General features: G+C 38.3%; 4 protein-coding genes across 4 annotated transcripts in view; 3 read left to right on the top strand and 1 right to left on the bottom strand.

The window, feature by feature from the left end:
- Positions 1–3,604: 3,604 nt before the first annotated feature.
- Positions 3,605–5,507, top strand: LOC131991394 (E3 ubiquitin-protein ligase TRIM35-like). Its single transcript, XM_059356796.1, has one exon. It carries the CDS (start codon positions 3,824–3,826, stop codon positions 5,216–5,218), a length of 1,395 nt encoding a protein of 464 aa, XP_059212779.1. The 5' UTR covers positions 3,605–3,823; the 3' UTR covers positions 5,219–5,507.
- Positions 5,508–11,972: 6,465 nt separating this feature from the next.
- On the top strand, positions 11,973–13,922 carry LOC131991389 (E3 ubiquitin-protein ligase TRIM35-like). Its single transcript, XM_059356790.1, has one exon. The coding sequence runs from the start codon at positions 12,203–12,205 to the stop codon at positions 13,604–13,606; it is 1,404 nt and encodes a 467-aa protein (XP_059212773.1). The 5' UTR covers positions 11,973–12,202; the 3' UTR covers positions 13,607–13,922.
- An 8,679-nt stretch (positions 13,923–22,601) lies between these two features.
- Positions 22,602–32,850, top strand: LOC131990742 (pyrin-like). The gene is made up of 3 exons (XM_059355855.1): positions 22,602–24,056; positions 25,385–25,543; positions 31,110–32,850. Exons 1-3 carry the CDS (start codon positions 22,623–22,625, stop codon positions 32,511–32,513), a joined length of 2,997 nt encoding a protein of 998 aa, XP_059211838.1. The 5' UTR covers positions 22,602–22,622; the 3' UTR covers positions 32,514–32,850.
- A 34,872-nt stretch (positions 32,851–67,722) lies between these two features.
- Positions 67,723–72,089, bottom strand: part of LOC131990743 (uncharacterized) — a 5,254-nt gene continuing 887 nt past the window's right edge. The window contains exons 3-7 of the mRNA XM_059355857.1: positions 71,703–71,975; positions 71,470–71,601; positions 69,228–69,323; positions 69,101–69,129; positions 67,723–67,873 (exon numbers count right to left, since the gene is read on the bottom strand). Coding sequence (XP_059211840.1) covers positions 67,808–67,873; positions 69,101–69,129; positions 69,228–69,323; positions 71,470–71,601; positions 71,703–71,975 — 596 coding nt within the window. The 3' untranslated portion in view covers positions 67,723–67,807. The remainder of the gene's footprint in view (positions 67,874–69,100; positions 69,130–69,227; positions 69,324–71,469; positions 71,602–71,702; positions 71,976–72,089) is intronic.

Here is a 72,089-nt window from a genome sequence, read left to right on the forward strand (position 1 = left end):
CTTTAACTGATAGTTCACTAGATTTATTGAAATCGTAGCTCCATGAAAATAAAAACAAGACATTCCTTGTGGGAAAACAATAACAAACATTAGCATGAGCACTTAACCCTCAGGGCCCACTTTACTTTACAACCCTTTCGAGCCATTTGGGCTGAAAATGTCCACCTCCAAAAAAATGCTATAAAAACTTTCCAGATTAATATATTTTTTTCTACTTTTTTCTACATAAACCTCTTAAACAACTTCTGCCCTGCTCAAAACTATCAAACATTCAAATATTTTGAGATTTTTAACCCTTTAAATGTCAGTTTGATTGCACAATGTCACTGTTTTTCAAAGAAAAAACAAAAAATTTGAGTTGTTTTCCATATAATAAATATTTTTTGGCTGGGGCATTGGTTTTTATCACAGCCTTGGATATGTCAAAGATTAAGAAAAAAATGTGATTTTGATTCATTTTTAGTTTTTGTGTAGTGTCAGATTTAAAATGAAAAAAGCCCTTTTTGGCCACTTGGTGGCAGACATGTCCGCTTTTAAATAACGCTTTAAAAATATTACTGATATATATTTTTTCCAACTTTTTTGGATTAAATCTTTCAATCAACTTCACTCCTGATAAAAAAATATCAAATATTCAATTATTTTCAGGATTTTAACCCTTTAAATGCCAGTTTGATTCCATGAAAAATTGAGTTATTTTCCATTTAATAGATAATTTTTTAGCTGGGGCATTTATTGGGGCATTTATTTTTTATCACAGTCTTGGATATGTCAAAGATTAGTGACAAAATTGATTTTGATGCATTTATAGTTTTTTTGTGTAGTGTCAGATTTAAAAATGTACTATCCTTTTATGGCAGACATGTCCACTTCCAAAAACACTATAAAACTATTACTGATATATATTTTTTTCAACTTTTTTGGGTTAAATCTTTTGATCAACTTCAGTCCTAATCAAAACTATCAAATATTGAACAATCATCAGGATTTTAACCCTTAAAATGCCAGTTTGACTACATTATGCTAATATTTCTAATGAAAACAAGATTTGCTGTGTTTTGCTAGATGTGTGTGTGTGTTTGCTGTTTCGTGTGTCTAGACCTTATTGTAAAACTTGAAAAGTTACTGTCATACACAGCCATATATGCACTCTTCCAAGTCAATAAAAACATGGACACTTAAAAAAAAAAGCTCCAGACAGTTTGTGACAGGACTCCAGCCAGGTGCACAAACCGTCGTTTTTGTTTTCTCCACAGTGAAGTAAGAGAAGAGGGAGCATGTTTTTATTGACTTGAAAGAGTTAATATATGGCTCTGTATGACAGGAGCAACTTTATTAGACATTACAAGTATACAGGTATATTGTTAGTGAATGTGACCTCCTCTCTCTCAGGGCGGAGGACAGAGGTGACATATATGGCGGAGTGGAGGAATGCTCTGTCCAGCTGCTCCCTGTTTCAGGACGACTGGACCAAGTGCAATCCAGACGACTATCCTTCAGTAGACTACTCTTCCTCTACAGCCAACTACTCTTCTTCACACCACCATTCCTCTTCAGACGACTATCCTTCACACCACTATTCTTCTTCAGACGACTATTTTGGCTACAGCGTTTTTTCACACGGCAACAAAAACGTCCTGATGGCCAGTTTATCACCCACTGGTCTCCTCCTCTTCTCCTTCATCGTCCTCCTCTTCGGCATTTAAATGAAGGTTCAACAGACGCTGCTTCAGCTTTGTAGATGTGTAAAGTCCAACTGTTTGCAGCTGTTTACATATATTATATCACATGATTTATATTTTTAAAGAATGCATTGGTTATAGTCTCCTGGAAACATCATTTAAACTGAGTTTTACATCTGTAAACTGATGTTTCAGCACCGTCTCCTAAAAATCACATTCCCAGCATTCTCAAGGGAAACGTATCGTCAATAATCAACCCTCTGATCCTCAGTTTGATTGAAACTTGTGTTTTCATTAAAAGATCGACCAAAAACTAAAATTTATCATAGACAGAAACTGTAAAAACAGGCATTATCGTCTGAATTTGAACTTTCCGACAGTCCTTGAACAGATCATCGGTTACAAAAGTTTCCGTTAGAAAAAGTAACCAAAAGTAACCAAAACTAAGCTTAAAATGGTGATATTTGTGTAATTTAAAGCGTTTGCCCTAACCAAATCCTGTTAAAACATTAAAATTTGCCCCTCAGAGAAACTGTGAAGACATGATTGATTCTGCTGAGACCAACGGTCACGTGACAAATATTCACTGAGAATCTGTTTACACAGAGCTGAGAGGAGAGGACAGGAGATACTGAATATTAACTCGGTTGGTCTTTTTTTAAAATATTTAAAAAATATATATAAATAATTAACTAAGTCGCCGACAACGCCACCTAGGGATAAAAAGAGCCTAGGACTCAGAGTAAAACACGTTTAAACCACAGCTTCTTTTAAAAATCAGGGGTAAGCAGAACAGACATCGGGTAGATTAAAAAAGTCTAACATTTATTGAAAGCAATAATTAAAATCAAACGACCCTTCCCTTTGTCCGCGCTGACTCTTCTCACTCCAGCTGCCAGTCCAGCCGATTACTGACACTGTTCACTACAAACTGCGTCATTCCACCAGTCCAGCCGATTACTGACACTGTTCACTACAACTGCCGTCATTCCACCAGTCCAACCGATTACCGACACTGTTCACTACAACTGCCGTCATTCCACCAGTCCAGCCGATTACTGACACTGTTCACTACAACCACCGTCATTCCACCAGTCCAGTCGATTACTGACACTGTTCACTACAACTGCCGTCATTCTACCAGTCCAGTCGATTACTGACACTGTTCACTACAACTGCCGTCATTTTACCAGTCCAGCCGATTACTGACACTGTTCACTACAACTGCCGTCATTCCACCAGTCCAACCGATTACCGACACTGTTCACTACAACTGCCGTCATTCCACCAGTCCAGCCGATTACCGACACTGTTCACTACAACTGCCGTCATTCTACCAGTCCAGCCGATTACCGACACTGTTCACTACAACTGCCGTCATTCCACCAGTCCAGCCGATTACCGACACTGTTCCCTACAACTGCCGTCATTCCACCAGTCCAGCCGATTACCGACACTGTTCACTACAACTGCCGTCATTCCACCAGTCCAGCCGATTACTGACACTGTTCACTACAACTGCCGTCATTCCACCAGTCCAACCGATTTACACTCAGACCCCATTTATGCAGCTCACAGACTGTTTAGGGACCCCAGGATGCACAAAGATTCACATACAAGAGGACACAATAACACATTTTACTGCATGTTACAGCATGTCAGTAAAGAGACTTTTAGGGAAACACAGAACTTGTTTTCATTCAGAGATCTGCAGCTCAGAGTTATTCACCAGTTTGGAATGAGACTCAACCTGATAAACTGTTGTGTTAAAGATCCGCCCCTCAGCTGACTCACTCCAGTCAAACCAGGAAACAAGTTGTTATTCTGAAAAACAAGACTCTGACCTGATAAACCCCGCCCAGAGTCAGCTGAGACAAACCAGGAAACAGGCTGAACACACACACACACACACACACTCTGAGAGACGGACGATAAGATTCAGCTTCAGACTAAAACCTCCACTTTGACTGAAAGAGGACGACTTCAGGAGATTACTGGGAATACTGGAACAGCTCCACTTCACCCAGCTGCTGAATCCACAAACTGAACGACAGTTTTACAGGAAAGTAAAGTAACTTTGAGAGAACAGGGAGTGGCTGAGCTGTTTGTCTGCTGTGTTTTCAGCTTCACTCAGAGACTAAATGGCTTCCAGATTAGATGATGATCTCTGCTGTTCTGTCTGCCACGACATCTTTAAAGATCCTGTCGTCCTGTCATGCAGCCACAGCTTCTGTAAAGACTGTCTGCAGAGCTGGTGGACGGAGAAACAAACCAGAGAGTGTCCAGTTTGTAAGAGAAGATCTTCAAGGAGTGAACCACCTTGTAACCTGGTGTTAAAGAACCTGTGTGAGAGTTTCTTACAGGAGAGAGATCAGAGAGCTTCAGAGGCTCTCTGCAGTCTGCACTCTGAGAAACTCAAACTCTTCTGTCTGGACCATCAGCAGCCAGTGTGTGTCATCTGCAGAGACTCAGAAAAACACACCAACCACAGATTCAGACCCATCAATGAAGCTGCACAACAACACAAGAAGGAACTTCAGGAAACTCTGGAGCCTTTAAAGGAGAAGTTAGAGGTTTTTAAAGGAGTTAAAGTGAAGTTTGATCAAACAGCAGAACACATTCAGGTCCAGGCCCGACGCACAGAGACGCAGATTAAGGAGCAGTTTAAGAAGCTTCACCAGTTTCTAGAAGAGGAAGAGGAGGCCAGGATGGCTGCACTGAGGGAGGAAGAGGAGCAGAAGAGTCAGATGATGAAGGAGAAGATGGAGGCTCTGAGCAGAGAGATAGCAGCTCTTTCAGACACAGTCAGAGCCACAGAGGACGAGCTGAGAGCTGAACACGTCTCATTCCTGCACAACTACAAGGCTGCAGTGGAAAGAGTCCAGCAGCGCCTCCTGCTGGAGGATCCACAGCTGCCCTCAGGAGCTCTGATAGACCAGGCCAAACACCTGGGCAACCTGGCCTTCAACATCTGGAACAAGATGAAGGACATGGTCTCCTACAGTGCTGTTGTTCTGGACCCAAACACTGCTGGTACATATCTCATCCTGTCTGAAGATCTGACCAGAATGAGACGAGGAGAGAAACAGCAGCTTCCTGATAACCCAGAGAGGTTTGTTTATAACTCTGTTCGGGGCTCTGAGGGCTTTAACTCAGGGACTCACAGCTGGGAGGTCGAGGTTGGAGATAATAAAAGCTGGGATCTGGGTGTGTTAGCAGAGTCTGTCCAGAGGAAGGGAGACATTGGGTCTGGATCATGGAGATTACAGTTCTATGGAGATGAATACGCATCACAGTCACCATCAGATGGAATCACTGCTCTCGTAGTTCAGAAGAAGCTCCAGAGGATCAGAGTGAATCTGGACTGGAACAGAGGAAAGCTGTCATTCTCTAATGCTGACACTAACACACACATACACACCTTCACACACACTTTCACTGAGAGGATGTTTCCATATTTTTACAATGGGCATCAGAATCACCCACTGCAGGTTTTACCAGTGAAGGTCTCTGTGGCTGCAGGACAACAGAAATAGACGATCAGCATCGTTCTGTTCAAGACGTCCTGAAGTCTTTGAGGAACATGTGACTACGTTGTCCTCATGATGTTTTTTCTCCGTCAGTGTGAGGAAATGATGTCATGATGATGTCATGATGATGTCAAATCAGATCAAAGAGCTGTCAATTACTCTGTGACTGTCAGGCGTCTCTGTGGTTTCCTGTTTGATTATTGATCAAATCTTTGAAGTGAATTCTCTGTAAAACTTCATTCTCATTGATTGTTTTTCTTTTATTGGTGTTTGAGGGTGTTATATAGAAAATACTGTCATATTACAGAAAACAACAAATTATTTTATAGATAATTTATTTAACAAGAATATATACTATACAGTTAATATCTGTATATATATATATATATATATATATATATATATGTAGAATAACTAAAGTGTTTTTACTTTAATACGACAGTGTTTGATGAAGAACATTTTACAGTTTTTTTATGATTTCTCTTTACATTTTTTTACGTTAGATTTAAAGTTCTACTGTTTGAAAAAAAAAGAGTTTCCTTATTTTTACATTCAGCAATATGATGTGTATTTTTTGTAATTTTTACATGGAATTAACTGTCATTTTACATTCAAGACTATTAATCAATTTAATAATACTGTAAAAAGAAAAAAAAAGTCCCATTGTTTAATTATTGGATTTCAACTTCCATGTTCTGATTAATTTTTGTAAATAAAGTAATTAACTTCATGGCATTTGCACTGTTGCATTATTGGGCTTTTATTGTGAAGGGTGGGGCAGGTTTGTGGCAGTGGGCGTGGCTTCATGTACGACGGCTGACAGTAACCAGTAATCCCACATTCAGACTCCAAGAGAGAAAAATCCATGCTGTGATCTGGTTTCAGAAACTTTTGACATTTAGTAGATTTGTGTATTTTGTGTGATTGTATGGCAGCACTTGTGTTGTTTCCTGCTGAGAAAGCCTCTTATTGTGAATCTAGTGTGTCAGCCATCCATCCTCTGAATGCTCCAGGTCTCTAGTTTGTGGTTGTAAAGTTTCATGAGGCTGTGATTATCCTATTATATATTATCCCGCATGAGGTTACCATAGACTGTATATAAATAGGTTACCCAGAAATTAGAAATCAATACAACCGCAGTGCTTTTATTTTGAAGGCTGTTTACGTATACATGCCTGATGTTAGGTACCTTAAAACACGTGTTGCTTTTAGCATAAAGTTAATAAATTACTGGTTCACTGCATAACATACATGCTCTATATTGTTTTAGTGGTTTGAATGTATGTTTAGTAACATTCCTGCTGAATGACGTCGACTCTTTAACTGATAGTTCACTAGATTTATTGAAATCGTAGCTCCATGAAAATAAAAATAAGACGTTCCTTGTGGAAAACAATAACAAACATTAGCATTAGCACTCAAGCAAACAAGGACTTTTACTATTAGTTAAGACAACAAATATAGCCTCTAATTTATATGACAGAAGAAAATAAACTTTAACAAACCTTGTTCCCTGTCAGCCAGACTCTATAAAAACCTTTTTGATACTTTATATCAATTCTATGAATTACGACGCACTCGTTATTATTTACCGTTCGTTTTTCATTTAACCGTTACACCTGTTATTTCCTGTCACTACCTTTCAAAATGAAAGCACCCGTTTCAAACTGGACGACACCTTTTCAAAATAAAAGCATCACATAATTGTAAAACATCTAGAAAATGTACAAACATGAAAAACAAGCTTTATAATACAAAAACACCAATAGGAACCTTGCTAAAGGTCATTTACAGTTGTGTTTAAAATAAATGTTAAAGTGATATAGTGATTAGAGTATTTACTACTTTCTACTGCTATATTTGATTTACTCCACATTAACAGTCTTATCATAACATGTATTCTATTCTGTATATGCACAAATGTTCCCATATAATAACACATATGCTGTATAAAATGGGTATATTGTTAGTGAATGTGACCTCCTCTCTCTCAGGGCGGAGGACAGAGGTGACATATATGGCGGAGTGGAGGAATGCTCTGTCCAGCTGCTCCCTGTTTCAGGACGACTGGACCAAGTGCAATCCAGACGACTATCCTTCAGTAGACTACTCTTCCTCTACAGCCAACTACTCTTCTTCACACCACTATTCCTCTTCAGACGACTATCCTTCACACCACTATTCCTCTTCAGACGACTATTTTGGCCTCAGCGTTTTTTCACACGGCAACAAAAACGTCCTGATGGCCAGTTTATCACCCACTGGTCTCCTCCTCTTCTCCTTCATCGTCCTCCTCTTCGGCATTTAAATGAAGGTTCAACAGACGCTGCTTCAGCTTTGTAGATGTGTAAAGTCCAACTGTTTGCAGCTGTTTACATATATTATATAACATGATTTATATTTTTAAAGAATGCATTGGTTAAAGTCTCCTGGAAACATCATTTAAACTGAGTTTTACATCTGTAAACTGATGTTTCAGCACCGCCTCCTAAAAATCACATTCCCAGCATTCTCAAGGGAAACGTATCGTCAATAATCAACCCTCTGATCCGCAGTTTGATTGAAACTTGTGTTTTCTTTAAAAGGTCGACAAAAATGCACGGTTTATTATAGAAAGAAACTGTAAAAAACAGGCATTATCATCTGAATTTGAAGTTTCCGACAGTCCTTGAACAGATCATCGGTTACAAAAGTTTCCACAATAAAAAGTGACCAAAATGAAGCTTAAAATGGTGATATTTGTGTAATTTAAAGCGTTTGCCCTAACCAGACCCTGTTAAAGCATTTAAATTTGCTCCTCAGAGGAACTGTGAAGACATGATTGATTCTGCTGAGACCAACGGTCACGTGACAAATATTCACTGAGAATCTGTTTACACAGAGCTGAGAGGAGAGGACAGGAGATACTGAATATTAACTTGGTTGATCTTTTTTAAAAATGTAAATAATTAACTAAGTTAAAAGTCGCCGACAACGGCACCTAGGGATAAAAAGAGCCTAGGACTCAGAGTAAAACACGTTTAAACCACAGCTTCTTTTAAAAATCAGGGGTAAACAGAACAGACATCGGGTAGATTAAAAAAGTCTAACATTTATTGAAAGCAATAATTAAAATCAAATGACCCTTCCCTTTGTCCGCGCTGACTCTGCTCACTCCAGCTGCCAGTCCAGCCGATTACTGACACTGTTCACTACAACTGTCGTCATTCCACCAGTCCAGCCGATTACTGACACTGCTCACTACAACTGCCGACATTCCACCAGTCCAGCCGATTACTGACACTGTTCACTACAACTGCCCTCATTCCACCAGTCCAGCCGATTACAGACACTGTTCACTACAACTGCCGTCATTCCACCAGTCCAACCGATTACTGACACTGTTCACTACAACTGCCGTCATTCCACCAGTCCAACCGATTACTGACATTGTTCACTACAACTGCCATCATTCCACCAGTCCAGCTGATTACTGACACTGCTCACTACAACTGCCATCATTCCACCAGTCCAACCGATTACTGACATTGTTCACTACAACTGCCGTCATTCCACCAGTCCAACCGATTACTGACACTGTTCACTACAAACTGCGTCATTCCACCAGTCCAGCCGATTACTGACACTGTTCACTACAACTGCCGTCATTCCACCAGTCCAGCCAACTACTGACACTGTTCACTACAACTGCCGTCATTCCACCAGTCCAGCCAACTACTGACACTGTTCACTACAACTGCCGTCATTCCACCAGTCCAGCCGATTACTGACACTGTTCACTACAACTGCCGTCATTCCACCAGTCCAGCCGATTACTGACACTGTTCACTACAATGCCGTCCGTTCCCTCCCGCGCTCCAGGCACCTCCTCCTTTTAAGGCCACGCCATTCTCCCACACCTGCCGCTTATTCGGGTTTTGTGAGGTGTTCAGGTGCAGTGGGAGAAACAAAAGCATGCACAACACATTACACTAATGAAAGCCAAAAAACACAAGGCACTCAAATAAAATTAAAATGCATTCAGAATCTCAAAAAACCAACCCCATCACACTGGAAACATGACAATACTTCAATGTGGACAATATGTGGAGACACAATTAGTTTTTCCAATATTCATGACACTATAATGGTGTTATTCTGCACAAAGACATGTTTGAGTTGTTCTGATTGTGCTGATTCCATAGAGCTGCAGAACTTATAGATTATAGAGATTTATATATTTCAGTAAAATACAAGGACACATAATGTAAAAAAGAGCAAAAAACGCCCTGAAACGACTTCAGGTCTTTCTCCCAGGAGACTTCTGTTCTGTTTGTGCTCCATGTGAGAGAGTGAAACCAAAAGTTCACTTATTTAAACTTACTCAACACTAACCAAACTGCAGCTGTAATACAGGAGATAATAAGTTTCCCTAATTAAGGACTGTTTTATGGGAATGTCATTTTTAGGAGACAAGGTTGCAGGTTTATATAGTTTGTTACAGTTTGTTGGTACTGAGTCTGAAAGTTGTTTAGTTCCTCAGAGAAAACGTCAGAAAGGATCCAGCTAATAACTCCAATAAGATATATTTTTCATGTTAACAGTGAATTTAAAAGAGTAGAGTCTCAGCATCATACAGAGACTTATAGCCTCTCTAGTTCTGGTTTTATGGTACATTTATATTCAGGGGTTTCTACACACTCTGCACATCTACCTGTTTGTTTTTCTTTGATTATTTTTGGCCTTCATTCGTTAGTAAATGAAGTTGTTGTCCCAGGCTGGGAAACAAACACACATTATTCTGCAGGTCACCTTAAGTTCATTGAAAATATTAAAAACAATAAGAGTTTTGTTTCAATGTGCACAATGTATCAGAGATTTATACGCTATCAGTAAATAAAACGATTAAATGTCATCATGAAATGTTTATTTTTTGTTTCTTCTGTCACATTTTAAGAGAAACAGGATATCCTGCAAAAAAGCAATGAAATTCATTATATATAATTTAGTCAGAATGCATCAAAGAGTGCAAATAAAAGGCTGGACACTAAAGAAAGTGGACACTGGAGAAATATTTCATCAGATTTGGAATGGAAAGCTAGCCTAACAATGGAAACTCACAACTAGAATTAAAATACAAGCAGTATAAACTAGAAATTTAAAAGAGGTTTTAACGATTTACAATTTAAACAAGTAGAAATATAGAAAAGTATTAAAAAGGAAAATGAAATTTAGGAACATTATGTACAATGTACAGTAAGCTACACATTTTTACAATAGAAGAATACGACTGTCTTTGGGCCTATAATGGTGATAAAGATATAACCTTTTTATTGCGTATAATCTTTTTGTCCCAGCCACAGGGAGCCACTGCAGACGGTCTGAGCCACATGATGCCTACCTCTGGGTTAGCTGTAGGAAAAGACCATGGTTTAAGTTAAAATAACTACATTATACTGGAAGTTATTTCATGGTGCAGGTCGTGTACACTGAAAAAAGTATAACCTTGCTCAAACTAAAAAAAATGATGTCCAGATATCACATCTAAAATATTTGACTTCATAGAATCTAAATTGAGTAACTTCTTATGACCTGATTATTATTTTATCTTGAAGTAAACAATAATAATGTCTTGACTCAACATTAATTCTTTGCCTTGATTCAAATTATTTTCTTAACATTTTAGTTATTGAACCAAACTAATGAATTTAAATTGAACCAACCTAATATATTCACGTTTAACTGAATTAATGTTTGCATTGACACCAGTTAATTTATTTAAATATACCCAAACTATATTTTTCACATTTTATTTGACTTAACTAATTTTTGTTTCCCACCTTATAAACTCTATAAAAAAGACACTTGGCCAACAGATTACATAAAATGTATTTATATATATTTAACGTATGAACTATATGCAACATATTACATACACTGTGCTTTCGACTCAAACTAAAAATATTACCTGCAGGTCATGAAGAAGAAAAAAAACTTTGTTTTGGGTCCTTAGGAAATATATTTAGTTCAGTATAAATCAAACTTGATGTCTCTAAATGCAAAAAGAATGAGTTTTACAATCAAATCAATAATTGTATCCTCTTTTAAATGGCAGTTATTAGTTTGAATGAACAACTGCAACTCTTGTGTTGTGTTGTTTCCTCCTGAGAAAGCCTCTTATTGTGAATCTAGTGTGTCAGCCATCCATCCTCTGGATGCTCCAGGTCTCTAGTCTGAATGCTCCAGGTCTCTAGTCTGGATGCTCCAGGTCTCTAGTCTGAATGCTCCAGGTCTCTAGTCTGGATGCTCCAGGTCTCTAGTCTGAAGGCTCCAGGTCTGTAGTTTGTGGTTCTAAAGTTTCATGAGGCTGTGATTATCCTAGAGGTCACAGCAGCTCATTTTATACACTGAGCTCAAGTTTCACTCACTAACATCATCACACATGAAGAACATTGGGCTCATTGAATCCACAAGAGTCTCAGCTTTACACTCAGACCCCATTTATGCAGCTCACAGACTCTTTAGGGACCCCAGGATGCATAAAGATTCACATACAAGAGGACACAATAACACATTTTACTGCATGTTACAGCATGTCTGTAAAGAGACTCGTGGGGAAACACAGAATTTATTTCCATCCAGATAACTGCAGGTCAATTATTAACAAGTTATGAATGAGACTCTGACCTGATAGACTGTTGAGTTAAAGCTCCGCCTCGAGTCACCTGACTGAAACCAGGTAAAAGGTTGTTATTCTGACTCACTGAGACGAAGACACACACACACTCTGAGAGACGGACGATAAGATTCAGCTTCAGACTAAAACCTCCACTTTGACTGAAAGAGGACAACTTCAGGAGATTACTGGGAATACTGGAACAGCTCCACTTCACCCAGCTGCTGAATCCACAAACTGAACGACAGTTTTACAGGAAAGTAAAGTAACTTTGAGAGAACAGGGAGTGGCTGAGCTGTTTGTCTGCTGTGTTTTCAGCTTCACTCAGAGACTAAATGGCTTCCAGATTAGAGGACGATCTCTGCTGTTCTGTCTGCCACGACATCTTTAAAGATCCTGTTCTTCTGTCATGCAGCCACAGCTTCTGTAAAGACTGTCTGCAGAGCTGGTGGACGGGGAAACCAACCAGAGAGTGTCCAGTTTGTAAGAGAAGATCTTCAAGGAGTGAACCACCTTGTAACCTGGTGTTAAAGAACCTGTGTGACAGTTTCTTACAGGAGAGATATCAGAGAGCTTCAGAGCCTCTCTGCAGTCTGCACTCTGAGAAACTCAAACTCTTCTGTCTGGACCATCAGCAGCCAGTGTGTCACATCTGCAGAGACTCAGAAAAACACACCAACCACAGATTCAGACCCATCGATGAAGCTGCACAACAACACAAGAAGGAACTTCAGGAAACTCTGGAGCCTTTAAAGGAGAAGTTAAAGGTTTTTGAAGAAGTTAAAGTGAAGTTTGATCAAACAGCAGAACACATTCAGGTCCAGGCCCGACGCACAGAGACACAGATTAAGGAGCAGTTTAAGAAGCTTCACCAGTTTCTAGAAGAGGAAGAGGAGGCCAGGATGGCTGCACTGAGGGAGGAAGAGGAGCAGAAGAGTCAGATGATGAAGGAGAAGATGGAGGCTCTGAGCAGAGAGACAGCAGCTCTTTCAGACACAGTCAGAGCCACAGAGGACGAGCTGAGAGCTGAACACGTCTCATTCCTGCAGAACTACAAGGCTGCAGTGGAAAGAGTCCAGCAGCGCCTCCTGCTGGAGGATCCACAGCTGCCCTCAGGAGCTCTGATAGACCAGGCCAAACACCTGGGCAACCTGGCCTTCAACATCTGGAACAAGATGAAGGACATGGTCTCCTACAGTCCTGTTGTTCTGGACCCAAACACTGCTGGTACAAAACTCATCCTGTCTGAAGATCTGACCACAGTGACAGCAGGAGAGAAACAGCAGCTTCCTGATAATCCAGAGAGGTTTGGTGTTTATTACTGTTCTGTTCTGGGCTCTGAGGGCTTTAACTCAGGGACTCACAGCTGGGAGGTCGAGGTTGGAGACAATACAAGCTGGCAGCTGGGTGTGTTAGCAGAGTCTGTCCAGAGGAAAGGAGACATACTGTCTGGATTATGGAGTATACTGTTCTTTGAAGATGAATACTTATCACATTCACCACCAGATGAAGAAACTGATCTCGTAGTGAAGAAGAAGCCTCAGAGGATCAGAGTGAATCTGGACTGGAACAGAGGAAAGCTGTCGTTCTCTGATGCTGACACTAACACACACATTCACACCTTCACACACACTTTCACTGAGAGGATGTTTCCATTTTTTGGGAATGGGGATGAGGATGATCACCCACTGCAGGTTTTACCAGTGAAGGTCTCTGTGGCTGCAGGACAACAGAAATAGACGATCAGCATCGTTCTGTTCAAGACGTCCTGAAGTCTTTGAGGAACATGTGACTACGTTGTCCTGATGATGTTTTGTTTCTCCGTCAGTGTGAGGAAATGATGTCATGATGATGTCATGATGATGTTTGGTGTTTCTGTGGTTTCGTCTTCGATTATTGATTAAATGTTTGAAGTGAATTCTCTGTAAAACTTTGTTCTCATTGATTGTTTTTCTTTTATTGGTGTTTGAGGATGTTATATAGAAAATACTGTCATATTACAGAAAACAACAAATTATTTTACAGATAATTTATTTGACAAAAACATATAATATACAGTTAATATCTCTCTCTCTCTCTCTCTCTCTCTCTCTCTCTCTCTCTCTCTCTCTCTCTCTCTATATATATATATATATATATATATATATATATATATATATATATATATATATATAAGTTCTACTGCTTGAAAAAAAAGTTAATTTTTGTAATTTTTATATAGAATTAACTGTCATTTTACATTCAAGACTATTAATCAATTTAATAATACTGTAAAAAGAAAAAATCTGTCCCATTGTTTAATTATTGGATTTCAACTCCCATGTTCTGATTAATATTTGTAAATAAAGTAATTAACTTTATGACATTTGCACTGTTGCATTATTGGGCTTTTATTGTGAAGGGCGGGGCAGGTTTGTGGAAGTGGGCGTGGCTTCATGTACGGCGGCTGACAGTAACCAGTAATCCCACATTCAGACTCCAAGAGAGAAAAATCCATGCTGTGATCTGGTTTCAGAAACTTTTAGTAGATTTGTGTATTTTGTGTGATTGTATGGCAGCACTTGTGTTGTTTCCTGCTGAGAAAGCCTCTTATTGTGAATCTAGTGTGTCAGCCATCCATCCTCTGAATGCTCCAGGTCTCTAGTTTGTGGTTGTAAAGTTTCATGAGGCTGTGATTATCCTATTATATATTATCCCGCATGAGGTTACCATAGACTGTATATAAATAGGTTACCCAGAAATTAGAAATTAATACAACCGCAGTGCTTTTATTTTGAAGGCGGTTTACATACATGCCTGATGTTAGGTACCTTAAAACACGTGTTGCTTTTAGCATAAAGTTAATAAATTACTGGTTCACTGCATAACATACATGCTCTATATTGTTTTAGTGGTTTGAATGTATGTTTAGTAGCATTCCTGCTGAATGACGTCGACTCTTTAACTGATAGTTCACTAGATTTATTGAAATCGTAGCTCCATGAAAATAAAAACAAGACATTCCTTGTGGGAAAACAATAACAAACATTAGCATTAGCACTTAACCCTCAGGGCCCACTTTAATTTACTACCCTTTCGAGCCATTTGGGCTGAAAATGTCCCCCTCCAAAAAAATGCTATAAAAACTTTCCAGATTAATTTTTTTCTACTCTTTTCTACATAAACCTCTTAAACAACTTCTGCCCTGCTCAAAACTATTAAACATTCAAATATTTTGAGATTTGTAACCCTTTTAATGCTAATTTGATTGCACAATGTCACTGTTTTTCAAAGAAAAAACACAAAAAATTTGAGTTGTTTTTCATATAATAAATATTTTTTGGCTGGGGCATTGGTTTTTATCACAGCCTTGGATATGTCAAAGATTAAGAAAAAAATGTGATTTTGATGCATTTTTAGTTTTTGTGTAGTGTCAGATTTAAAATGAAAAAAGCCCTTTTTGGCCACTTGGTGGCAGACATGTCCGCTTTTAAATAACGCTTTAAAAATATTACTGATATATATTTTTTCCAACTTTTTTGGATTAAATCTTTCAATCAACTTCAGTCTTGATAAAAAACTATAAAATATTCAATTATTTTCAGGATTTTAACCCTTTAAATGCCAGTTTGATTACATGAAAAATTGAGTTATTTTCCATTTAATAGATAATTTTTGGCTGGGGCATTTATTGGGGCATTTATTTTTTATCACAGTCTTGGATATGTCAAAGATTAGTGACAAAATTGATTTTGATGCATTTATAGTTTTTTTTTGTGTAGTGTCAGATTTACTACCCTTTTATGGCAGACATGTCCACTTCCAAAAACACTATAAAACTATTACTGATATATTCAACTTTTTTTGGGTTAAATCTTTTGATCAACTTCAGTCCTCATCAAAACTATCAAATATTGAACAATCATCAGGATTTTAACCCTTAAAATGCCAGTTTGACTACATTATGCTAATATTTCTTATGAAAACAAGATTTGCTGTGTTTTGTTAGATGTGTGTGTGTTTGCTGTTCGTGTGTCTAGACCTTATTGTAAAACTTGAAAACTTACTGTCATACACAGCCATATATGCACTCTTCCAAGTCAATAAAAACATGGACACTTAAAAAAAAAAGCTCCAGACAGTTTGTGACAGGACTCCAGCCAGGTGCAGAAACTTACAAACCGTCGTTTTTGTTTTCTCCACAGTGAAGTAAGAGAAGAGGGAGCATGTTTTTATTGACTTGAAAGAGTTAATATATGGCTCTGTATGACAGGAGCAACTTTATCAGACATTATAAGTATACAGGTATATTGTTAGTGAATGTGACCTCCTCTCTCTCAGGGCGGAGGACAGAGGTGACATATATGGCGGAGTGGAGGAATGCTCTGTCCAGCTGCTCCCTGTTTCAGGACGACTGGACCAAGTGCAATCCAGACGACTATCCTTCAGTAGACTACTCTTCCTCTACAGCCAACTCCTCTTCTTCACACCACTATTCCTCTTCAGACGACTATCCTTCACACCACTATTCTTCTTCAGACGACTATTTTGGCTACAGCGTTTTTTCACACGGCAACAAAAACGTCCTGATGGCCAGTTTATCACCCACTGGTCTCCTCCTCTTCTCCTTCATCGTCCTCCTCTTCGGCATTTAAATGAAGGTTCAACAGACGCTGCTTCAGCTTTGTAGATGTGTAAAGTCCAACTGTTTGCAGCTGTTTACATATATTATATAACATGATTTATATTTTTAAAGAATGCATTGGTTAAAGTCTCCTGGAAACATCATTTAAACTGAGTTTTACATCTGTAAACTGATGTTTCAGCACCGTCTCCTAAAAATCACATTCCCAGCATTCTCAAGGGAAACGTATCGTCAATAATCAACCCTCTGATCCTCAGTTTGATTGAAACTTGTGTTTTCTTTAAAAGATCGACCAAAAACTAAAATTTATCATAGACAGAAACTGTAAAAACAGGCTTTATCGTCTGAATTTTAACTTTCCGACAGTCCTTGAACAGATCATCGGTTACAAAAGTTTCCACAATAAAAAGTGACCAAAACGAAGCTTAAAATGGTGATATTTGTGTAATTTAAAGCGTTTTCCCTAACCAGACCCTGTTAAAACATTAAAATTTGCTCCTCAGAGACACTGTGAAGACATGATTGATTCTGCTGAGACCAACGGTCACGTGACAAATATTCACTGAGAATCTGTTTACACAGAGCTGAGAGGAGAGGACAGGAGATACTGAATATTAACTCGGTTGGTCTTTTTTAAAAAATATAAATAATTAACTAAGTTAAAAGTCGCCGACAACGCCACCTAGGGATAAAAAGAGCCTAGGACTCAGAGTAAAACACGTTTAAACCACAGCTTCTTTTAAAAATCAGGGGTAAGCAGAACAGACATCGGGTAGATTAAAAAAGTCTAACATTTATTGAAAGCAATAATTAAAATCAAACGACCCTTCCTTTTGTCCACGCTGACTCTTCTCACTCCAGCCGCCAGTCCAGCCGATTACTGACACTGTTCACTACAACTGCCGTCATTCCACCAGTCCAGCCGATTACTGACACTGTTCACTACAACTGCCGTCATTCCACCAGTCCAACCGATTACTGACACTGTTCACTACAACTGCCGTCATTCCACCAGTCCAGCCGATTACTGACACTGTTCACTACAACCGCCGTCCGTTCTCTCCCGCGCTCCAGGCACCTCCTCCTTTTAAGGCCACGCCATTCTCCCACACCTGCCGCTTATTAGGGTTTTGTGAGGTGTTCAGGGGCAGTGGGAGAAACAATTGCATGCACAACACAATACACTGATAAAAGCCAAAAAACACAAGGCACTCAAATAAACTTAAAATGCATTCAGAGTCTCAAAAAACCAACCCCATCACACTGGAAACATGACAATACTTCAATATGGACAATATGTGGAGACACAATTTGTTTTTTCCAATATTCATGACACTATAATGGTGTTATTCTGCACAAAGACTGTTTGAGTTGTTGTGATTGTGCTGATTCCATAGAGCTGCAGAACTTATAGATTATAGAGATTTATATATGTCAGTGAAATACAAGGACACAGAATGTAAAAAAGAGCAAAAAATGCCCTGAAACGACTTCAGGTCTTTCTCCCAGGAGACTTCTGTTCTGTTTGTGCTCCATGTGAGAGAGTGAAACCAAAAGTTCACTTATTTAAACTTACTCAACACTAACCAAACTGCAGCTGTAATACAGGAGATAATATGTTTCCCTAATTAAGGACTGTTTTATGGGAATGTCATTTTTAGGAGACAAGGTTGCAGGTTTATATAGTTTGTTACAGTTTGTTGGTACTGAGTCTGAAAGTTGTTTAGTTCCTCCTAGAACTCTCTTTCTCCTAGAGAAAACGTCAGAAAGGATCCAGCTTATAACTCCAATAAGATATATTTTTCATGTTATCAGTGATTTTAAAAGAGTAGAGTCTCAGCATCATACAGAGACTTACAGCCTCTCTAGTTCTGGTTTTATGGTACATTTATATTCAGGGGTTTCTACACACTCTGCACATCTACCTGTTTGTTTTTCTTTGATTATTTTTGGCCTTCATTCGTTAGTAAATGAAGTTGTTGTCCCAGGCTGGGAAACAAACCACTCATTATTCTGCAGGTCACCTTAAGTTCATTAAAGATATTAAAAACAATAAGAGTTTTGTTTCAATGTGCACAATGTATCAGAGATTTATACGCTATCAGTAAATAAAACGATTAAATGTCATCATGAAATGTTTATTTTTTGTTGCTTCTGTCACATTTTAAGACAAACAGGATATCTGGCGAAAAAACAATGAAATTCATTATATATAATTTAGTCAGAATGCATCAAAGAGTGCAAATAAAAGGCTGGACACTAAAGAAACTGGAGAAATGGAGAAATATTTCATCAGATTTGGAATGGAAAGCTAGCCTAACGAATTAAAGTTAAAGCAAAATGTAAAACTGAAGGCTTCGGGCCTACAGCAGCAAGATAGAGAGGAGCTTCAATAAAAATAACAATAGTCAACAAGCAGTATAAACGTGAAATTTAAAAGAGGTTTTAACGATTTACAATTTAAACAAGTAGAAATATAGAAAAATATTAACAAGGAAAATTAAATTTAGGAACATTATGTACAATGTACAGTAAGTTACACATTATTACAATTGAAGAATACGACTGTCTTTGGGCCTATAATGGTGATAAAGAAATAACCTTTTTTATTGCATATCATTTTTTTTGTCACAGCCACAGGGAGCCACTGCAGACGGTCTGAGCCACATGATGCCTACCTCTGGGTTAGCTTTAGGAAAACACCATGGTTTAAGTTAAAATAACTACATTATTATATTATTTATTTCATGGTGCAGGTCGTGTAGCCTGCAGATTGACGCTTCTCAACATTTCTGTGGTTCTGATGTTGCTAACAGATAACGGATATTCAGGTCAAGACTCACATGCATCTTTTATATTTGACAGTTCGATTAGCAACTTGAGACGCAACAATGGAGTTAGAGTCTGATTTTTTCCTTGCATATGAATGCAGATACATTCAAATACGGCTCGACGCTCACACAGACTCAGCCATGTGAAAGCCTCGATCAAAAGTTTCCTGTTGTTACGTTTGTATAATGGAAAGTTCACGCTGGGAGTTTTCTTCTTTCCCTGAGCAACACTGACACCTAGTGGTGGAGCTGGGAACAGCAGGGGGCTGGAGAATGTAGATTATCAGAAAAAAACTGTCACAATAAATATAAAAATATGTTTTTAATGATTATGAAGGGAAGTTAAATGAGCTCCAGTTTATCATTTGGCAGCACATTGCATTTCCGTCAATGTGTTTCACGTGGACAGTTTAAATGAATGCAATCAAACAAGACTGTTTAAAGACTTCTCGGACGATAAACAGAAACCAGAACATTTCCAAGAACAAAATCTTGCTCTCGTCTCCGACAAGGTCTCTTTAGCCTGCTATACAATTACCTACTCAATCATAAGAAAGTACTTGGTGTCACATAAATTAAATATAGCTTAAATGTGAAGGCGATTAGAAAATAAATAATATATAAAATAAAAAATATAAAAATAAATTATTAATTAAATACAAATTACTCATGATCGCATTAACTGGGATGTTAGTTTTGGCTAGCAAAAAACAAAACAAAATATATGTTACTGACCTCAGTAAACAACCAAACGCTGAACAAGACATTTAACTGTCAAATAAACTGTCATTAAGTGAAAATACAGTGAAAGGGTCAAAGTTATGAGACCAAACCGCTAAACATCCTTTTTTATATCTATAACGAGCCAGGTAAATTTTTTTTATTTAATTTTGTTTATTTGTTTTCCCTAAACAAAACGTTTTTTGTGTGTTGTGAACTTCCCCAAAAATAGAATTAATTTCTGCCTGTAAAAAAGTTCCTATGGTGATTATCAATGCCTGCCTTTTGTTCCTCTGGGGAATTGTTTTGGCGTTACACCACCTAGCGTCAAAGAGCTGTGTGTGCTCAAAGTGGGTGAGTCATGAAATGAGCTCTTTCTCCTTCTCTCTATTTATTTTCACTATTTTTTCCGTTCAAAACCACAATATGTTGATATATAGTGTTATTTAAAGAGCTTATGCATCTGTTGGTCAAGCTTACAGTTACTTACAATTTATAAATTGAACTTTAAATCGAGTTATGCATTCAGAGTTAGCTAACTAAGCCTTATGCTAGTTGAAACGGTTTTTTGTTTCTCTCTCTCTTTTATGCTGATTTGAAATTGTGTTATCTCATGTGTCATGTTTAGTTTTATTGTGGTTTATGTGAATTTTAATTTTATTTTTCTTGTTGAGGGTGGAGAGTGGCTGTGTAGCTCCTGTGTGTAACGCCTGTTTTTCTGTTTTTCCTGTGAAGGTATGCCAGTTGTTTAATTTAGTTCATGTTCTTAATATTTTTTTGCACTATAAAAAATGAGATATGTGGGTAAAATGATGAATTTTTTTTTGACTGTGAGAGATGTGTGTAAGAGAGCAGAAAGCCATCTGCTACATATATAACGTTATATATAGCTTTATTGACATGTTGCCATGGATACGCATTGATTTGCTTCTCTTCTGATGACGGCTGGCCTTGTTAGTGACCTGTCAATCAGAGGTAACCACGCCCCAAATCACACGATTCTTTATCTTCTATTTTCTTCTAAATGGGGCCATTATTTACACTATTAACATCAGATTGTCTTGAGGAAGATTTTTTACAAGTGATTGAGACCATAGTGTTGTCCTAAAAAACATTTCTGAGTTAATAAATCAAGTGAGAAGTTTTGTCATTTTGCATTGAAATGAATGGACAGAAATGTTTTTGCAGCCAAACTTAGCGCCCCCTGCTGGAATTCTTTCGGTAGAATGCAGCTTAAGGCACTTCCTGGTTTGCCTCCCTGCTCAGACCCGGAGGTTGCCGCCTGCTCTCAACGGCACCAAGTTGGTCTTGTTCTTGCCAGCCTGCTTACGTTAGCAGGTAGTGGTTGGCGACTAACATTAGCTCGCTAGCGATCGGCGGCTAACATTAGCTCGCTAGCGATCGGCGGCTAACATTAGCTCGCTAGCGATCGCCCGCTAACATTAGCTCGCTAGCGATCGCCGGCTCACGTTAGCACGCTACTTCGCCCACATCAATCCCATTGCAGTTAAACAAATCAGGTGTATGAAAGACCTGCGGAGACTTTTAGAGCCTTGTATTTTTCAGTGATTGTATGGCAGCACTTGTGTTGTGTTGCTGCTGAAAAATCCCCTTATTATGAATTTAGTGTGTCAGCCATCCATCCTCTGAATGCTCCAGGTCTCTAGTCTGAATGCTCCAGGTCTCTAGTCTGAATGCTCCAGGTCTCTAGTCTGGATGCTCCAGGTCTCTAGTCTGAATGCTCCAGGTCTCTAGTCTGAATGCTCCAGGTCTCTAGTCTGAATGCTCCAGATCTCTAGTCTGAATGCTCCAGGTCTCTAGTCTGAATGCTCCAGGTCTCTAGTCTGAATGCTCCAGGTCTCTAGTCTGAATGCTCCAGGTCTCTAGTTTGTGGTTGTAAAGTTTCATGAGGCTGTGATTCTCCTAGAGGTCACAGCAGCTCATTTTATACACTGAGCTCAAGTTTCACTCACTAACATCATCACACATGAAGAACATTGGGCTCATTGAATCCACAAGAGTCTCAGCTTTACACTCAGACCCCATTTATGCAGCTCACAGACTGTTTAGGGACCCCAGGATGCACAAAGATTCACATACAAGAGGACACAATAACGCATTTTCCTGCATGTTACAGCATGTCTGTAAAGAGACTCGTGGGGAAACACAGAACTTGTTTTCATTCAGAGATCTGCAGCTCAGAATTATTCACCAGTTTGGAATGAGACTCAACCTGATAAACTGTTGAGTTAAAGCTCCGCCCCTCAGCTGACTCACCTGAGACAAACCAGGTAACAGGCTGTACACACACACACACACACACACACTCACTCTCTCTCTCTCTCTCTGTCTTTCTCTGAGAGACGGACGATAAGATCCAGCTTCAGACTAAAACCTCCACTTTGACTGAAAGAGGACAACTTCAGGAGATTACTGGGAATACTGGAACAGCTCCACTTCACCCAGCTGCTGAATCCACAAACTGAACGACAGTTTTACAGGAAAGTAAAGTAACTTTGAGAGAACAGGGAGTGGCTGAGCTGTTTGTCTGCTGTGTTTTCAGCTTCACTCAGAGACTAAATGGCTTCCAGATTAGAGGACGATCTCTGCTGTTCTGTCTGCCGCGACATCTTTAAAGATCCTGTCATCCTGTCATGCAGCCACAGCTTCTGTAAAGACTGTCTGCAGAGCTGGTGGACGGGGAAACAAACCAGAGAGTGTCCGCTCTGTAAGAGAAGATCTTCGAGGAGTGAACCACCTTGTAACCTGGTGTTAAAGAATCTTTGTGAGAGTTTCTTACAGGGGAGAGATCAGAGAACTTCAGAGCCTCTCTGCAGTCTGCACTCTGAGAAACTCAAACTCTTCTGTCTGGACCATCAGCAGCCAGTGTGTCTCGTCTGCAGAGACTCAGAAGAACACACCAACCACACATTCAGATCCATCAATGAAGCTGCACAACAACGCAAGAAGGAACTTCAGGAAACTCTGGAGCCTTTAAAGAAGAAGTTAAAGGTTTTTAAAGGAGTTAAAGTGAAGTTTGATCAAACAGCAGAACACATTCAGGTCCAGGCCCGACGCACAGAGACGCAGGTTAAGGAGCAGTTTAAGAAGCTTCACCAGTTTCTAGAAGAGGAAGAGGAGGCCAGGATGGCTGCACTGAGGGAGGAAGAAGAGCAGAAGAGTCAGATGATGAAGGAGAAGATGGAGGCTCTGAGCAGAGAGATAGCAGCTCTTTCAGACACAGTCAGAGCCACAGAGGACGAGCTGAGAGCTGAACACGTCTCATTCCTGCAAAACTACAGGGCTGCAGTGGAAAGAGTCCAGCAGCGCCCCCTGCTGGAGGATCCACAGCTGCCCTCAGGAGCTCTGATAGACCAGGCCAAACACCTGGGCAACCTGGCCTTCAACATCTGGAACAAGATGAAGGACATGGTCTCCTACAGTCCTGTCATACTGGACCCAAACACTGCTGGTCCAGAACTCATCCTGTCTGAAGATCTGACCAGTCTGAGACGAGGAGAGAAGCAGCAGCTTCCTGATAATCCAGAGAGGATTGATTATTATTCCTGCTCTGTTCTGGGCTCTGAGGGCTTTAACTCAGGGACTCACAGCTGGGAGGTCGAGGTTGGAGACAATACATTCTGGCAACTGGGTGTGTTAGCAGAGTCTGTCCAGAGGAGAGGAAACATATTGTCTGGATTATGGAGAATAGAGTTCTGTGGAGATAAATACTTATCACGGTCACCATCAGATGGGATCACTGGTCTCGTAGTTCAGAAGAAGTCTCAGAGGATCAGAGTGAATCTGGACTGGAACAGAGGAAAGCTGTCGTTCTCTGATGCTGACACCAACACACACATACACACCTTCACACACACTTTCACTGAGAGGATGTTTCCATATTTTGTGAATGGGGATTGGAAGAATCATCACCCAATGCAGGTTTTACCAGTGAAGGTCTCTTTGGCTGCAGGATCCCTCAAACGCGCCTTGTCCAATCCTACCATAGCAACTGTTACTAAGAGAAGGTCTGTCCAGCCTTGACTGGATGCAGGACAACAGAAATAGACGATCAGCATCGTTCTGTTCAAGGCGTCCTGAAGTCTTTGAGGAACATGTTACTACGTTGTCCTGATGATGTTTTTTTTTTTTTTCGTTTTTTTAATCAAGAGATTTCATGATGATGTAACATCAGATCAAAGAGCTTCAAAGGCGTCTCTGTGGTTTCCTGTTTGATTATTGATCAAATCTTTAAAGTGAATTCTCTGTAAAACTTAATTCTCATTGATTGTTTTTCTTTAATTGGTGTTTGAGGGTGTCAAAATAACAGAAATCAAGTTATTTTACACATAAATTCTTTGAAAATACAGATAATAAACAGTTAATATCTGTATTTACAATTAATATATATATATATACATATATATATATTATATATATATATCTGTAGAATAACTAAAGTGTTTTTACTTTAATTCGACAGTAAGTGTAAGTGACTTTTGACTTTTTTTTATGATTTCTTCTTACATTTTGTTTTACGTAAAATTTAAAGTTTTAGTGTTAGAAAAAAAAGTTTCCTTAATTTTACATTCAGCAATATGATGTGTATTTTTTGTAATTTTTACATAAAAATAACTGTCATTTTACATTAAAACGACATTAAGCAATTTAATAATACTGTAAAAAAAAAATTAAAAAGAAATCTGTCCCATTGTTTTAATTAATAGAGTTCAACTTCCATGTTCTGATTAATATTTGTAAATAAAGTAATTAACTTTACGACACTTGCACTGTTGCATTATTGGGCTTTTATTGTGAAGGGCGGGGCAGGTTTGTGGCAGTGGGCGTGGCTTCATGTACGGCGGCTGACAGTAACCAGTAATCCCACATTCAGACTCCAAGAGAGAAAAATCCATGCTGTGATCTGGTTTCAGAAACTTTTGACTTTTAGTAGATTTGTGTATTTTGTGTGATTGTATGGCAGCACTTGTGTTGTTTCCTGCTGAGAAAGCCTCTTATTGTGAATCTAGTGTGTCAGCCATCCATCCTCTGAATGCTCCAGGTCTCTAGTTTGTTGTTGTAAAGTTTCATGAGGCTGTGATTATCCTATTATATATTATCCCGCATGAGGTTACTGTTGGGATTCTACCACAGGTGAATTTTGGGTTCATTTGTGGACTTTAACATTTGTGGACTAAATGAGACATTTTCCTAAGTCAACTCAACAAAATGGCAGAACCTCCATTTTGTCCCCTCTCAAGAACTTCAGTTCCCAGAATGCACTGCATTTATGACACCTTCCAGGTGTCATGTCATTGGTCAAGGCACCCTTGACCCCACAGGAGGTCCACTGGCCTGCTATAAAGGAGACAGTCCTCCCTGTCTTCTCTCTCTCTCTCTCCACCGTTCCTGCTTGGAAGCTTCTCCAGGAGGGGATCCAGATCCTGGAGCCACCAGCCCCCCTCCTCCCTCCCTCCCTGCTGAGATCCTCTGCAGCTGAGGTGAGGCTCCAACAACCAGAATCTCCTTGTCCACAAGGAATCCTGAACAACTGCAACTCTGACCTTCTCTGCACACCAAAGTTGCATTAAATGAACACAAAGTTCATTGCAATTGTCAGAGAAAGCTCCAATTCAACAACAAGGACAACCAGCAACTTAATTTGCAAGACGACAAATTATTGGACTCAACTTCCTTCTTCCACTCTTCTGCTGAAAAGGCCTTCCCCCCCCTTTTCACCGGACTTGTGAGTAATGTAACTGGGCTTAGATAAGAAATCAGCAAGGACTTTAGCAACAAGGATTTGACCTGTGATTAATGATTTGGTTTATATGTGTGTTTTAAGTATATTTATGTGATATTCGTGTTACAATCAAAGTTGTATGTTAATCTTGCTTTATACAGACAGTCAGTCTATATGCAACTAACTATACTAACCTTTGACCTGCTCACACACTGATTAAATTAACTGGAGCTAAAACACAGCTCACCCTGCCACATGACCAGGCCTGACTCGTCACCTGACCGTCACCTGGCTCATAGCCGGAGTTTTACGACTCATTGTTTGAGGAGTGGCAACCCCCCTCACACACACACGTTTCTTTCTCTTTTGTAATGTAGTTCTTATTTTATAGATGTGTGCTTTTATTTGCTTTACTTGTTTAGAATAAATACCTTTTGATTACGAATGCTGTCTATTTAATGTTGTACATTATGAATGATATGCCATCCTCTTCTTTGACAAGAATTCCCGATTCCTTCAACCACTATTAAATATTAATATGGTAATTTGATTATAATTATATTCATAATTAATAATCAGTGTTCCAAATTGATAGTTTCATAACTTTATGAGACTGATTTAGGTGAATTGGCTATATTTTTCTGTTCTTACAGATGGTGCCCCTTTTTACGAGCTGACTTAGAGTAAATCAAGTCATATCATTTCTTATAATTAATAATTGTTTATGATAATTATTAATAATTCTTATAGCCATCCAAACACATGAATAACCAAGTTATTTCATGGTGCAGGTCGTGTAGCCTGCAGATTGACGCTTCTCAACATTTCTGTGGTTCTAATGTTGCTAACAGATAACGGATATCCAGGTCTAGACTCACATGCATCTTTTATATTTTACAGTCCGATTAGCAACTTCAGACGCAACAATGGAGTTAGAGTCTGATTTTTTCCTTGCATATGAATGCAGGTACATTTAGATAAGGCTCAACGCTCACACAGACTCAGCAATATGAAAGCCTCGATCAGAAGTTTCCTGTTGTTACCCGTTTGTATCATGGAAAGTTCACACCGGGAGTTTTCTTCTTTCCCTGAGCAACACTGACACCTAGTGGTGGAGCTGGGAACATCAGGGGGCTGGAGAATGTGGATTATCAGAAAAAAACTGTCACATTTAAATATAAAAATATGTTTTTAATGATTATGAAGGGAAGTTAAATGAGCTCCAGTTTATCTTTTGGCAGCACATTGCATTTCCGTCAATGTGTTTCACTTGGACATTTTTAAATTCATGCAATCAAACAAGACTTTTTAAAGACTTCTCGGACGATAAACAGAAACCAGAACATTTCCAAGAACGCAATCCTGCCCTCGTCTCCGACAGGTTCTTCATTCACATGCAGATATCCATTAATCAAATAAATTCTGGGCCGATACCGATGTTTAAAATGCCAATTTGGCCTATGCAGATGGGGTTTTTTTTGTAGTTTTTCTTTATTTCGTTTTGTTGTTATTTATTCCCCATTTTGTGACAGTGAAACAACTAAATATTGTATTATAAAAATATAACTGAACTGCCTTTCAGCCCTTCATCACACTATCTAAGAATGAGCACACATTCTGTAATCCAAATCTATGGAAACAACCTTTAATATTCTTTCACATGACAAATATTTGTAAAGGTAACTGTAACAAAAGTCTCTTCAGCCTGCTATACAATTACCTACTCAATAATAAGAAAGTACTTACAGTAGTAAGTTACATTAGCCTGGCTAACACCAGACTATTCTCAAATGAGGTCTAGTCTGGCAACGAGCAATGGATTTCTCCGTAGAGGAGGTGTGGTTTACGATCCTCCGGAGCCGTTTATTGGACGATTAGAATGTCTATCAAAGCGTCTGTAGGTAGCTCTTAGCCAATCAGATCAGTTATACCAGATGACGTAGTAGAGCAACAGAGATGGATGTTTGTTGTGTGTGTGTCTGTGAGAGAGTGTTGTTTGCTGCTTTGCTCCTCCAGTTCTCGCTTTCTGCAAGATTATTTATTTTCACGCTTTATTCCCCCTCATGTCATTCAGCCACACACATCCACTGATTTTATGGGCAATAAACAAGCTGCTGCGGGTTTCTCGGCGGCTCCGCTGTCCCCCGGCTCGGAGCCAGATCACCGGCGGTGATGTCCCTCCGAGCCGGGGGACAGCGGAGCCGCCGAGAAACCTTTCGCCTTTCAACTTTCGCTCTAAACTATTTAAAACACCATCTACAGCTAAAGATTGTTTCGCGTCTGCAGCAGCCATGTTGGATCCGGAAAACTACAAGCTTCCAAGTGCCGAGTAGTACGCGTCATCGTCTTGCCGTCCCTCCCCGCTCTGTGATTGGATCCCTAAAACAGGGCTAAGAATGCTTCCTAGTTTCCAGACCCTTTCGCAGTTCGAAATTAAATTCGAGCGCGCAAGGCAGTCTGGGTATACCCAGGCTAAAGTTACATAGCCAAACGAAAACATTTTTTGGGGTGTAACATAAATTAAATAAATGTGAAGGCAATTAGAAAATAAATAATATATAAAATAAAATATATAAAAAATAAATTATTAATTAAATACAAAGGACTCATTAGCATTAGTTTTGGCTAGAAAAAAAACAAAAGCGACTCCTTGGAGTGTCTGTTAGTCCAACCAAACGCTGAACAAGACATTTTTACATTAAGTGAAAATACAGTGAAAGGGTCAAAGTTATGAGACCAAACCGCTAAACATCCTTTTTTATATCTATATGTAGCCAGGTCGATTTTTTAAAATTTAATTTTGTTCATTTGTTTTCCCTCAACAAAACATTTTTTTTGTGTGTTGTGAACTTCCCCAAAAATAGAATTAATTTCTTCCTGTAAAAAAGTTCCTATGGTGATTATCAATGCCTCCCTTTTGTTCCTCTGGGGAATTGTTTTGGCGTTACACCACCTAGCGTCAAAGAGCTGTGTGTGCTCAAAGTGGGTGAGTCATGAAATGAGCTCTCTCTCCTTCTCTCTATTTATTTTCACTATTTTTTTCCGTTCAAAACAACAATATGTTGATATATAGTGTTATGTAAAAAGCTTATTAATCTGTTGGTCAAGCTTACAGTTACTTACAATTTATAAATTGAACTTTAAATCGAGTTATGCATTCAGAGTTAGCTAACTAAGCCTTATGCTAGTTGAAACGTTTTTTTGTTTCTCTCTCTTTTATGTTGATTTTAAATTGTGTTATCTCATGTGTCATGTATAGTTTTATTGTGGTTTATCTGAATTTTAATTTTCTTGTCGGGGTGGAGAGTGGCTGTGTGGCTCCTGTGGGTAACACCTGTATTTTTCCGTTTTTCCTGTGAAGGTATGCCAGTTGTTTAATTTAGTTCATGTTCTTAATATTTTTGCACTCTAAAAAATGAGATATGTGGGTAAAATTATTAATATTTTTAGACTGTGAGAGATGTGTGTAAGAGAGCAGAAAGCCGTCTGCTACATATATAACGTTATATATTGGGTGAATTCGGGTAATGTGGGACACTTTTTGCAATTTTGACTTTGTTATATTTTTTTTAATTTAAAAATATTTTATGTAATTTCAGTGACATGACACCCATGGTAGACCAATAGTCAAGGTTTTGATGACTATATTTACTTTAAGCAGGAAATAAACCAGCCAAACCTGAAGTGTCCCACATTACCCGAATCCACCCTAGCTTTATTGACATGTTGCCGTGGATACGCTTTGATTTGCTTCTCTTCTGATGACGGCTCGCCTTGTTAGTGACCTGTCAATCAAAGGTAACCATGCCCCAAATCACACAATTCTTTATCTTCTATTTTCTTCTAAATGGGGCCATTATTTACACTATTAACATTAAATTGTCTTGAAGAAGATTTTTTACTAGTGATTGAGACCATAGTGTTGTCCTAAAAAACATTTCTGAGGTAATAAATCAAGTGAGAAGTTTTGTCATTTTGCATTGAAATTAATGGACAGAAATGTTTTTGCAGCCAAACTTAGCGCCCCCTGCTGGAATTTTTTCGGTAGAATGCAGCTTAAGGCACTTCCTGGTTTGCCTCCCTGCTCAGACCCGGAGGTTGCCGCCTGCTCTCAACGGCACCGAGTTGGTCTTGTTCTTGCCAGCCCGCTTACGTTAGCATGCTAGCGATCGCCGACTAACATTAGCTCGCTAGCGATCGGCGGCTAACATTAGCTCGCTAGCGATCGGCGGCTAACATTAGCTCGCTAGCGATCGCCCGCTAACATTAGCTCACTAGCGATCGCCCACTAACATTAGCTCGCTAGCGATCACCGGCTAACATTAGCTCGCTAGCTACTTCGCCCGCATCAATCCCATTGCAGTTAAACAAATCAGGTGTATGAAAGACCTACGAAGACTTTTAGAGCCTTGTATTTTTCAGTGATTGTATGGCAGCACTTGTGTTGTGGTGCTGCTGAAAAATCCCCTTATTGTGAATCTAGTGTGTCAGCCATCCATCCTCTGAATGCTCCAGGTCTCTAGTCTGAATGCTCCAGGTCTCTAGTCTGGATGCTCCAGGTCTCTAGTCTGAATGCTCCAGGTCTCTAGTCTGAATGCTCCAAGTCTCTAGTCTGAATGCTCCAGGTCTCTAGTCTGAATGCTCCAGGTCTCTAGTTTGTGGTTGTAAAGTTTCATGAGGCTGTGATTATCCTAGAGGTCACAGCAGCTCATTTTATACACTGAGCTCAAGTTTCACTCACTAACATCATCACACATGAAGAACATTGGGCTCATTGAATCCACAAGAGTCTCAGCTTTACACTCAGACCCCATTTATGCAGCTCACAGACTGTTTAGGGACCCCAGGATGCACAAAGACTCACACACAAGAGGACACAATAAGACATTTTACTGCATGTTACAGCATGTCAGTAAAGAGACTCGTGGGGAAACACAGAACTTATTTTCATTCAGAGATCTGCAGGTCAATTATTAACAAGTTATGAAAGAGACTCTGACCTGATAGACTGTTAAGTTAAAGCTCCGCCTCGAGTCACCTGAGAGAAACCAGGTAACAGTTTGTTATTCTGTCTCACTGAGACAAAGAGACACACACACTCTGAGAGACGGACGATAAGATTCAGCTTCGGACTAAAACCTCAACTTTGACTGAAAGAGGACAACTTCAGGAGATTACTGGGAATACTGGAACAGCTCCACTTCACCCAGCTGCTGAATCCACAAACTGAACGACAGTTTTACAGGAAAGTAAAGTAACTTTGAGAGAACAGGGAGTGGCTGAGCTGTTTGTCTGCTGTGTTTTCAGCTTCACTCAGAGACTAAATGGCTTCCAGATTAGAGGACGATCTCTGCTGTTCTGTCTGCCACGACATCTTTAAAGATCCTGTCGTCCTGTCATGCAGCCACAGCTTCTGTAAAGACTGTCTGCAGAGCTGGTGGAGGGAGAAAAAAAACAGAGAGTGTCCAGTTTGTAAGAAAAGACATTCAAAGGAATTATTTCCTCCTAACTTGGCGTTAAAGAACCTGTGTGAGAGTTTCTTACAGGAGAGAGATCAGAGAGCTTCAGAGCCTCTCTGCAGTCTACACTCTGAGAAACTCAAACTCTTCTGTCTGGACCATCAGCAGCCAGTGTGTCACATCTGCAGAGACTCAGAGAAACACACCAACCACCGATTCAGACCCATCGATGAAGCTGCACAACAACACAAGAAGAAACTTCAGGAAACTCTGGAGCCTTTAAAGAAGAAGTTAAAGGTTTTTGAAGAAGTTAAAGTGAAGTTTGATCAAACAGCAGAACACATTCAGGTCCAGGCCCGACGCACAGAGACGCAGATTAAGGAGCAGTTTAAGAAGCTTCACCAGTTTCTAGAAGAGGAAGAGGAGGCCAGGATGGCTGCACTGAGGGAGGAAGAGGAGCAGAAGAGTCAGATGATGAAGGAGAAGATGGAGGCTCTGAGCAGAGAGATAGCAGCTCTTTCAGACACAGTCAGAGCCACAGAGGACGAGCTGAGAGCTGAACACGTCTCATTCCTGCACAACTACAAGGCTGCAGTGGAAAGAGTCCAGCAGCGCCCCCTGCTTGAGGATCCACAGCTGCCCTCAGGAGCTCTGATAGACCAGGCCAAACACCTGGGCAACCTGGCCTTCAACATCTGGAACAAGATGAAGGACATGGTCTCCTACAGTCCTGTTGTTCTGGACCCAAACACTGCTGGTACAAAACTCATCCTGTCTGAAGATCTGACCAGTCTGAGAGCAGGAGAGAAACAGCAGCTTCCTGATAATCCAGAGAGGATTCGTTCTTATTACTGCTCTGTTCTGGGCTCTGAAGGCTTTAACTCAGGGACTCACAGCTGGGAGGTCGAGGTTGGAGACAATACAAACTGGGATCTGGGTGTGTTAGCAGAGTCTGTCCAGAGGAAAGGAGACATAGAGTCTGGATTATGGAGAATAGAGTTCTTTGTGGGTAAATATTCATCACGGTCACCATCAGATAGAGGAACTGATCTCGTAGTGAAGAAGAAGTCTCAGAGGATCAGAGTGAATCTGGACTGGAACAGAGGAAAGCTGTCGTTCTCTGATGCTGACACTAACACACACATACACACCTTCACACACACTTTCACTGAGAGGATGTTTCCATTTTTTTTTAATTGGGATCGGAAGAATCACCCACTGCAGGTTTTACCAGTGAAGGTCTCTGTGGCTGCAGGACAACAGAAATAGACGATCAGCATCGTTCTGTTCAAGACGTCCTGAAGTCTTTGAGGAACATGTGACTACGTTGTCCTGATGATGTTTGTTTCTCCGTCAGTGTGAGGAAATGATGTCATGATGATGCAACTTCATATCAAAGAGCTGTCAATCACTCTGTGACTGGCAGGCGTCTCTGTGGTTTCCTGTTTGATTATTGATCAAATCTTTAAAGTCAAATCTCTGTAAAACTTCATTCTCATTGATTGTTTATTTCTTTTATTGGTGTTTCAGGGTGTAAAATACTGTCAAATAACAGAAAACAAGTTATTTTACATATAATTTCTTTGAAAATACAGTGAATAAACAGTTTTTGACTTTTGACCTTTTTTTATGATTTTCTTTTTACATTTTTTTTACGTCAAATTTAAAGTTTTAGTTTTAGAAAAAAGTTTCCTTAATTTTACATTCAGCAATATGATGTGTATTTTTTGTAATTTTTACATAGAATTAACTGTCATTTTACATTAAAGACCATTAAGCAATTTAATAGTACTGTAAAAAACAAAAAAACAAAATCTGTCCCATTGTTTTAATTAACAGATTTCAACTTCCATGTTCTGGTTAATATTTGTGTAAGGGTATCTGGTTGCAGATACAAATTGCCTCCAGCAGGGGGCACCAAAATATGTAGAGGTAAAAGCTAATTTAGGTAAATTTTGCTATCAGAAATTGACTAAATTAATATTTAACACTTTAAATGAATTAAAGTTATTTTCTGGGCACCACTTCTTTACTTAGAAAGAGGAAAGATAGCAAATCATATAATTATGAATATAATTATAATTATGAATATAATTATAATCAAATTACCTTATTAATATTTAGTAACGGTTGAAGGAATTTTGGAGTTCTTTTCATAGCAGAGGTTTAGCAAATCACTCATTTATGTGCAACGTTAAAAGGAGAAGCATATTAATCCAAAAAGATATTTATTCTAAAACAACTTAAAGCAAGCAAAACACACAATAACTAATCTAAAAGACTATTTACAGTGGAAATGTGGGTGTAAGATTACGTGTAACAGGGGCGTCCCGGTGGCTCACACTGGTAGAGCGCTTACCATTGAGGCCGAGTCCTTGCTGCGGCGGAGCCGGGTTCGAATCCGGCCTGTGCTCCCTTTGCCGCATGTCCTCCCCTCTGTCACCCCCTTTCTATCTGTCACTTTCAATAAAAAGCATGAAAAATACCCCCAAAAAATCTTTTAAAAAAAGATTGGCCGACCATGGCCGACCAAGGGCGGCCATTTAAGTAAATCAAAATGGGGGAAGCCGTTTTGTTCTTGGAGAACAATAGACCATGCAGCTTTGAAAGTCTATGTGTTGTAGGAAGCCAAATGAAAGTATATTTTATGTGGTTTTAGTGTGTGAGCAAATCAAGTGAGTTATAGTTAATTTACATGTACAACTTAAAGTCTGTAGAGCAAGATTATTCATACAACTTCAAATGATCTGGCTACACAAAATGTAACAAACTTAATAAACACACAACACAGATCAACACCATTGATTAAAGTTTAACAAACTTGTTCTTGCTTGTACTAACTGCCCAGTACTATACCACAGAGTCCAGAGTTGAAAGGGGGAAGCAGAAATCCTTTTGAAGAAGAATCAGCTCCTGGTTGGGTTTTGGTGTTTCCAAAGTCATTTGCTGTTATTGGCTCCAAAAGCTTGGTGAAGGTCTCTGTGATTATATCCAGTATAGATCACAGGCAGGAAACTTAGAAGCGTGGTGGTGGGCCCAAGCTTGGTTTGGGGCCTAGCAGGCCTTCCCTTAGAGCTGGAGACAGAGGGAGATTGTCTGGTTTACCTCTTGGAAGGTCAAATCAGGACAGCAGCCGTGCTGTCCCTCTGAGGGAGTCAAGGAGAAGAGAGAGTGAGGAGATGGCTGCAGGAGACTTTTTGTGTCTCTAACTGGGAGTTGTACTTCCTGGCAGGACTAGCCAATGAGAGTGTAGATAAAGATACCTGTGGGGGTGGGGGTCGTTTGTCTTTGTTTGGGATGAATAAAGAAAGGCACCCATCTTGAATCATGGTATCAAGAAATTGTTGACGCAGTTCTCAATGCATTCAGTCCATAAATCCAAATGAAACTTGTGGAATAGCTGTGACCCCTACATTTGTAATTAAAATAATTAACTTTATGGCATTTGCACTGTTGCATTATTGGGCTTTTATCGTGAAGGGAGGGGCAGGTTTGTGGCAGTGGGCGTGGCTTCATGTATGGCAGCTGACAGTAACCAGTAATCCCACATTCAGACTCCAAGAGAGAAAAATCCAGGCTGTGATCTGGTTCCAGAGACTTTTGACTTTCAGTAGATTTGTGTATTTTGTGCGATTGTATGGCAGCACTTGTGTTGTGTTGCTTCTTATTGTGAATCTAGTGTGTCAGCCATCCATCCTCTGAATGCTCCAGGTCTCTAGTTTGTGGTTGTAAAGTTTCATGAGGCTGTGATTATCCTAGAGGTCACAGCAGCTCATTTTATACACTGAGCTCAAGTTTCACTCACTAACATCATCACACATGAAGAACATTGGGCTCATTGGATCCACAAGAGTCTCAGCTTTACACTCAGACCCAATTTATGCAGCTCACAGACTGTTCAGGGACCCCAGGATGCACAAAGATTCACATACAAGAGGACACAATAGCACATTTTAAGGGATGGTTTCTGTCCCAAACTGCATGTTATCAGCATAAAGTGGGCATGTCTGTAAAGAGGAGAAACTCTTGGGTACCCATAGAATCGGTTTTCTTTCAGAAAGTCAGAGGTCAAGGGACCCCTTTGAGGACTAATATCATCCTACATGAAGAAAATTGGGCTCATTGATTCCACAAGAGTCTCAGCATTCCAGTGATACCCGATTTATGCAGCTCACAGACTGTATGTACAATTATTTAATTACAATAGGCCAAAATAACAAATTTTAATGGATGTTTTTTGACCCAAACTGCATGTTATCCGCATAAAGTGGACATGTCTGCAAAGAGGAGACTCATAGAATCCGTTATCTTTCAGATATCTTGAAGTAAGAAGTCAAAGGATCCCTTTGGGGACTAAATATCATCTTACATGAATAAAATTGGGCCCATTGAATCCACAAGAGTGTCGGCTCTCATCAGATTAGGAATGGAAAGCTAGCCTAAAGAGGGAAACTCGTTTTTTCTTCTCCTGAGCAACACTGACACCTAGTGGTGGCACTGGGAACAGCAGAGGGGCTGGAGAATGTGGATTATCAGCATTTCGGTTGATGTGTTTCACGTGGACTGTTTAAATTCATGCAATCAAAGAAGATTATTTAAAGACATCTCGGGCCGTCAGTGGAAACCAGAACATTTCCATGAACAACATCTTGCCCTCGTCTCCGACAGGTTCTTTATTCATATGCAGATTTATAGAGATTACTGCTTCCCTGCTCCAACTCTACAGACCTGACATCTGAGGTTACTGAGGTCCTTCTCCTAAAACAACAAACAAGAAAAACATGCAAACAGGCCAGAATAAAAAAGCTCTCCCTTTGTTGTAAATTACAAACATTTTTCATGTAAATTCATCCCACCTTAAGTCTCTCTGTGACCCCTGGAGGGTCCTGACCTCTGGGTGGAGAACCAGCTGCAGCAGAAGGAGCCTCACACTGTAAAACACCACTAAATAATCAATAAGAAAGATTTACCGTACTCGCTTTAAATGAGACTGTGACAAAATGAACCAAACACAAGCAGCAGCAGGACCTGGAGACCTCCCATAAATCTGCATACTAAAGCAGGTATGCCGCCTCGCGATAAATCCCTGCGACAATCAAAGTGACGGAGGCATAAACATTTAACGATTGCTTCAAAGATGGTGCCGTGATGGACAGCTTGAACTTTCCGGTTCAGCGAGCGGCGAGCTGAGCCGGCAGTATTTAACCCACATGTTGGGGAGAGAAGCAGGTGGGACCGATAGTGCCCTCGTTTATCTGCCCTCTGGCTTTTTACGGCCCGAGACGCTCTGCCTCATTACAGCTGACCTCCACTCGTGCAGGTCGCCTCTCCTTGTGGTCATTAAACTGTGCAGCAGCAGCAGTGGGGCCGAAGTTTAGCTGGAAAATGTTTAAGTTGCACGGAGGCACTCTGACCTGCTGAGGCTCTCTGTCACTGTTTGATAATGTGAGACGATCCTCTGCTCGGTGGCTTTGCTGCTCCTGTTTCTCTCTGCAGACCAAAGAAATCAGTGTTATGTGACACACCTGAGCTCAGAGTGCTGAGTCAGTGTTGCGGCTTTGTACTCTCTCTCGTGGGTTGTGTAATTTTATGACGAGAAGAAGGGATCCAATTGGCATCCAGCTATATTCTGGTACAGGAATCAATTGTACAGTCAATCAGTTGCTCTCTCACACACACACAACATCATGGAGCCACAAGGTCCGACTGTTGATAATTGCTTCCAACATGAACACAAAATACAAAAATCATACCTGGTACAGGAATCACAGTCAATCAGTTGCTCTCTCACACACACATAACATCTGAAAAATATAAAATCAAAAGACAGTGCAGGTTAGCTAACCTGTAGCAATAGCCATTTTGTAAATAAAAATAAAAGAAAAACACTTAGTCTGCAGATCACCTCACTTTAGTTTCCTTTTTCTTGTTTTTACCCATGCAACAAGATCTTATCCATCCCCACGATATGTTACAGATTCCTCTCATCTGTTTGCTGCATTTACGTCAATTATTTTTTGGGCACTAAACTCATTCGTAAATGGGTGTTGTTGTGCATTCTCACCAGTAATATGAAGAAAAACCTTCATGGTAATTTTCCACCATGCACACCAAATTACCTTCGTTGCTGTGTTGCATTTTCTGCTCCACACATCAAAAACCATCCACAGAAGCTGCAGTTGTCCTGAGATCTGCAGCAGCTGGGACACGATGAAAATGAAGATGGTGATGTAGCTGATATGCACTAGCTAACTTTATACATTGGTCATGGAAGCTAGCATTACTTCAGCAAAAAAAAGACCAGTTGGCGTCTGTCTGCAGCCTTTTGTTTTGCTCGCCAACAACTAAAAGCTACTCTGAGATTCCCTCTTGTCTAATGCTTGGCTTCTCTCCTCTTAGCTTCCTCTGTCAACACCCTCTTCGGGTACATCACCTCTGCCTTGTAGTGGTGGGCGGATCGATCTAAAATATCGATAGTATCGACACCATGTTGGTATTGGTCATTTGCAGGAAACATATCTGCTACTGTAGCAACACAACACATTTATAAACATCAAAACAAACTCAAAAGAGACTCTGTCCAGGGAGCTGATTTATAGAAGTGAAAGTAAGATTTATTCACATCCAGCATTAGCTTTTTCAAAGTGAAAGTGGTCATCATAGTTGCAATTTTAGCAGACTGATTTAATATAGACTATTAAGACAGTCATACAATATATTCAGCCACTTGAAATAAATCAAAATTAATGATTTTATATATACCTATGTAAAGATATATACCTTAAACCTGAAATATAAATATGGCTTAACATAATAACCCATTTGTGTTAACTGTCAAAGGAACATTAGTATTCCTATATTCCTTTTCTCAGTAAAAAAGTTTTGGTATCGACAATACTGGGCCTGTATTTACTTGGTATCGGATCGATACCAAATTTTGCAGTATCGCCCACCTCTACTGCCTTGATTTCCATAGAAACCTGGTTCTGTTGCTCACTCGCCTGGCAGCATTCTTCCCAACCTGAAAACCTGAAAACCTGCTCCTCACAGCAGTCTGAAGCTGCTGTACCTTTGGCAACAATCTATAAAGGTTCGAGGTCAGTCTGAATAACTTTCTCCTGCACAAATATTGTCCAGCAGTGTGCAAGTATTCATAAGACCCTATTATTTCTGGGTTTGGAACACTTTTTCATGCAACTTTTTAGTGCGAAAATCTGGCTTCTATGTTGCGGTAAAACATTCGTGAATGCAGGCGAGTGATCTTTGGCAGGAGGAAAATATTGTTAGAGCTGTGCTATAAAAAACAAGATGCTTCCAGTTTGATTTAAAGCTGTAAAAAGAAACGTTTTTTACGATTTGAAGGGCTTATTTTCAGGTTTGTACTTGTATTTTGGGTGTCTATGTAGCAGACGGCTTTCTGCTCTCACACTCTGTGTTGTGTTGTGTGGAAATAAGTGAAACGCAGTTCTGTGAGGTTTATTCTTCACAGAAAAGGAAAAAACACAGGAGTTACACCCAGGAGCCAGACAGCCACTATCCACCCCCTACAATGACAAATAAAATTAAAATTCACATAAACCACAATCAAACTACACATGACACATGAGGTAACACAATTTCAAATCAGCATAAAAGAGAGAGAAACAAAAACAAAAAAATGCTTCAACTGGCATAAGGCTGAGTTAGCTAACTCTGAATGCATAACTCAATTTAAAGTTAAATTTATAGGTTGTAAGTAACGTAGGCTTGACCAACAGGTTCATAAACTTGTTACATAACAGTATACATCAACATATTTTGGTTTTGAACTGAAAAAAAGTGAAGATAAATAGAAAGGAGAGAGTGCTTCATTTCATGACTTTTTTTACAGGCGGAAAATAATTATTTTTTGGGGAAGTTCACAACACGAAAAAAAGTTTTGTTAAGGGGAAACAAATAAACAAAATTCAATTGAAAAAAAAAAGACTCAATTACATCTACTTGAGCATGTTAATGCTTTAAAGTACAAAAACCCCCGGTACTCATAAAACGCTCCATATTAGTGCCTATCTCTTTAAATCTGCCCTTTCAAAAAAAGCTAAATCTACTCTATTTGGTCTGTGTTTCCAGGTTTTCTGCACCATCATTGCAGCCGGGGAGTGACTGTAAGAACCGCATTCTATATATGAAACTTGTTCAAATGACCACCTGTGACACTCACTAAGTTAAAAACCTGGGAACACAGATTTATGTGCAAAACTTCACAAACTTTATTATGTGAAAAATGTGAAATCTGCTCTGATTGGTCAGTGTTTCCAGGTTTTCTGCATGTGCAATCTTGACGTTTCAGCAACATCATTGCAGCTTGGGAGTGACTCTAAGGACCTTATTCCTCCCCATGAAACTTGTTAAAATGACCAGGTCTCACTAAGTTAAAAACCTGTCAATATCCTTGGTCAGTAGACGTCATCCACAGTTTTCTGTTGCAAATTTTCATGTGAATCTGTTCGATGTTTGTTGAGATATTTTGGCGTCCGTCTCTTTAAACCTAACATCTAAAAACAAAAAAAGTGAAATCTGCTCAGATTGGTCAGTGTTTCCAGGTTTTCTGCATGTGCAATCTTGGCATTTCTGCACCATCATTGCAGCTTGGGAGTGACTCTAAGGACCTTATTCCTCCCCATGAAACTTGTTAAAACGACCACATGTGGGTCTCAATGAGTTAAAAACCTGTCAGAATCACTGGTCAGTAGACGTTACCCTCCAAAATTTCATGTGAATTCGTCTGATGTTTGTTGAGATATTTAATTCAAGACACAGTGTTGGATGGACCAGCTTCACCATCCGGAGACACTTTGGAAAAACCCAAACTTGTAGCATGCCAAGCTGCAAAAACAAAAGTGTGAAATTCTCACTTTCTCTGCAGGAGAAGAGTTTGGATTGTTTTTGAGCGCAGATCAAACCGGCGCTCATCGCTCAGCCCTGAGGATCACCCTGTGTACCAGATCCTGTCTGAGTATAAATACCAGCGCAGAGGCAAAATATTTCCTCCGCAGAGCTCCTAAAGTCCAAACACCGGGCCCTCCGATGCATCATCTGTCAGCAGGCAGAGCTGCACCACATGTACGGTACACTCAGTCAACACATGCACTGCAGACCGCGCCGCTCGTTCTCATGGACATCAAACAATGCAAGAATGTCACAATTACACAGCGCCGGCGCTACCATATTTCAAGACAGAGATGAGTCACTGAAACGTGCAGCTGCAGACATCTGGCTTCAATCGGCAGCCGATCGTGGACCGGAGGAGGTTGTTTCTATTGGATACAAATCTGAAAAGGAGAAGAAGAAGAAAATCACATCAGGACTTTTAGTCCCCAATCAGAGGGAAACAAAGAGAAGTGGTGATTTTATTTTCTTACTGATTCCATGATAGGAAGGACTGAGGACAGACACAAGTCTTTCATCAATAGATAGATTTATTTTTTGATCAGCAGTTTAGAGTATTTGGGATAAAGATTAGAGCGCCAAAAAAAAAACACACGAAAAGTAGAAGGGCACTCAGAGAGCACAGACATCCTAAACAAAAGTGAAAAATACTTTGTGTGATTTATATCCGCTCCAACATTTAATCCAACATTAGTCTTTCTTGGCTGATGATGAACCCTAAAGAACTTACGACAAACAAGTTTCTATGATCTCAAGACGACTCAGAAACAACAGTTTGTATCGTTAATTTTGTGCAATGGACCTACTTGCTTAAGGTTAAGAAAAAGAGCAGAGTTTGTGTTAAACTACTAAAAGACTAACTTTAGATCATTAGAGAACTATTCACCAAACACCAGTAAGGATTCCCCATTTTAACTTGTATAAAGTTTATTATCTTTACCGGATCTCACCACAACATGTAAACATTGTGCGATAAATCTACTTGGTTAAGGTTAAGAAAAAGACCAGAGTTTGTGTTAAACTACTGGAGGAAGCTTCAAGAATCCAAACTGTTATCCTGCAAACAAACAAATCAAACTAAAAACTGGTAATAATGGAGGTAATAATGAGCAAAAAACCTAGACGAAAGTATAATAATATCTTAAAAATGACTCTCAAATTGACATTAATCTCTCCTTAAGTCATGTAAACCCCAACTAGTTATCGGTCCACTTTAAAGACCCCTTATTTGTTTACTTTTCACAACAATGAAACCTTTAAAGAGCCTTTTTAAGAGTTCATCCCTTCACACAGATCAGGATCACCTTCAACACGAGCTGACGGCCAATCAGAAGAACTGAGAACAACCACATTTTTACAGTTTTCCTCGTTGGCTTGAACACATTCGTCCAGTCACAAGTTCTTGCAGGACTCGACAAAGAAAACAGAATCAGTTTGAACCGGTTCAACCTTCGTCAGCTTCGTCTCCTGAGGCTCGATGGCTGCAGACTCTCCGTCTTTATGAGTTCTAACTCTGAGTTTATAGGCCAAAGCATGGCAGCGTCATTGGTAGAGCACATTTCCAGAGTTAATATGATAAAAGACAGACAAAGAAAGTTTTCTCTCACTTATTCTAATCAATAAGTACTTATGTTTGTGTGTTGTCTGTTAATAATATGAGGGACATTTAAAGGATATAAAATATGTTTGTTTGCATAAAGGAAGCCCAATAAAGAGTTAAAGCAACTTGTTAACCTACAATATAACTGCCAGAGAGAATCATATCATCTTAAAGCAGGATTTCCTTTTATTAAAAAATATTTTATATTATGATTACACCATGGAGCCTTTTTATTCAAATGTATTTATTTATTTTAATTAATTAATTTAACATAGTTATAGGGCATATATTTTATATACTTTTATAGAAAAATAGAAAATAAAATAAATAGAATAAAAAAATAACTATGTGGTAAAAAGGAAAAATTAATTATAAATGTATTAAAATATATATATATATATATTAAAAAAATTATGATTGGATAATTTAACAGACTGTAACCAAAATTATACTGCTTTAATTTATTATATATTTATTTATTTGATTTATAAAAAGATAATTGTTCCTGATGGAGCTGAAAAACATGCTGATAAATAAACTACAGGTAAGAGGAATATTTTTTATTTAGGGATGAACTGTCCCTTTTTGAATAAATATTTTAATACACGTTAACATATAAATATTGTATTTAAAAAAACAATGTGGTTGTATTTGTTTATATCTGTGCAATACTGACTTTCTATAAAAAAAATCATGCAATAATGCAGTCATTTCATTATTCATTGAGTGACGTTGCATAAATACATACTTGTAAATATCTATTTAATTCAAATTTAATTTTATATTTCCATATTTCTATTTGTACATATCTCTATTTACTTAACAATGTTGATTTTGTATTTTATATACATTTTTTTAAATATTTAGTATTGCACGTTTTTTTTTAAATCTTATTTTATTAACATACTTATTTCTATTTCGGATCAATACAGTATTTATGATTCGGATTGTATATTTTAAAATATCTAAAATAAGATGTTTACCTTTTTAACTAGGTAATGTCCCTCAAAAGACTTTATAATCACTAAAAATGTATTTTTAAAATTATTTATTGGCATTTTTCCCCTGATAAATGACATTCTCCAGCCCCCTGCTGTTCCCAGCTCCACCACTAGGTGTCAGTGTTGCTCAGGGAAAGAAGAAGAAACCTCCCGGAGTGAACTTCTCCCCAACGACAACTTTCCATGACACAAAGGTAACAACGGGAAACTTTTTATAGAGGCTTTCACATGGCTGAGTCTGTGTGAGCGTCGAGCCTCTCTGGCTGCCACCGTTAATGGGACGCAGATGGTTCTGGGCCGCACGCCGCACGCTAATGAGGGAAATATGGAATCAGTGGAGGTTTCACACAAGCAGGCAGCCTGGATGCTCGCTGTACATTTCTCTGTCAGAGGAGGAGCTGATCCTGTGCTGCAGGAGGACTGTTACACTTTAAAATACAGTGGGAGAAATATTCCAGCAGATTAAAAGGTGATAATTTGACTCTTTAATAATATGTTTATTTCCAGGAAACAGAGTCCTTCTGTGGTGCACAATGATATGGAAACAGGCTGATTTTAGCTGTAAACCCAGCAGCTTTTTTACAGCCCGCTCTGCAGTCTGAATGTGGATTTTTAACACTGAAAAGGCAGAGAGAGAGCTTCATAACAAGGTTATTATAGTTAACGAAAATAACATTTTGGTTAACTGAAATAAAAATAAAAGTTTTTAAAGTTTAAAAGAGTTTTTTTTTTAAAAAGGTAACTAACTGAAATTGCATTTTGTGGTTACAAAACTAACTAAAACTAACTAAAATTATAGTGAAAATGTCCTTCGTTTTTCGTCTTTGTCAACTTTTTTCATACGTAAACCTTTTTGTTTGATATGAAATCTATTTCATCTATCTGGTTTTATGATTTAGTAAACTTATTGGAGATGGATCAGACAAAGGAAATAAAAGAAACATTTACTAAACACACAAAAACACTAAAACTAATAAAAACTAAACTAAAACTAAGCATTTTATCAAAAATAAAAACTAATTAAAACTAGCAAACTCACTCTAAAAACTCATTAAAACAAAGAATTTACAACAAAATTAAAACTAAAACTAATGAAAAATCCCAAACTATTATAACCTTGCTTCATAAAGCAGCTGCAGCAGAAGACGAGCTCAGAGCTCAGACACGTTACACAAGCTTCACTTAGACAGAAACACAGGAATGGTGTGCAGGTAGACACACACACACACACACACACACACACACACACACACACACACACACACACCTGTGTTCAAACTGTCCTGCTTTCATTCAGACCAGGGGTCTCAAACTTGCGGCCCGCGGACCAATTGTGGCCCTCGTGATTATATTTTGTGGCCCCACCTTGATATGAAAGTTTAATGTGAGTTTTATATGAATGGCACTTTACCGTGTTGTGTGTGGAAGGTCCCTTTAATTACTTTTTTGGTAATTTTGTGTCTTTTCTAACTATTTTTTTTCCCCTGTCATTTTCTGTCTGTTTTGGTCATTTTTGTGTCTTTTTTGGTAATTCTGTCTATTTTTTGTGATTTTCTTTTGTCTTTTCAAAGTAATTTAGTGTTTTTTCAGTCATTTTTGTGTCTTTTTTTGTAATTTTGTGTCTTTTTAGTAATTTTGTGTCTTTTTTGTTCATTTTGTTTCTTTTTTAAGTAATTTAGTGTTTTTTCAGTCATTTTGTGTGTTTTTTTTTAGTAATTTTGTGTCTTTTTTGTCATTTTGTTTCCTTTTAAAGTAATTCTGTGTATTTTTTGTCATTTTGTGTTTTTTTTTGTTGTCATTTTTTGTCTTTTTGTTCATTTTTGTGTCTTTTTTGGCAATTTTGTGTATTTTCTGTCATTTGTTGTATTTTTTTTATCATTTTAAAGTTATTTGGTGTTTTTCGGTCATTTTTATGTCTTTTTAAAATAATTTTGTGTCTTTTCTGGGCATTTTGTGTCTTTTCTAGGTAATTTAGGTTTTTTTTTTGGTCATGTTGATACTGTCTCCAGCGGCCCACAGGTTACTTGAGTTTGAGACCCCTGCTTCAGACAGTCTGACAAAGAAGACGTTGTCATAGACGTAGATTTTTGAAGGGATGCAGGAGATGCTTAGCCAAGAAGTTAGCTAAGTAGTTAGCCTAGCAAGCTACATAGCCAAGAAGCTAGCTAAGTAGTTAGCCTAGCAAGCTACTTAGCCAAGAAGTTAGCTAATTAGTTAGCTTAACAAGCTACTTAGCTAAAAAAATGGATATGGGTCATTTTTCCCCATGTTGTGCATTAGAAGAGTAGTGACACAAAAAGGGATTTTATTAAAAAATGAATAAAGGAAAACATAAAATTAGGATGTATGATGATCAAAAACAAACTAATTGAGGAAAACCTGGAATACTGAATGATGAAAATAATTTATTGCAAAGATAAAGAACATAAAAACTCTGTCACTGGGTCACTTTAGACCATGTTGTGCATCAAAGGGTTAATAACTCCACATGGAGCCCTGTGGGTTTGAACAGCATCTATTTCTTGTGTCCTGCAGAGAAAAAGAAGCAGCCAGCTGAAGGTTCTGCTGCAGGAATGTTGATGAGTTTATTCAAATCACAATTACTGGACGATGCAGCGGCACTAATCCGGCTCTGGCGTCCGACTCCAAGCGTCACCACGTTTATCATCTCTGCAGCCGACAGAACAAACATCCGACAGTTACGTGCTTCGTATTTAGGGCTAAATCTGTAACCTCATCCCCCCCCGAGTGGCTCTTTAGTCTCCGTCCCGACCTCCAACAACAACCACCAGCTGTGATGTCATCTGTGAGGGTCTGAGTGGGACCTGGACCTGACCGGCCCCCTCAGGATGTCATCAACTCCACAGTTTGTTTTCTTTGGTTGCAATCAGAGTGGAAAAGTTCGATTTTGGTTTTCTTTCGGCCTCACAGTGACCAGTAACAAGTGGACCGCAGCTTGTAAATCAGAGTTCTATATACAGTATATATTTTTGGCAGTAAATAGGTTGTTGGTGGTCTCATGGAGTCAAAAGTAATTTATTTTCCTGTCAGTTAAACTCTTGATGATCAGCCGATTGTCTCACATGAAGAAGAAGCTGAACGTTTTATATTCTCCTGCATGATGAGTAGCTCTATAAGACCTGTAAGACTTTTATTTTGTAGGATGTGGACTCTTTCATGGAGTTTCTGTGTCAGTAAAACCAATGAAAGGAGGATGTTTCCTTCTGACTGCCTTACTTTTTTCTTCCAAAGGCTTTAGAGGGATACTGGTATCATATGAAACTAGAAGACCTGAGGAATCCATTGGTACCAGTCATGTAAAGGTGTCTTGTTGGGAATTGGGTGAAATGATGCTCCAAAGTTTGCCAAAATGTTAGAAAGGAAAAAACAGACATGCCCAAATTCAAACGCAGTCCCTTGAACTCTAACCTCAAGATATCTGAATAAAAAAGGGTTCAGTGGGAATCTACAAGTCTCCTCTTTGCAGACATGCCCATTTAATGCTAATAGCATGCATTTTTTTTCATGCATTATTAAATATTTGTGCATTCTGGGGTCCCTAAACAGTCTGTGAGCTGCATAAATGGGGTCTGAGTGTAAAGCTGAGACTCTTCTGAAACTGAAACTTTCATCCTGTAACAGGTTTTGTCGATGCCAATGAGACTCAAATCTTTGGATTCACTCTGATTGAGTTAATTCAGGTCTGTTGGTCTAAATAGTAATGAAATAAACTAATTCTTGAGTGATAAAAAGGGTTACATTTGGCACCAAATCTCTGTAACAAATGGTATCAATCCAATAATTGCTGAAACGACTTGAGACACATAATTGAGCATGAGAATGGACTTTTTATATACATTAATCATGATGTTTTAAACTGTTAAACAGTCCAAACATCCAACATTTGAAGAGGCAGAGCTGGAAAGGACAAATCCATTTAAACTCAGGGAAACTTTAATCCCAATATATGTTCGATTGCTTGTCTGCCTGTTGACAAACTGCAATTCCTGCAGAAATACCCAGAAAATCCAAAGTTTTTTAAACCAAATCTCATCTTGGATTTTTCTCTGCTGCTCCTCAAGGTCTTGGTGTCTTAATGTGGGATTCTGGAGCAATTTTTGACAATTTTTTGATACATTCTGGAGTAAAATCAGGTAAAAAATGTAGCACCAGAGCTGATCTGCAGCCCTCCACCAACTAAATAGCCAGTCATCAGTGTTTCCTGCATGTGAACCACTCTGCATGAACTGTTTGAGTCAGAGGAAGAAAAAAAAAACCTGGCTGAACTTTACACTTACTGCCTCACTGCAACCACAGAAAGAGTCTTATTGCTTCACTATTTGTGTCACAGTGATGTAAAGCATGCCACAGTTCATTGAGTTTACATGAAGCATTTATGATTTTAAAGCGACCCTGGTATAAAAACAGCACAGAGGCTTTTTTCTCGAACGTTTTCCTGAGAACATTTAAGCGACGAGCCTGATGAACCGGACACGTGGCAGCAGTTTGTTGATGCTCGTCGATTTTTCTCCTGCACAGAAAAAGGAGATTTAGGATTTAGGGTGGGGAACACGTAAACATCAGAGAAGTGGTTCAATGTGGCGGAGAGTGACTAATGATTTATGGAGCGGAGTTCTCCTATTGGAAATGATCAGATTGCATTAAAAGGATTTCTGTCTGCAGCTGCTGGAGAACAAAGACTTCACATGCCGCGTGTCGAAATCCAGTTTATAAAACATTTATTCTAGCCGATATTGCTCTTAAATGGTGCATATTCCTGTACACGTGTGTTTTATCAAATAACTGGAGAAAATCCGACATTTAATATCTCAAACTTGGCCTTTAAATTATAATCTTAAGGATGTTTCTCACCTTGCACGCATTTCCATTTGAAAAATTTGCACAGAAATCTCTAAAAACTTGCAGAACTTTTATGCAGCATGACCAAGATTTCCACCTGCAGAAATACATATTTAAATTATGGAATACTTTGTTCCAGCTGATGTCATACCTCCTTCTTTTTATGCCAAAAGCACCGGAGCTTCACCTGTACAGACTTCACTGCAGAGGCGAAGAGGCAGAAGAGGACGGTGATGAAGAAAAATGAAAAGAGTGACCGAGCAAGAGGCTGCCGAGTATTCTCAGACTGACTGTTGAGGTAGAAATCGATGTATGTGAAGTCAACAGATCCTTTTTATTTTCTGTGGAGAGCAGAAGATCCGATGGGCATTGGATGATGGATATGACACAGCAAGTTGAGATGGCAATATCTGAATTTGCATATACAAGACTCCTTAAAACTTCGAGCAAATAACGTCCATCCAACAAAGAGCATCAAGCTCACAAAAGTCAGATCAAATGGTCAAACAAGTTGGTGCTGGTCAAATATAAACCAACATTCTGCTACTGTTTGACATATTTCTCGCCTAAAATGTTTTCAGAAACATATTTTAGTGTATTTTTTACCTGTAAAGTCAGAGTTTATGACCCAGCTCTCAACAATTCTCAAACATGACTGTACTGTTACTGTTTTGTCTATTTGTTGCCTAAAATGTTTCCAGTTTAGTGACTGTTTAGCTGTAAAATGAGACCCAGCCGCCATGTTGAAAACATAGACTGTATAAATAACCAAACGCTGAACAAGACATTTTTAATGAACAAAATCATTAAGTCATTAAGTGAAAATACAGTGAAAGGGTCAAAGTTATGAGACCACACCGCTAAACGTCCTTTTTTATATCTATATAACGTTATATATAACTTTATTGACACGTTGCCGTGGATACGCATTGTTCTGCTTCTCTCCTGATGACGGCTCGCCTTGTTAGTGACCTGTCAATCAAAGGTAGCCCCGCCCCAAATCATACGATTCTTTGTCTTCTATTTTCTTCTAAATGGGGCCGTTATTGACACTATTAACATCTGATTGTCTTGAAGCAGATTTTTACTAGTGATTGAGAGGATTCTGAGGTAATAAATCAAGTGAAAAGTTTTCTCATTTTGTATTGAAATGAATGGACCCAAATGCTTCTACAGCCACCGTCAGCGCCCCCTGCTGGAATTTTCGGTACAATGCAGCTTATAGCACTTCCTGGTTTGCCTTCCTGCTCAGACCAGGAGGTTGCCGCTTGGTTGAAAACAGCTAAACCTAAGCACGACCTACGATCGGAGGAAAATTGCTGGTGAAATTCGTGAGATATGATAAATACTGTGTTCCAGAACGGCCTGTTTCTCGCCTCAAATGACTCAGACGATCTCCTCTAGAAGTTTTTGGGCCCGAAATGAAGTTCTGCAGGCAGACGGTGATCATGGCTTCCAAGACCAACATATAAAATAGTAAAATATCTACAAAGTAACTGCAGCTGTCAGATACACGTAAAAAACTACAGACAGTAGAAAGTAGAAAGAGTTGTTCTTTAGTGCAGTATGGTAAATGTATTTAGTTTCTTTCCACCTCTGATCGTGCAGCTCTCCTACTTTTTGATCTTTCTAAAACGTGCCACAGTCCCGTCACATTAACACTTTTTCTCTTGAAGAGAACAAAGTTTCCGTTGTTGTGTGCAGAAACATCCACCAGCTGTAATAAAGCTCACATGGAAAGATCTCTCTGGACCCGGACCAGCTGCGATGTCATGAGCTGGCTCCGGTCCGCTCTGACCCGGCAGGAAGTCCTCGCCTCATCACGGCGACTCATGGAAAGTCTGCTCCCTCTCTCTCTCTCTCTCTCTCTCTCTCTCTCTCTCTCTCTCTCTCTCTCTCTCTCTCATAATAACAGTCTGGCTTAATGACTCAAAGGAACACTCTTTGTTTCCACTACAGGCTGTTTAGCCTGCAGTCTGGAGCTGATATCCAGAGGTGAGACAAGTCATTGTTTTACAAATCTTTGCACTCAATCCAGAGTCTCCATTAAACACCTCAGACCTCTAATCTGCTGTCCTCAGTCAGCTAAACAGACTCCCAATAAATTAAAGTGACAATAATCCCTGAAGTCGTTTCACAACAAGCACTGATTTTATTAAATTTGCACATGATTTAACTCTATGTAGTCTATTTTGTCCATTTTTGAATCTTTTTCATGTCTCTGTAAGTCATTTTGTGTCTTTTTTGGTCATTTGTGTCTTTTTGTGTTCTTTTTTTGTGTCTTTTTTGGTCATTTTGTGTCTTCTGTGGGTTTTTTTTGTCATTCTGTCTTCTCATTTTGTGTCTTTTTTGGTCATTTGTCTTTTTGTGTCTTTTTTTTTTGGTCATTTTGTGTCTTTTTTTGGTCATTTTGTTTCTCTTTCTAGTCTTTTTGTGTCTTTTTAAAGTAATTTCGTGTCTTTTTTTGTCATTTTGTCTCTTTTTTTGGTCTTTTTTTGTCTTTTATAGTCCTTTAGTCCAACATAAAATGTCATTTTGAATCTTTTTTTTTACTTTCAAAACACAATTTTAAATGTTACAAATGTGACCAAAGGTGTCAAATCTAACATATAAGAGGGTTCCATCCAGTTCTATCATTTGATACTAAATCTATTTGAGCTTGTCTCCAGTTTTACTTGGTATATCATCATCAAACTGAATCTGGATGGAGGCAACAAGTCTGGATTATTTGGAGCTCCAGGACACTCCACAGAGTTAATGGATTCTTATAACAGCATGCAAGTCCAGTCCATCTATTCATCTGCTTCTCCAGGACTGGGTTGCAGGGACTAAGTATCCCAGACGTCCCTCTCTTCAGCAGCGTTTTCCAGCTCCTCCTGGAGGTCCCTGAGGCCAGCTGAGTCCCTCTAGCGTCTTCTGGGTCTTCCCTGGGGCCTCCTACCAGTTTGATGTGAACTACAACACCTCTTACAGGAGGCATCTTTACTTAACCCATTTAGGCCTAAAACGCCTGGAAAAAATGCCTGTAAAACCTATGGGCGATTTTAAAATAACCCCCTAAAACCTGAAGTTTTTTTAAAGTCATTTTATGTCATTTTTGGTAATTCTGTATCTTTTTTGGGGTAATTTTGTGTCTTTTAAAAAAATAATTTTGCGTCTTTTTTTGTGTGGTAATTCTGTGTCTTTTTTTAAATAATTTTGTGTCTTTTGGGGTAATGTTGTGTGTTTTTTTTGGTAATTCTGTCTTTTTTTGTAATTTTGTGTCTTTTTTGTGTAATTTTGTGTCTTTTTTAATAATTTTGTGTCTTTTTTTGGGTATTTCTGCGTCTTTTCTAATAATTTTGTATCTTTTGGCGGAATTTTGTGTGTTTTTTTGGTAATTCTGTCTTTTTTGTGTAATTTTGTGTCTTTTTGGTAATTCTGTCTTTTGAGTAATCTTGTGTCTTTTTTTTGTAATTTTGTGTCTTTTTGGGGGAATTTTGTGTGTTTTTTTGGTAATTCTGTCTTTTTTGTGTAATTTTGTGTCTTTTTTGTGTAATTTTGTGTCTTTTTTTGGTAATTCTGTCTTTTGAGTAATCTTGTGTCTTTTTTTTGTAATTTTGTGTCTTTTTGGGGGAATTTTGTGTGTTTTTTTGGTAATTCTGTCTTTTTTGTGTAATTTTGTGTCTTTTTTGTGTAATTTTGTGTCTTTTTTTGGTAATTCTGTCTTTTGAGTAATCTTGTGTCTTTTTTTTTAGTAATTTTGTGTCTTTTTGGGGTAATTCTGTGTCTTTTTTGGTAATTTTGTGTCTTTTTGGGGTAATTCTGTGTGTTTTTAAAATAATTTTGTGTCTTTTTTTGGTAATTCTGTGTCTTTTTTTGGGTCATTTTGTGTCTTTTTTTTGGTGATGATTTCAGTTCTGGAAAAGTCCCATGTTGCATTGCGACACTCCCACATGTATTCTGATGCATTTCATTGGCCAAGAGACCGAAAATATGTGGAAAAAAACTACAAATACGACAAAACGATGTATCCTCTTTCCCGGCTTTAATGGGTTAATGCCATGGCTCCTTTCGACACGAAGCAGCAGCAGCAGCTCTACTCCGAGCTCCCTCCGGATGACTGAGGTTGAAACCGCAATCTAATTACCCAAAGTTCGGGACCAGAGTTGACAGTAGGAACATAGATGGACCGGTAAATCCAGAGCTTTCCCTTAAGGCTCAGCTCCTTCTTCAACGGTCCAGTCCAACGCTGCACCAAACCGTCTCTCCATCTCACTGGCAAGTCAAGTCCAAAGTCTTGAATTTTGAGTTAGGAGTCCTAAACAAGTTGTTGCATGCTCTTCTGCAAAAGTAATGACAAGCCAACATTAGCAAAGCATCATCTTGCTAAATAAAATTCACCTCGACTCTAACGTTATTTGTGCAACTTCAAAGTTAGAAGTTCAGTCAGACGTTGCAGTGTATGTTTACCGGAACAGCAGAACATGTTAGATTTGGCGTCTAGGTTCGACCTCATCACTCTTCAGGCAGTTACATGAGGTGTTGTGCCACTTTGTAGTTTTTGGAAGTGAACAAAATTAACGTTGGTATAATTTTTCCGGTAGAACGCCTCCATCTCTGCTGCTGCTGCTGCACAAAACCATTAATCCATCTCACTTCTAAGACTTAATATTTGGGTTTGTAGTCCTAAACAAGTCGTAATGCACTATTCTGCAAAAGTAATCCCATTAATATATTCATTTTACAGTAACCTTTGCTTTGAATGCTGCAGAATAGTTACCTGTGAAACCAACATTAGCAAAGCATCATCTTGTTAACTAATATTTGACTGGACTCTAACGTTATTTGTGCAACTTCAAATGTCAAACAAAGTTAGAAGTTCTGGCGTCTCCGTCTGTTTTTGCATGCTACGATTTGTTTTTGGCCGCCACCTTGTCGTTTTTGGAAGTGAATGAAATTATCTTTGGTATCATTTTTCCAGTACAACGCCTCCATCTCTGCTGACGCTGCACATAACCACCTGTCCACCTCACTTCCAAGTCAAGTCCCAAGTCTCACATTTGAGTTTTGAGTCCTAAACAAGTCATAATGCACTTTACAAAAACCACGAATGCTTTGAATGCTGCAGCATAGTTACCTGTTAAACCAACATTAAAAATGCATCTTTTAGATTTAGATTTAGTCATTTAGCAGACATTTTTTTCCAAAGCGACTTACAGGAAGAATAAAAACAAACAATCAAGGTATAGTGCAATAAGAGCTATTAGTGCATCAACAAGTGCTAGTGATGATTCTTTGAGGAGTCTTTTACTAGCTTTGACTTACTGTTCTTTGTGCAACTTCAAATACAAAGCGAAGTGAGAAGTTCTAGCAACTCTGTCTGCAGTTACACATGCAAGTTTGCATGCTACAATTTATTTTTGGCCGCCACCTTGTAGTTTTTGGAAGTGAACAAAATGATTTTTGGTATCATTTTTCCAACAGACCCTTTGCTTATCACTTGTATCACAAAGCAAACAACTTCTAAACTGTTTGTTGGGATCAATGCTCTCTACTGCTGCATGTTTCTATAACAGTAATTAAACTTTTTTCTCCAAGAGCATTTGCGTGCATATGTGCACTTATGTGTATTTTTACTTTTCCCTTCTTTTAAACCAGTTTTTCTTCATGCACAAATGGAAACATTATGCATGTTACATCATGCAACTGCACTCAGAGTTGAGCGTCTTTCTATAAAACAAATCTTTACAGTAATTCATGACTGCTGAGCTTTCATGTCGCTGCAGTTTTTCACCATCGGTCAGAGTCAAATCTGGAAAACTCTTCTTGCACTTTCACCATAAACCATTTGTTGAACATGAAGAAGGAGGAGGAGGAGGAGGAGGAGGAGGAGGAGGATGAGCTCCAGCCGGCGGCCTCTCTCTGCCAATCACGGCAAAAAATACACAAAAAATGAGAAAAAACAAAAACACAAAAAATGAGAAAGATGTGAAATCTGAGAGCATGACCATTAATGTTGCTTTGTGTTGGATACTGTTAATGCTTTTTGGTTGGTTAAGTAGTGCAGTATCCTTTTGTGTCATTTACATCTTGTTTTTTCTATCAAGATTGGGAGAAAACGTGATGATGACGTAGATGCAGTGACCTACAGCACGGTGAACGCTTCCTCTGCTGATCCAGGCAACCTCTATGCTACACTGAAGTAACAGAGTCTTTGCTGATCTCTGTTCATGTTTCTAGTGATCATGTCCAGGATGGATGATTGTAAATAGCTTCTTACTTAAAAGGGGATGTCTTAAGTTAACTTGTGTTGCAAAGGAAAAAAGGGGAAGTCATAATGCAACACGTGGACGGGTAGATGCTTAAAATATAATCGCATAAAAATATGACACATTTTGCTTGAGGAAGTTGTCGTCATGAACTTTCTTGTGCTCAGTAATGTGCTAATCTTAGATAACAGGATATGAGTGTATTTCTATTTGAGTTTCATATGTATGTGTTGTCTGTATTGCCATTATTACATGTATTGCCAAATTGGGGTTGTATTTCACATGAAATAACTGTATATCACAGTCGAGCAGTTTATTTAATATTTTATCTTTATTTAATATTTTGTTCAGTTAAGCTTGACCTGCTCATGTTTGTTTTTGCAGTAATTCATTCATTTATGTCTCTTTTTATCCAAGTAAAGTCTGAGCCGACTGAGAGGAGGTGAAATGTCAATAAACTTATTAAACAGCTGAATAAGTGAAGACTTTTTTAATTACAAAAGTCACTATGATAAGAGTTCAAATGGAAAAAAGCCACAATCATAAAGCAACACTTTACTGATCACAGGAAATAGATAATGTACTTTGCTTTAAGGAGGAGTTTTGCACTCTTAATAGTTTGATGACAACAGAGGAAAGAGGAACAGATGTTGTCTATAGTTAAATTTACAAAGATTAAAATGTTTGGTAGCACTTTCTATGAAGACTACATCTATAGTGCATTATGAGCGCATTCATAGTGAATTATAATGCTCATTATAATCAATCATAATGCATTATGACTGCACTCATAAACACATATAAAGCTTCATGATGCACTATATCAACAGTTATAAATATAGCTTATAATGACTTATAAATCCAAGTGTCTTATGAGTGCTCTTGACTGGTTATAAACTACAGGCTGACTGATGAGGCTTATAATACATTACAACTACTCATACCCCTCTATACACACACCTCAACAATCAATTGTTATAAGGACTCATAGGATGCCATAAGTATAAATAAATGATCAATGTATGCTTTAAGTAAAGTGAGGTTCATATAGACGCATCTATAATGCAGTATAGCTAATCATGATGTTTCATTGTAGGCGTTAAGTAAAGTGTAACACATTTTCATAAGTCATAGTCACAGACAAAACACAAGTTGAATTGCTCTGACAATTTTTTTAATTGGAATAAAATGGAATGTAAATATACAACACTTTGTTGTGACTCTATCAAGAGGTGAAGAGGAAATTACACTGTAAAAAATGTTTTTAAAAAGATATTAAAAAAAATCTTACTGACAAATAACAGTAAACAGCTGTAAGTTATTTTACAGATAATTTCTTTAAAAAATATATGGATTTTTTGTACATTTTAAAATATATAACTGTTGAATAACTAAAATTTTGTTTTTGTTTTTTACAATTTTTGCTGCTAAATGTTTTACGGGTTTTCTTCAATATTTCTTTTCACATTATTTTTTACATTAAACAGAAAATGTACTTAATTTTACATTCAGCAATATAATGTGTAGTTTTTGGGGGGATTTTTTAGACATAGAATTCAATGTAGTTTAACATTCAAGACCAATTATTTATTTACAGATTATATTGTTATCAGGCAGAATAAAGAGAAAACTCTTACTGACTTTAAACACATAAAAAAAAATCCCAAACAGTAGATTCAAACTGTTCTATTTTTTTTTTGTTTACAAAAATATGTCAACAACAATGGCAAAAAATGTATTAAAATGTTTTTTTCTGCACACAAAGAAATTACACTGAGCTCAAGCTGCTGCAGCTTCAACAACAAGCAGTAAATGTTAAAATCAGCTCTGAAATCTGCAGCTGGAAGACGATTTAATGAAGTTAACAAGAGTTAAATTCTCTTTTCTTGATAAATGAAGTTAAAATCCAGCTGCTGAGTTCTGAACTGACTGCAGGTGAGAAAAGTTTACTTTCTTTGTTGATCGGTGGAGTGTGATGGAGGCAGAAGTGTTGGTCAAACTCCCTCAGCAGGTCTGATGTTTTCATAGTTCACTGTGTCATCATCGACATCATAACGCACCTGTCAAACACAACACGACACAATCAGACTTTTTAGTCCCACTTAATCTGATTTAATGCCACTGATGAAATAATAATATAGCATAATAATGCAAACACACCCTGTCAGAGATCAATGAACTGTTATTGTGTGTGTGTGGAGGAGCTGTCTGAGCCCCGCCCACGGTGAAATACTCTGCTCTGTTTATGGCTCCAGTTTGGCTCAAACGTCGGTGACTTTCTCATATAAACAAACATGTAAACGCAACATGTCGGCAGATATATATACGGGGATGACTTGGTAACTTTTGTTGAGCTTCTTTTGAAGCCATGTTGCCCACAATTTTCACAAATATTGTATAAGAAAATTGGTCTCCACATATTGTACATATTAAACTATTTACGTGTTTCCAACCTCTCTTGTCCACTCCCCTCAGCTCTGTGTAAACACATTTTCAGTGAGTATTTGTCACGTGACCGTTCGTCTCAGCAGAATCAATCACGGCTTTACAATGTCGCTGAGGAGCAGAATTTAATGTTTTTAAGAGAATCTAGTTATTTTTCTTAACTTTTTTTAAAAATAAGATAAAAAGTTAAATTAATACAATATAAAATTAAGTGATTTTGACAAGTTTGACAAGTAACTTTTTCATAACGGAAACTATCTTATCCTTTTATCTATTCAAGGACTGCTGGAATTTCAAATTTCGACAATAATGCCTGTTTTTACAGTTTCTTGTTCAGATAAATTGTGTATTTTTGGCGAGTTTTCAAAGAAAACATCAGTTTCAGGATGGTGGGGTTCAGAGGGTTCAGTTAAAAATCCTGTCTGATGTAATGTCGGTGAACCAGCCCTTTAATCTGGAACTCATCATGTTCAGTTTTATCGACTCTGTGTCACAGAGGCGTTGATTCAGATCCATTTGCTGTAGTTTGTGTTGTTGTAATGAGCTGCAGTATATTATCACCTGTGCCAACTATAAAAATATTTCATTATGTTGTTGTTAAAAACTCACAGCGAGTTCATCCGTCTGGGTTTCCTTCTCTGAAAAAAACAAGAGAAAGAGTCGACTTTAGTTCCCACAGTGGAAATCCACGTTCATCAAAACTTCTGGTTAATAAATTTAATGTAAAGCTTCTCACCTTTAGTTCTCATCCAGATGTTGACCGCCACAACAGATGTGATGAGTGCTGCTAAACCCACAGACACCACAATCCACCTCCAGTGGGCTGGAGAGACTGAAATGAAAAGAAAAAAATCAGTTGTAGAGTTTAGACTGAGAGAGAGAGAGCGAGAGAGAGAGAGAGAGAGAGAGCGAGAAAGAGAGTGCAACAGAGACAGGAAGAGACAGAGCGAGAGAGTGAAAGAGAGAGCAAGAGCCAGTGAGTGAGCGAGCGAATGAGTGAGCGAGAGAGCAAGCAAGAGAGCGAGTGATCGTGAGAGAGCGAGTAAGTGAACGAGAGAGCAATCGAGAGAGCGTGTGAGAGCGAGACAGAGATTGAAAGAGTGAGTGAGAGAGAGCGAGGGAGAGAGAGCTAGAGAGAGCGATAGAGAGAGAGGGAGTGAAGGAAAGGGAAAGAGAGTCGGTCAGAGAGTGAGCAATAGAGCAAGCGAAAGAGTGAGAGAGTGAGCAAAAATGCAAAAGAGCGAGAGATCGGGAGAGAGAGAGTGTGACAGAGAGAGAGAGAGCAAGCGAGAGAGCGAGCGAGAGAGCAGGAGAGCGATAGAGAGTGGGAACAAGACAGAGAAAGAGAGAGCTAGAGAGAGCGTGAGAGAGCGAGAGAGAGTAATAGAGCAAGCGAAAGAGTGAGAGAGAGCAAGAGAGCGAGAGATGGAGAGACAGTAAGACAGAGAGAGAGAGCGAGGGAGCAGGAGCGATATCGAGAGAGTGAGAGTGAGTGAGAGCGAGAGAGGTAGAGAGAGAGCCAGAGAGCTATAGAGTGAGAGAGAACTCCCCAAGTTCTCCATTGGTCCACAGCAGGTCGAGTACTGCACACATTATACTTCTCTAGGAATAAAATTAAGTTCAACTGGACACTTTTAGGATTCAGTTCATGAGCTGAGAGAGAAAGCACGCCAGGCTTTCTATGCTATAAAAAAAAATATACAAACTGAGTAACAATTTGAATTTGGCTAACATTAATTGAATGTGTTATTGAACCAATTGCACGTCATGGCAGTGAGGTGTGGGGTCCACTTACAAAACAAGAATTTACTCAGTGGGACAAACACCCCATTGAGACCCTGCATGCAGAGTTCTGTAAAATCCTTCTACATGTCCAGAGGAAGGCCACAAACAATGCATGCAGGGCAGAATTAGGCAAATACCCACTAATAATCAAAATACAAAAAAGAGTAATTCACTTTTGGACACATCTAAAACTAAGTGACCCCCTCTCATATCATTTCCAAGCCCTGCAATACCAGGAGATGAGCAGCAGGAGCCCCCTGAGCCAGCTGGTCCTGAGGCTGAGGTCACAAACCTGCACTACAGGCACAGCCCAGGGACAGAGCACTGCACCAATCAGAGCCAAGCACATTACAAAACAGATAAAACAAGACTACATCACCTATTGGCAAACACAAACCAAAACACAGAGCAAAATGCAGTGCTACTTGGATCTGAACCGACAGGACACCACAGCAGATTATCTGAGCACGGTGACGGATCCACAGCTGAGACGAACCCTGACAAAGTCCAGACTGAGTGAACACAGACTAGCTGTAGAAACAGACTGAGTGAACACAGACTGGCTGTAGAAACAGACTGAGTGAACACAGACTGGCTGTAGAAACAGACTGAGTGAACACAGGCTGGCTGTGGAAACAGACTGAGTGAACACAGACTAGCTGTGGAAACAGACTGAGTGAACACAGACTGGCTGTGGAAACAGACTGAGTGAACACAGGCTGGCAGGAGAGCGATAGAGAGTGAGAGCGTGACGGAGAGAGAGGGAGTGAGAGAGTGAGAGAGCTAGGAAGAGCGAAAGAGGGCTGGACAGAGAGTGAGAGAGAGCGCGAGAGAGCGAGAGATCGAGAGAGCGAGAGAGCGAGAGACAGCAAGCCAGAGAGAGAGAGCGAGAGAGTCAGAGTGAGCGAAAGCGAGAGAGAGTGAGAGAGAGATAAAGAGAGAGAGAGAGGGGGGAGAGGGACAGAGAGCAAGTTTTTTTAACTTTCGTGCCAATAAAGCCTTACTGAATTGAAATAAAATAAAATTGAGAGAGATCATAAATAAACTTCATTTTCATTTGTTACAGTGTGTAAATGTTCGACTACATCAGTGCAAACAGATTTCATCTTTTTAAAAGTGTTCATGTGATTTCAACATTATTCATGTTTCTGAGTTCTTCAAAAATAAATCAATAATCATCTACCTGAACACTTTCTATTCCCCCCATGAATTAAACAAAAAAATCATAAACATGAGAAGAGAAAGAGATGACAGTACTTTGTGGTTGGTTGTTTCCAGTTGTTGGTGGCATTTCACTTGTTGTTGTTGTTGTTGTTGTTGCTGCTGCTGCTGTTGTTGTTGCTGTTGTTGTTGTTGTTGTTGTTGTGTCCTCACCTGAACAGAAGAACACAACTCAACAAACTGTTATGATAAATATCTTGAGTGATTATTTACATCATGATAAAATCACTTTACACAGCTCAGCATGTTCTCACCTGAGGACTGAGGAGGGCTGAAGGAAAACAGCTTCACCTCACGAGTGTAACGATCAGTCACTTCACACTTAAAAGAGTTATACCTTGATGTGTAACCAGAGTGAGAAGTAGGAAAGGTTACAGAGGCGGAGCAGTCAGACTGTGATGTCTTCAGTTGTGAGTTGTTTTTATCCACAGCTGGACCCTGAAACAGCCACTTCACTGTGTGATAACATTCATAATACAACTTCACGGAGCATCTGAATGTCACATCAGTGTCTTTCTGTTCAGTCACTGGTGAAGATGGAGATATTCAGAGAGAAAGACAAAATAATTCATGAGAAAATCAACGTAAACACTGTAACAATATTAAATGCAATCTTTCAGTGTATTGTTCCAACGAGAGAACAGTTTTATCTGAAATCATTATGATGTAAATACTCACTGGTAACAACAGACAGGTGAACCACTGCAGCTCCACCTTGTCGTTGTCCTGATCTGATCTGTCTGCAGTCATAACGACCAGCATCCTCCTCTGTGACCTTCTTTATCACCAGAGAACATTTCTCTGAGAAACTCAGTCTGTCTGATTTAGCTCTGGCTGCTTCAACAAGCTGACCTCCTCTAACCAGATCTAATCCTGCTCCGCTTCTTGGATGATCATAGAACCATGTAGTGATCTCACAGTTATTCTGATCCTCTATCAGACTTTCACAAGGCAAAGTGACGTCATCTCCAACTCCGACAGTCAAGTAGAGGTAACGCTAAACAGAGAAATAAAGAAATGTACGAGTAACATCAGAGGGAAGATCATTTAAGATACAATTTCAATAAAAAAAAATAAAAGTATGCCTCATCATTGCTTTAGAAGAGTTCACTAAACTCACCTCGCTGCAAAAAGACACTTCCTGGCTGTATGTTACATTAAAGATAGTAATAAACTAGCTCTTGTTTTAATGTTTCCATCATTCATATACATATTCTATGAGTCCTTACCTGTAAACTGAAGCAGCAGTATCAGACATAAATACCATCTGAGTTCAGCCATCGTGCCTCTCTGTCTCTCTGCTTCTTTTAACTCTCTAAACTAGTTCATCTTAAAGAAATGTAGTTTTTCTATTGTCACTTCCTCATTTTCTCTCTTTTGGCATTCACTTGACTGTCTGAGCTGACGAAAGTAATTTTCGAAAGTGATTAGTAATATAATTTAACTTGCCCTTACCTGTAAACTGAAGCACCAGAATCAGATATAACACCATGTTGATCCGTGTCATCGTTCTCCTCCGTCTCTCCGCTTTTCACACTCTGAGCTCTGCGTCTCCGATCTTGAGCTTTATTTAGGGTTTTTTTCTGTGGTGGACAAACGGTGAACTTCGTCATTGAGTGACTTCTTCAGAATTGTGTCTATTGTTGTCACTTATCAAACTTTGATCTGTTGCCTTTGTTTTGTTTGTTGCTGTTGTCATGTTTGTTGGAATTACGACACTGGTCACAATTTCTACTTGAAATCATGTTTAGTTGCACGGTTATAAAAAGAAGAGCTGGACAGAGGAAGTGGAAGGTGTGAAGATTGTTAGTTGAGATAAAGTTTTGCAGAAATGCAGGGGGTTTTTTTTAGACAGTGTTTATTAGAAAACAGACAGGATCCATGGTGACGTTTGACACTGAGTGAATATATTTCTTCATTTGTATGCAGAAACAAAGTCAAAATATTGATTTTATATATATATACACACACACACACACACACACACACACATATATATATATATATATTATTTACATCTGAATAACTTGGATTACAATTTAAAATTTAACACATCAGATTAATTTATTTTCAAATATATGTCAATAAATAAATATTTAAATACATATTTGAATTCATTGAGCAATCAATAAATAAGAATATCCTATATGGACTTTTAAAAGTGTAAAGTAGTAACACTTGTAACCACTAAGACTTGCTGCTGCAGAGGGAGAGAACACACATAAGATGATGTTTTACTGGTCTGAGGCCTGTTGGTTCCTCTTTGCATCATTGCATCAGTTTTTTTAAGAAAGGAGAAGTGATTTGGTGAGAATGTGGGTAGCGGTTGTGGCTCAGTTGGTAGAGCGGTCACTGACTCGATCCCTGACCGTGGGAGTCTACATGTCGTAGTATCCTCGGGCAATATACTGAACCCTAAATAGCTCCTGCTGCTCATCGGTGTATGAATGAATTCTCAATGGTGGCAGGTGCATAGACTGTATACAAATAAAGGACGGAGTCACCCTGACGTCACCAGTTGGTTTGTGGCCTGTTGGAAGCATCGATTCAGCATTACACTCGTCTCCATCTTGTTTCCGATACAGGAAGCAGACCATATCTGGACTGTGGAGGAGGAGAGGGATCTGATCACAGACTACACCGTCTCTACACCTCAACCTGACTGAGAGAAGCTGCTGCTAATTCATGTTAGCATTAACTGGGATGTTAGTTTTGGCTAGCAAAAAACAAAGACAAAAACGTACGGTACTTACCTCAGAAAACTGAGCAGCGACTCCTTGGAGTGTCTGTTAGTCCAACCAAACACTGAACAAGACATTTAATGAACAAAACGTTCAAATAAACTGTCATTAAGTGAAAATACAGTGAAAGGGTCAAAGTTATGAGACCAAACCACTAAACATCCTTTTGTTATAGCTATATAACATAAAATATAACTTTATTGAGGCGTTGCCGTGGATACGCATTGTTCTGCTTCTCTCCTGATGACGGCTCGTCTTGTTAGTGGTAGTATTCATACTGGTAGCCTCGGCCACCATACTGGTAGCCTCGGCCACCAGTATGAATGTGAGTGTGAACGGGTGAATGAGCGCAGCCTATACCGCCCTACAAAGACTAACTGCAGTAACTACATTTTGGTCGAAAATGAGTTATAACTAAAAATGAACTCCTTGATGTCTGTTTTATCTTGTGACAAAGTTTTAGATTTCTATTTGGCTTTTTTTCAGAGAAATATTGATATAAAAACCACAAAATCCAACTCAGTGTCTGCTTTGGATATGTATATATATATATATATATATATATACTCATATAAACATAAAAATAATAGAAATTAAGTTTATTTGAAAGGGAAATTATTATCTACATAGTGATGAAATAAAAAATTGAGATAAAAGTATATTAAGACTAAAATATAACATTTCTTTATAATATTAAGTCTGAAATTCGCACATAATAGAATAAAGTTGTTAAACACTTTTAAACACACTGATAACAAAATCAATTTGAAAAATATATATATATATAAAAGCTGAAAGAAGACAACAACATTGTAGTAACTGAACTCTGTTTGCGCTCTACTATTAGAACCTTTTGCAGCAATGCAGTAACTACGTTTTGGGGGTCAAAATTCAAATAAATCATGACTTTTTAGCATAAAAATGACATCATCAATACATGTAGAAATAAGTGTCATATCACTTATCTACCTATAACCCATTTGGCTGGCCAGTTAAAACACTTTAACAAACTTTAAAGCAGTTTTTCTCAGTTTTACCTTTTGCGTAGTTACTGCAGTTAGGCTTTATAGAGCAGTGTAGTGTAAAGCAGCTATTCTCAACCTTGGGGTCGGGACCCCAGTTGGGGTCGCGAGATGATTTCTGGGGGTCGCCAAATAATTTTGGAAGTCGGCTCTATCTCCACTGTGTTAAAGTGTTCATGTGTTTTAGTCTTTTTGGTAATTTTGTGTCTTTTTTGGTAATTTTTGTGGGGGTTTTTTTGGTTATTTTGTGCCTTTTTTTAATCATTTTGTGGTCAATTTTTGCCTTTTTTGTTAATTTTGTGTCTTTTTTTTGGTTCCTCTATAATAAAAAGCAGATAAACATCAGAAACCCACAAGGCTCACAGGAACAGACAGTCCACATTATTAGGACAAAGAGACGCTAATGAACTCTGGAAGGTTTGGAGCCACTGAGACTAGTTTAAAAAAAACAGTTAAAACAGTTAAAACTTATTTTAAATTATTACACTGTGAGCACATGAAGGAATCACAAAACACAATGTAGAATTAGTGGTGAACATTCATTTATTTACAGATTATATTGTTATCAGACAGAATAAGGAGAAGACTCTTACTGACTTTAAACACAAACATATCCCCAAATAGTAGATTTAAATAATTCTTCTGCACACAGAGACATTACACTGAGCTCAAGCTGCTGCAGCAGTAAATAAAAAGTCAGATCTGAAATCTGCAGCTGGAAGACGATTTAATGGTGTTAACGAAAGTTTAATTCTCTTTTCTTGATAATTGAAGTTAAAATCCAGCTGCTGAGATCTGAACTGACTGCGGGTGAGAAAAGTTTTAAGTTGTAATGTAACAGGAACAAACTGTAAGTTATTTTACAGATCTTTTTTTTTTAAGTGGATAATTTCTGCATTTAAAAATATATAACTGTAAAATAACTAAGGTTTTTATTGTATTTTAATATGATGGTAAGTGTTTTTGTTTCATTTTGCTGACATGTTTTACAGGTTTAATTTAATTTAATTTAATATTTCTTTTCACTTTTTTACATTAAATTAAACAGAAAAAATCCTTAATTTTACATTCAGCAATATAATGTGTATTTTTTGTACTTTTACATACAATTCTATGTTAAACTGTAATTTAACATTCATGATTAAGCAATAAAATTAAAAAATATATAGAATATCGCATTATAATGATTTACAGATTTCAATGTCCGTTTTATGTTAAATATTTGTAATAAAAAATAATTGACAATTTAATGGCATTTGGACTGAATGTAGAGAAGAAAAAAGAACAATAAAAACTGGAAAAATAATACAGTAAATGACTCTAATCACACATCCCAAAAAAATGTAAACAACAATGACAAAAACAATGATTAAAATTATATTTTCTGCACACTGAGCTCAAGCTGCTGCAGCTTCAACAACAAGCAGTAAATATAAAATCAGCTCTGAAATCTGCAGCTGGATGATTATTTAATGACGTTAATGAAAGTTTAATTCTCTTTTCTTTCATTAAAATATGGATAATATCTGCATTTAAAAATATGTGACTGTAAAAGTTCTCATTTTTTAAATATATATATGACAGTAAGTGATTTCAACATGTGCTTACAAATGTATTACAGTTTTTCTTTAATATCTATTTTCATTTTTTTTAACATTAAATCAAACAGAAAATTTCCTTAATTTAACATTCAGCAATATTATGTGTATTTTTTGGTATTTTTTACATAGAATTCGATGTTAAATTGTAATTTAACATTCATCATTAAGCAATTAAATAAAAAATAAATAGAATATCCCATTATATTAATTTAGAGATTTCAATGTTCATTTTATGGCAAATATTTGTAATAAAAATAATTCAGTGTGCCATTTCATGGCATTTACACTGAATGTAGAGAAGGAAAAAACAATAAAATAATACAGTAAATGCTCGGAAAATAACTTTTATGACTTTAAAAATAAAAATCCCCCAAAATATGTAAACAGCAATGACAGAAAAATGATTAAATTTTGTTTTTTTCTGCACACTGAGCTCAAGCTGCTGCAGCTTCAACAACAAGCAGTATATAGATAGATAGATAGATAGATAGATGGATAGATAGATAGATAGATAGATAGATAGATAGATAGATAGATAGATAGATAGATAGATGGATAGATAGATAGATAGATAGATAGATAGATAGATAGATAGATAGATAGATAGATAGATAGATAGATAGATAGATAGATAGATAGATAGATGTACTTTATTTATCCCAAGCTGGGAAATTACAGTGTAGCAGCAGCATTACACACAGAGACAATAACAACACAATTAAATAATTAAATAAAAAGAACAACCTAGGAATACTTCAAGCAATAAAATATAAAAATACAATAAAATACAATAAAATGTAATGTAAAAATACAAATAAAGTGTCTAAAGAAGGAGTATGTATAATATATAACAATATAAAACCAGCTCTGAAATCTGCAGCTGGAAGAAAACATTGAAGGAAAGTAAAAAGAGTCAAAGTTGAAATCCAGCTGCTGAATTCTTAACTGAAGTTTGTTTTTTGATGGGACGTTTGCAGCTGGCTATACGATGGACGGTGAACGCTTCCTCTGCTGATCCAGGCAACCTCTATGCTACACTGAAGTAACAAACAGAGTCTTTGCTGATCTCTGTTCATGTTTCTAGTGATCATGTCCAGGATGGATGATTGTAAATAGCTTCTTACTTAAAAGGGGATGTCTTAAGTTAACTTGTGTTGCAAAGGAAAAAAGGGGAAGTCATAATGCAACACGTAGACGGGTAGATGCTTAAAATATAATCGCATAAAAATATGACACATTTTGCTTGAGGAAGTTGTCGTCATGAACTTTCTTGTGCTCAGTAATGTGCTAATCTTAGATAACAGGATATGAGTGTATTTCTATTTGAGTTTCATATGTATGTGTTGTCTGTATTGCCATTATTACATGTATTGCCAAATTGGGGTTGTATTTCACATGAAATAACTGTATATCACTACGAGCAGTTTATTTAATATTTTATCTTTATTTAATATTTTGTTCAGTTAAGCTTGACCTGCTCATGTTTGTTTTTGCAGTAATTCATTCATTTATGTCTCTTTTTATCCAAGTAAAGTCTGAGCCGACTGAGAGGAGGTAAAATGTCAATAAACTTATTAAACAGCTAAATAAGTGAAGACTTTTTTAATTGCAAAAGTCACTATGATAAGAGTTCAAATGGAAAAAAGCCACAATCATAAAGCAACACTTTACTGATCACAGGAAATAGATAATGTACTTTGCTTTAAGGAGGAGTTTTGCACTCTTAATAGTTTGATAACAACAGAGGAAAGAGGAACAGATGTTGTCTATAGTTACATTTACAAAGATTAAAATGTTTGGTAGCACTTTCTATGAAGACTACATCTATAGTGCATTATGAGCGCATTCATAGTGAATTATAATGCTCATTATAATCAATCATAATGCATTATGACTGCACTCATAAACACATATAAAGCTTCATGATGCACTATATCAACAGTTATAAATATAGCTTATAATGACTTATAAATCCAAGTGTCTTATGAGTGCTCTTGACTGGTTATAAACTACAGGCTGACTGATGAGGCTTATAATACATTACAACTACTCATACCCCTCTATACACACACCTCAACAATCAATTGTTATAAGGACTCATAGGATGCCATAAGTATAAATAAATGATCAATGTATGCTTTAAGTAAAGTGAGGTTCATATAGACGCATCTATAATGCAGTATAGCTAATCATGATGCTTCATTGTTGGCGTTAAGTAAAGTGTAACACATTTTCATAAGTCATAGTCACAGACAAAACACAAGTTGAATTGCTCTGACAATTTTTTTAATTGGAATAAAATGGAATGTAAATATACAACACTTTGTTGTGACTCTATCAAGAGGTGAAGAGGGAAATTACACTGTAAAAAATGTTTTTAAAAAGATATAAAAAAAAATCTTACTGACAAATAACAGTAAACAGCTGTAAGTTATTTTACAGATAATTTCTTTTAAAAAAATATGGATTATTTTGTACATTTTAAAATATATAACTGTTGAATAACTAAAATTTTGTTTTTGTTTTTTACAATTTTTGCTGCTAAATGTTTTACGGGTTTTCTTCAATATTTCTTTTCACATTATTTTTTACATTAAACAGAAAATGTACTTAATTTTACATTCAGCAATATAATGTGTATTTTTTGGGGGGATTTTTTAGACATAGAATTCACTGTAGTTTAACATTCAAGACCAATTATTTATTTACAGATTATATTGTTATCAGGCAGAATAAAGAGAAAACTCTTACTGACTTTAAACACATAAAAAAAAATCCCAAACAGTAGATTCAAACTGTTCTATTTTTTTTTTGTTTACAAAAATATGTCAACAACAATGGCAAAAAATGTATTAAAATGTTTTTTTCTGCACACAAAGAAATTACACTGAGCTCAAGCTGCTGCAGCTTCAACAACAAGCAGTAAATGTTAAAATCAGCTCTGAAATCTGCAGCTGGAAGACGATTTAATGAAGTTAACAAGAGTTAAATTCTCTTTTCTTGATAAATGAAGTTAAAATCCAGCTGCTGAGTTCTGAACTGACTGCAGGTGAGAAAAGTTTACTTTCTTTGTTGATCGGTGGAGTGTGATGGAGGCAGAAGTGTTGGTCAAACTCCCTCAGCAGGTCTGATGTTTTCATAGTTCACTGTGTCATCATCGACATCATAACGCACCTGTGAAACACAACACGACACAATCAGACTTTTTAGTCCCACTTAATCTGATTTAATGCCACTGATGAAATAATATTATAGCATAATAATGCAAACACACCTTGTCAGAGATCAATGAACTGTTATTGTGTGTGTGTGGAGGAGCTGTCTGAGCCCCGCCCACGGTGAAATACTCTGCTCTGTTTATGGCTCCAGTTTGGCTCAAACGTCGGTGACTTTCTCATATAAACAAACATGTAAACGCAACATGTCGGCAGATATATATACGGGGATGACTTGGTAACTTTTGTTGAGCTTCTTATGAAGCCATGTTGTAATAAATCTGACAGGTCTACAACATTAATTATAGAATAATACAAGTAAAATAATAATAACATAATAAAGTCCTGCAGCTTTATGGAGTCAGCACAATCATGGCTGTAAGTGTGAACAACTCAAAAATGTATTTGGCGCTGAATAACACAGTTATTATGACATATATATGATCACTAGTTTTTGAAATAACAGAATAAAATTAAATTTGTATATACAACACTTTTCCGAGTGCCCACAATTTTCACAAATATTGTATAAGAAAATTGGTCTCCACATATTGTACATATTAAACTATTTACGTGTTTCCAACCTCTCTTGTCCTCTCCCCTCAGCTCTGTGTAAACACATTTTCAGTGAGTATTTGTCACGTGACCGTTCGTCTCAGCAGAATCAATCACGGCTTTACAATGTCGCTGAGGAGCAGAATTTAATGTTTTTAAGAGAATCTAGTTATTTTTCTTAACTTTTTAAAAAAAATAAGATAAAAAGTTAAATTAATACAATATAAAATGAAGTGATTTTGACAAGTTTGACAAGTAACTTTTTCATAACGGAAACTATCTTATCCTTTTATCTGTTCAAGGACTGCTGGAATTTCAAATTTCGACAATAATGCCTGTTTTTACAGTTTCTTGTTCAGATAAATTGTGTATTTTTGGCGAGTTTTCAAAGAAAACATCAGTTTCAGGATGGTGGGGTTCAGAGGGTTCAGTTAAAAATCCTGTCTGATGTAATGTCGGTGAACCAGCCCTTTAATCTGGAACTCATCATGTTCAGTTTTATCGACTCTGTGTCACAGAGGCGTTGATTCAGATCCATTTGCTGTAGTTTGTGTTGTTGTAATGAGCTGCAGTATATTATCACCTGTGCCAACTATAAAAATATTTCATTATGTTGTTGTTAAAAACTCACAGCGAGTTCATCCGTCTGGGTTTCCTTCTCTGAAAAAAACAAGAGAAAGAGTCGACTTTAGTTCCCACAGTGGAAATCCACGTTCATCAAAACTTCTGGTTAATAAATTTAATGTAAAGCTTCTCACCTTTAGTTCTTATCCAGATGTTGACCGCCACAACAGATGTGATGAGTGCTGCTAAACCCACAGACACCACAATCCACCTCCAGTGGGCTGGAGAGACTGAAATGAAAAGAAAAAAATCAGTTGTAGAGTTTAGACTGAGAGAGAGAGAGCGAGAGAGAGAGAGAGAGAGAGAGAGCGAGAACGAGAGTGCAACAGAGACAGGAAGAGACAGAGCGAGAGAGTGAAAGAGAGAGCAAGAGCCAGTGAGTGAGCGAGCGAATGAGTGAGCGAGAGAGCAAGCAAGAGAGCGAGTGATCGTGAGAGAGCGAGTAAGTGAACGAGAGAGCAATCGAGAGAGCGTGTGAGAGCGAGACAGAGATTGAAAGAGTGAGTGAGAGAGAGCGAGGGAGAGAGAGCTAGAGAGAGCGATAGAGAGAGAGGGAGTGAAGGAAAGGGAAAGAGAGTTGGTCAGAGAGTGAGCAATAGAGCAAGCGAAAGAGTGAGAGAGTGAGCAAAAATGCAAAAGAGCGAGAGATCGGGAGAGAGAGAGTGTGACAGAGAGAGAGAGAGCAAGCGAGAGAGCGAGCGAGAGAGCAGGAGAGCGATAGAGAGTGGGAACAAGACAGAGAAAGAGAGAGCTAGAGAGAGCGAGAGAGAGCGAGAGAGAGTAATAGAGCAAGCGAAAGAGTGAGAGAGAGCAAGAGAGCGAGAGATGGAGAGACAGTAAGACAGAGAGAGAGAGCGAGGGAGCAGGAGCGATATCGAGAGAGTGAGAGTGAGCGAGAGCGAGAGAGGTAGAGCGAGAGCCAGAGAGCTATAGAGTGAGAGAGAACTCCCCAAGTTCTCCATTGGTCCACAGAAGGTCGAGTACTGCACACATTATACTTCTCTAGGAATAAAATTAAGTTCAACTGGACACTTTTAGGATTCAGTTCATGAGCTGAGAGAGAAAGCACGCCAGGCTTTCTATGCTATAAAAAAAAATATACAAACTGAGTAACAATTTGAATTTGGCTAACATTAATTGAATGTGTTATTGAACCAATTGCACGTCATGGCAGTGAGGTGTGGGGTCCACTTACAAAACAAGAATTTACTCAGTGGGACAAACACCCCATTGAGACCCTGCATGCAGAGTTCTGTAAAATCCTTCTACATGTCCAGAGGAAGGCTACAAACAATGCATGCAGGGCAGAATTAGGCAAATACCCACTAATAATCAAAATACCAAAAAGAGCAATTCACTTTTGGACACATCTAAAACTAAGTGACCCCCTCTCATATCATTTCCAAGCCCTGCAATACCAGGAGATGAGCAGCAGGAGCCCCCTGAGCCAGCTGGTCCTGAGGCTGAGGTCACAAACCTGCACTACAGGCACAGCCCAGGGACAGAGCACTGCACCAATCAGAGCCAAGCACATTACAAAACAGCTACAACAAGACTACATCACCTATTGGCAAACACAAACCAAAACACAGAGCAAAATGCAGTGCTACTTGGATCTGAACCGACAGGACACCACAGCAGATTATCTGAGCACGGTGACGGATCCACAGCTGAGACGAACCCTGACAAAGTCCAGACTGAGTGAACACAGGCTGGCTGTAGAAACAGACTGAGTGAACACAGACTGGCTGTAGAAACAGACTGAGTGAACACAGACTGGCTGTGGAAACAGACTGAGTGAACACAGGCCGGCTGTGGAAACAGACTGAGTGAACACAGACTGGCAGGAGAGCGATAGAGAGTGAGAGCGTGACGGAGAGAGAGGGAGTGAGAGAGTGAGAGAGCTAGAAAGAGCGAAAGAGGGCTGGACAGAGAGTGAGAGAGAGCGCGAGAGAGCGAGAGATCGAGAGAGCGAGAGAGCGAGAGACAGCAAGCCAGAGAGAGAGAGCGAGAGAGTCAGAGTGAGCGAAAGCGAGACAGAGTGAGAGAGAGATAAAGAGAGAGAGAGAGGGGGGAGAGGGACAGAGAGCAAGTTTTTTTTAACTTTCGTGACAATAAAGCCTTACTGAATTGAAATAAAATAAAATTGAGAGAGATCATAAATAAACTTCAGTTTCATTTGTTACAGCTAAATGTTCGACTACATCAGTGCAAACAGATTTCATCTTTTTAAAAGTGTTCATGTGATTTCAACATTATTCATGTTTCTGAGTTCTTCAAAAATAAATCAATAATCATCTACCTGAACACTTTCTATTCCCCCCATGAATTAAACAAAAAAATCATAAACATGAGAAGAGAAAGAGATGACAGTACTTTGTGGTTGGTTGTTTCCAGTTGTTGGTGGCATTTCACTTGTTGCTGCTGCTGTTGTTGTTGTTGCTGCTGTTGTTGTTGCTGTTGTTGTTGTTGTTGTTATTGTTGTTGTTGTTGTTGTTGTGTCCTCACCTGAACAGAAGAATACAACTCAACACACTGTTATGATAAATATCTTGAGTGATTATTTACATCATGATAAAATCACTTTACACAGCTCAGCATGTTCTCACCTGAGGACTGAGGAGGGCTGAAGGAAAACAGCTTCACCTCACGAGTGTTACCACCAGTCACTTCACAGTTAAAAGAGTTATACCTTGATGTGTAACCAGAGTGAGAAGTAGGAAAGGTTACAGAGGCGGAGCAGTTAGACTGTGATGTCTTCAGTTGTGGGTTGTTTTTATCCACAGCTTGACCCTGAAACAGCCACTTCACTGTGTGTCTACATCCATAAGACGACTTCATGGAGCATCTGAATGTCACATCAGTGTCTTTCTGTTCAGTCACTGGTGAAGATGGAGATATTCAGAGACAAAGACAAAATAATTAATGAGAAAATCAACGTAAACACTGTAATAATATTAAATGCAATCTTTCAGTATATTGTTCCAACGAGAGAA

This window comes from Centropristis striata, chromosome 18, assembly GCF_030273125.1.
Source record: "Centropristis striata isolate RG_2023a ecotype Rhode Island chromosome 18, C.striata_1.0, whole genome shotgun sequence".
Taxonomy (NCBI): Eukaryota; Metazoa; Chordata; class Actinopteri; order Perciformes; family Serranidae; genus Centropristis; species Centropristis striata.

Excerpts from the sequence above, each read along its gene's own strand:
- LOC131991394 (XM_059356796.1), top strand. The coding sequence starts at position 3,824 with ATGGCTTCCAGATTAGATGATGATCTCTGCTGTTCTGTCTGCCACGAC.
- LOC131991389 (XM_059356790.1), top strand. The coding sequence starts at position 12,203 with ATGGCTTCCAGATTAGAGGACGATCTCTGCTGTTCTGTCTGCCACGAC.
- LOC131990742 (XM_059355855.1), top strand. The coding sequence starts at position 22,623 with ATGGCTTCCAGATTAGAGGACGATCTCTGCTGTTCTGTCTGCCGCGAC. Across the intron at positions 24,057-25,384 it reads CCAATCCTACCATAGCAACT|GAGGTCCACTGGCCTGCTAT; the intron begins GTTACTAAGAGA and ends TTGACCCCACAG. Across the intron at positions 25,544-31,109 it reads TGAGATCCTCTGCAGCTGAG|ATGGCTTCCAGATTAGAGGA; the intron begins GTGAGGCTCCAA and ends CTCAGAGACTAA.